Here is a 72,089-nt window from a genome sequence, read left to right on the forward strand (position 1 = left end):
AATAAGTCTTAAGAAAAAGAATTCTTTCAGTTCCAAATCCATATACATGGTATGACACAAAAGAACGCTGTCCTTAAAATAAAAATGACCAATCCTCATCCACTAAATTGTTATTCAAAATGCATCCTTTATAAGTGCACCCAAACACATTTCTGTAAAGCTAAAAGCACCCAGAGATATATAGCACTCATCTCACTGTAAATTTGAATGCAATCCTGACCTGTATCTTTATGAATTAATAAAAATGTTACTTGGGCAATATGGGTTTTGCATTTAATCAAGAGACTTACATCTTTAAGGGAGTATCCTAGCAACCTCTCAGCAGCTAAGGAAAAACGCAATAACAATATACACCGATTTAATTATGCTGCTGGTCTTCAACAAACTTTGCAATTAATCAAAAAGATACTTAAAAACAGAGACAGAAATTAGAACTACTGGTGAAGGGGGTTCAGGGAAGAATTTCATAACTAAATGAGAACTTTTACTCTGGAACACGTTTGTCAGTAAGCAGAGTAACAATGAACTTAGTAAAGTTGTGACTGCTGTGGGGGAGGGCGTCAGAACCAGTATATTAATTACTCTAAGAGATCACTTCTCAGGGCACAATTACACTGGCACAATCACAGCTTTACAGATAAATTCAAAACTTGCAATCCCACTACATTTTCAATGGCCCATCCAAATGTATATTTTCTAGTGGCAATGAATTTTATGGGATCTAAGTTTTGCAGAAATATGATTTTCTTGAGTACACATTTGGAAATACAGCTAATTTCATCACCACCACCATTTCCATCCACCACTTTTCCTACCCCACATCACTATATTATGTGGCCCAATGCTTCGCACCATCTTTACCTGTTTATATCTACTCACAACAGATTACACAGAGCAGGTCCGTCCTAGGTAAGGTAGAGGTTTTTTTTGGTAATATACTAATAACTCAGGGAATCCAGAGAAAGATGGAAACTTTGTCTAGCAAACAACATCCAGACTCAAGAAAACATGACCTACTTTGTCAATAAACACTTTTTCTGAAGGTACATGGGAATTCTTGTTTTGTTTTCACAGATGCTGAGATAGACTCATGAGAAATTTGAATACTTAGTTTTGATTTTTGTCCTTTTTAACATGTTCCCAGAATATAGGCTAATTTCTTTTAGATAATTTTCCGTTTTAACTGAATTTATTGGGGTGACAGTAGTTAACAAAATTTTACAGGTTTCAGGTGCACAATTCCACAACACATCATCTGTACACCGTAGTGTGTTCACCGCCCCAAGTCAAGTCTCCTTCCATCACTGTTTACCCCTTTTACCTCCTCCACTTCCCCACCCCACCCCAGGAGTCATCACTCTGTTGTCTCTGTCCATGTGTTCTTTCTCTCTTTTTTATTTTTTGCTCAGATAATTCTAATATTTCTTAAACCTCAAGCACAGAAACTACTTGCCTCGACCATTAAATACACAGACATAGACACACACACTCTCTCTTACACACGTTTCACAAACTTTGAAAAAGCTTAACTTTTTCTTCTTTAAAATTATCTATTACATTTATTAGACTGACATTGGTTAATCAAATTATATAAATTTCAACTATATAGTTCTGTAACACATCATCTGTATATTGCATTGTGTGTTCACTACCCAAAGTCAAATCTCCTCCCATCACCATATATATTTGATTAACCTTGACCCTTCACCACCTCCCCCACTCTCTTCCCCTCTGGTAACCACCATACTGTGGCCTGTGTCTAAGAATTTTTGTTTGTTTGTTTGTTTTGTTTGTTATTTGCTATTTTTAGTTTTTAAAAAATATTTTTTAGAGGGAAAGGGTGGGAGGAAGAGAGGGAGAGGAAACATTGATCAGATGCCTTTTGCTTGCACCCCAACTGGGGACCAAACCAGCAATCCAGGCATATGCCCTGATGGGGAATCCAACCAGCCGCCTTCGGCTTTGCAGGACAATACCCAGCCAATTGAGTCACACCAGTCAGGGCTACTGCTTTCAGTTTCATATCTCACATATGAATGAAATCATATGGTTCTTGGCTCTTTCCATCTGACTTATTTTGCTTAGCATGATATTCTCAAGATCCATCTGTGTTGTCACAAATGGTAGTATTTCATCGTTTCTTCTGAATGAGTAATACTTCATTGTATACATGTACCACATCTTCTTTCTCCAATCATCCATCGAAGGATATTTCAGTTGTTTTTATGTCTTGGACACTGTGAACCATGTAAAAACATTAAAAAGAGAGAGAAGAAGACAATAGCTACTACAATTTGAAAATGAATGTACAGCATAAATAGGTATAACTTAACAAAAACAAAACAAAAACAAAAAGGGAGTGAGTAAAGGTCTGAATTTCCGAAGGGAAAGCTTAACTTTTCAATTTAAGAAGCTTGTTGTTATAATAAAATGCATGTTCATGCACACATACACACACACACATCAAATTTAAACCATGTTGATTAGTCTTTCTGCAGGCCATGGTTTGAAGGTTGGGGATCACAGGCTATGATGGCGGAATGCCATATGATCTATCCAATTCTCTTGGTGCTTGTTGTTCCAATAGGATTCCTCTTTCCTGGAATCTATAATTAGAAGATTAGAATCTTCTAATATATATATATGTATATATATGTATATATACATATATATATGTATATATATGTATATATACATATATATATATATACATACACATTTAAGATTTTATTTATTTTTAGACAGAGAGGAAGGGAGGGAGAAAGAGAGGGAAAGAAATATCAATGTGAGAGAGAAACATCAATGTGTGGTTGCTTCTTGCATGCCCCCAGCTGGGCACCTGGCCTGTACCCCAGGCATGTGCCCTGACTGAAAATCAAACTAGCGGCCCATAGGTGGCACCCAATACACTGAGCCACACCAACCAGTGCAGAATCTTCTGATGTATTAACCACAGAAAACTGACAGGTACAGACCATCATTGGTTGTAGCCATAAAAAAGACAGTGTTTTGAATTTTTTTTTTCTAGTCCAGTCAGTGCGTAGTGTAAGGGGGCAAAGGTAAGTCCATACATGACACCTTCACACTGTGACCCAGACCCCTAGGTGTTAGATTTGAATTTGCTAAACCCTACAGAGAGCCATTTCTGTAGGCCCCTCCCACCACCACCTACCAGTGTTGCCTTAGAGCCCTGGTTCTCAAACTTGAGTTGCATCAGTACCTAGAGGGCTTTTTAAAATAGGTCTCACCCCAGGAAGTTCTGATTCCAGAGGTCTACAGGGAAGCCTGCAAATTGGCAGTTGTAACATTTCTAATAATTTCTCAGGCGACACTGCTGTGACTCTGGGGGTGGGTGGGGCACACTTTGACAACCACTGCCTAAAACATAAAACAGATTTGTCTATTTAAATGAGGCTGAGTCTATTCTTCAAGAGGAAATCTGACATTATTGTCCAGGGAAATGCCATTATTCTCTACCTAGGACCAAGGAGTATACAGTTATTATAAAACTAGACTTCAGAGGTATGGGTCCATTGATTTTGGCCCCTCTGTGATAATGTTCAGGGTGATAACATTGATTTTCCAGCCTATGTTGTTTGGCTCTATTGATTGTATTTCTCTACTGAAAAATATTTTAGTAAAGAACTTACAGATCTATGCTGATTATTTGAAGGAGCGCCCCTATAAATGCCTAGGACAGTAAATATCACAGATATCACTGATATTGGGAGCAAATAATGAAGCTAAATTTAAGACTCAGGGGAAGTTCTTATAGAAGAAAGAAGACTTTAATAAACTTTTGTTTCTAGGTATATCCCAACTTTTTCAGTATCCATGGTTGCCTACCTATATAGGAAAAACCAGGTTCTTTTTATCAGGGTACAAAAAAACCCTGAAGTCTATGATGTCCTGTTTCAGCATTTCCTGTTAAGTGTGCCTAACGAGGATCGACGGTGACTGGTTCAGGAGTTGTGAAATTTGATATTCGGGTCAGTTAGAGAGAGAAGAAAGGCAGCCGCCTCCGGCCATGCTATTCAGGACACTGCCTAGCTCTGCTGGCAGGCAGGCTTCCTCCTGAATTCTAATGCCCTGCCTTCAGACCACGGAATGAGCTCCTGATTTCTATCTGTTACTCCTCCATGGAAACGGCTGGCGAAGCAAAACTATGTGTACAGACTGCTTCTCCCACAGGCTGCTTGTTCACAGAAGCAGCAAAGTGCCTTCTATGGAAGACTGCACCTCAGCATGGCCCTGTAAAGACAAAAGGCTTTTCAAAGATGGCAGATTATGGGGTAAAATAACACGCTTAGTTTTTAAAATTCTATATTGACCAGCTTCTGCTTAAAAACTTTGGGATATCAATATAGAAATAAAAGAAAATGCTAAGTTGGTAATGCTCTCTATTATAGAAATGAAAGAAAATGCTAAGTTGGTAATGGTTCACTATTTTCCTTATTCTTTTTTTCTCAAGAATACATCCTTGTTTAATCCTCATGATGACCTTATAAGATATAATGAGCCTTATTTCACATTTGAGGAAACTTAAGTTAAATTATTTGAAAGCTGTATTAAGTAGCAAACTCCAACACAACTCCCAACAAAAAAGCCAGTGTCCTTTCTACCCTACACTGGCTACCCATTTCTATTTTTTGTTTTGTTCTGGATTAAAATAGACTCTGTACATTTATATGGATATATATTTTACAAATGTAGCATTTAATATGGAAAAATATGTATCTGGTCTCTAAGCCTTTTCTGTGAAGTCTAAAGTTAAATGTCTTGCATATTCATCTTACCTACTGCTGAAATTGCTCACACGTTATTAACAAAATGAACTTCATAGTACAACCCTATGGTATAATCGTATCTTATGACAGAAATGACTTGTTTTTGGAATAAGGTATGTTGAGTATACATTAGGTAATGGAAATGGAATAGGTAATAGGTAAGGTAATGGAAATAATGTTTATTCCATTAAGAGCCATTCAATGTTTTTCCACAGAGCCACAAATTTAAAATATTTTAATTGAAAAATACAGTAAATGTGTCTTTTTTACTTTTTTTAAACTTTTATTTTAATCATTGTTCAAGTACAGTTTCTGTCCTTTACTCCCATCCCAACCCACCCACCCAGCCCTCCCCTCCTCCCTCCCATTTCCACCTGCCCCTAGTTTTATCCATGTGTCCTTTATACTTGTTTCTGTAAACCCTCCCCCTTTTTCCCCTGACATTCCTCTGAAATTCCCTCCCCTCTCCCCTGTGGTCACTGTCAGCCTGTTCTCTATTTCAGTGTCTTAGGTTATATTTTGCTTGTTTGTTTGTTTTGTTGTTTAAGTTCCTATTAAAAGTGAGATCATATGGTATTTGTCTTTCACTGCCTGGCTTATTTCACTTAGCATAATGCTCTCCAGTTCCATTCACGCTGTTGCAAAGAAGGGAGCTCCTTCTTTCTTTCTGCTGCATAGAATTCCATTGTGTAAATGTACCATAGTTTTTTGATCCATTCATTTACTGATGGGCATCTAGATTGCTTCCAGCACTTAGCTATTGTAAATTTTGCTGCTATGAACATTGGGGTGCAGAGGTTATTTTGGATTGGTGTTTCAGGGTTCTTAGGATACAATCCCAGCAATGAAATTGCTGGGTCAAAAGGCAGATCCATTTTTAGTTTTTTGAGAAAATTCCATACTGTTTTCCGTAGTGGTTGTACCAGTCTGCAATCCCACCAACAGTGCACTAGGGTTCCCTTTTCTCCACAACCTCTCCAACACTTGTTGTTTGTTGCTTTGTTTATGATGGCCATTCTGACTGGTGTGGAGTGGTATCTCATTGTGGTTATAATTTGCATCTCTCTGATAGCTAGCGATACTGAGCATTTTTTGTGTGTCTCTGGATCCTCTGTATGTCCTTCTTGGAGAAGTGTCTGTTCAAGTCCTTTGCTCATTTTTTTTAATTGGGTTGCTTGTCTTCTTAAAGTGGAGCCGTGTAAGTTCATTATATATTTTGGAGATTAAACCCTTGTCTGAGGTATCATTGGCAAATTATGTTTTCCCATACAGTTGGTTCTCTTTTTATTTTAATATTGTTTTCTTTAGCTATGCAGAAGCTTTTTATTTTGATGAGATCCCATTTGTTTACTCTTTCCTTTATGTCCCTTGCTCTAGGGGACATATCAGTAAAAATGTTGCTACATGGAATATCTGAGTATGTTCTTCTCCAGGACTTTAATGGTGTTATGGTTTATATTTAAATCTTTTATTCACCTTGAAGTTATTTTTGTGTATGGTGTAAGTTGGTGCTCGAGTTTCATTTTTTTGCACATAGCTGTCCAGTTCTCCCAACACCATTTGTTGAAGAGGCTATTTTTACTTCATTTTATGTTGCTGCCTCCTTTGTCAAATATTAATTGGCCATAGAGACTTGGGTTTATTTCTGGGCTCTCTGTTCTGTTCCATTGGTCTATGTGCCTGTGTTTATGCCAGTACCAGGCTGTTTTGATTACAGTGGCCTTGTAGTATAGTTTAGTGTCAGGTATTGTGATCCCTCCTACTTTACTCTTCTTTCTCAAAATTGCAGCAGCTATTCAGGGTCGTTTATAATTCCATATATATTTTTGAAGTGTTTGTTCTATGTCTGTGAAATATGCCATTGGTACTTTAATGGGAATTGCATTGAATGTGTAAATTGCTTTGGGTAGCATGGGCATTTTGATGATATTAATTCTTCCAATCCATGAACACGGTATATGTTTCCATTTGTTTGTGTCTTCCTTGATTTCTTTCCTGAGTGTTATATAGTTTTCTGAATACAGGTCTTTTACCTCTTTGGTTATATTTATCCCTAGGTATTTTCTTTTTCTTTTTGCTCTATTGAATGGTATTTCTTTCTTGACTTCTGCTTCTGCTGTTTCATTGTTTGTGTACAAAAATGCCTTTCATTTCTGGATATTGACTTTGTATCCTGCTGTTTTTCCAAATTCATTTATTAGGTTGAGCAGTTTTTTGGCTGAGTATATGATTTTCTATGTACACTATCATGTCATCTGCAAACAATGACAGTTTTGTTTCCTCCTTTCCAATTTGGATGCCTTTTCTTTCCTTTCCTTGTCTGATCACTGTGGCTAAAACTTCCAATACTATATTGAATAGAAGTGGTGAAAGTGGACAACCTTGTCTTGTTCCTGATTTTAGTGTAAAAGAATTTAGTTTTTGCTCATTGAGTGTGATGTTGGCTGTAGGTCTCTCATATGTGGCCTTTATTATGTTGAGGAATGCTCCCTCTATTCCCACTTTGCTGAGTGTTTGTATCATAAAGGGGTGTTGTACCTTTCAAATGCTTTTCCCTCATCTATTGATATGATCATGTGATTTTTATCTTTGCTTTTGTTTATGTGATGTATTACATTTACTGAAAAAAATATGGTAAATGTGTTTTTTATATGTCCAAAATTTCTCCATCAGCGGAAAATCCTGATGATTCCAGGAAGAAGGGCAGAGAAAAATATGACAATTAAATAAGCTGAAGTGCACATATAAAAACACCAACTGCCATTTCCAGCATTCAACAAATATTACTCCACTTTCTCTTAATTCCCTTTTGAAAACATCAAATACAATAATTTGAAGCACTTGTTGTTCTGTTTTTCACATTATCAACTCATTTACTGTATTCAACCATCATGAGGTAGGTACTACTGTAATGGGGTGCTGAGTGAGGGGTTTCCCCAAATCCCAAAGCCTCCACAGCTGTCACTTGGTGGATGAAGGAAGCAGAGCAAGGCCACTGAGAGTTATTTTGCATATCTGAAGAACTTGGCCAGTATTATAGTAAGGTTAAGTGTCTGTGCCTGCTTAGAGCCAGGGAGATGGGTGTGACTGTAACCTGTGATGTGATGTAGCCAGAGGGGCTTGCTGCACCTCCCAGACAGCAGGAAGGTAGTTAGCTCTACGTCACTGACTGGGGCCACCATGCTTGCCCTGACTAACAATGACAGCTGAGAAAGCCAGAAGAGACCAGACTAGTGGCAGGTATAACCTTTCATAGGAGGAGTCAGAAATGGGATTATGGAGAAAGATCCATGCCAGGATTTAAACCCAGGCAGGGCACCCAGTCTTTCTCTCTCAGTCCTGTGAAAGCTTGGGGCCATGAGAGGCTCTCAGGCACTCTTAACCATGAGGCTTGGGAGCAGAGAAGCCTGTCTTGGCCACAAGGTTTGAAAAGATGAAGAGGGATTCCCTCAAACCCACCATGAGGATTCGGTTTGTGATTAAGGGCAGGAGCCTAGCTAGTTGAGCAGGGACAATTGGAAGAAGCCAAAATACAGACGGGAATCTGCCCAGCTAAACTACAGATTTCTATTTTTTTTCCTGAGAGACAGTACCTCTGACTGGCCTGGTTTGGCAAGGAAGAACAAGACTGTGCATTTGTGGGTGTTTGTTTCTAAAGAGAATGAGATTTAATGACAGAATTCTGCTATCATTCTAAACTTGTAAAATTTTTAAATAAATAGTTCCTTTCCTTTTCATAAGACTCTGGCATGGGCAGGGGTCACAGTTCTCAGCGGCGGGCAACAGAACCCAGTGGTCCTGTTATACTACCATTAGCCCCATCTTATAGCAGGGGAAAGGGGGCACAGAGAGGTTTTGTGACTTATCCAAAACTTCGCATATACATTGTGGGAGAGTTAGGATACAAGGTGTTGCATTATGCAATCATAAACTCCTGTGTTTTCTGGATTTCATTACTGTTTGCTGTGCAGCTGTTAACTCTTACCTCCTCTTGTGTCGCTGGAGGTGTCTTTAGAAAATCTTACAAAGTTTGAGTTTTCTACTCTTCTGTAGATTAGGTTACAAGCTCATCAATTTTACTGCACAGTGAATGCTGGATAAAGTAAGGACAGTTCTGAGTATAGAACTAAGTAAGGTGTAATATAGTACAGACATTTTAGGATTGTTTATTTGGAATTTTAGGTTTTCTTTTTGCTTGTGTGTTGTGCAGAGTTTAGTGCCAATGCATTATATACACATACAATCTATTTTATCTCTTTTAAATTACTTGATTTATTTTATTTTTATTTACTTATTTTTAAATTACAGTTGACATTCATTATTATATTAGTTTCATGTGTACAGAACAGTGGTTAGACATTTGTATAACTTATGAAGTACTTACCCCATATCTGAAATCACACATAGTTATTACAGTATCATTGACTATGTTTCCTATGCTATACTTTACACCCCCGTGACTGTTTTTATAACTGGCAATTTGTATATCTTAATGCCTTTATCTTTTTCACCCAGCTGCCCAAACCCCTTCCATCAGGCAACCATTAGTTTTTTCTCTGTATCTTCCAGTCTCTTTCTGTTTTTCATGTTTATTGGCCATAAGTATGTCCTCTTCAGAGGAGAAACGTCTTCAGATCCTCTGCCCACTTTTTTAATCAAATTGTTTCTTTTTTGGTGTTAAGTTACATGAGTTCCTTATATATTTTGGGTATTAATCCCCATTGGATGTGTCATTGGTGAATATCTTTTCCCATTTTGTAAGTTGTCTTTTCATCTTATTGACAGTTTCTTCACTGAGTGAAAACTTTTAAATTTAATATTATCCCACTTGTTTATTTTTGTATTTGTTTTGCTTTCCTGAGGAGACACAGCCAAAATTATTAAGAACAATGTCACAGAATTTACTACCTATATTTTCTTTCAGAATTTTATGGTTTTGGGCATTATGTTTAAAAAATCCTTAGTTTATTTTTGTATATGATATAATATACAAAAATATACTTAATTATATTTTGTATATGATATGATAAGAAATTGGTCTAGTTTCATTGTTTTGCATGTATCTGTGTACTTTTCCTAACACCATTTATTGAAGACACTATATTTGCCCCATTGTATATTCTTGCCTTCTTTGTCATAGATTAATTGACCATATAGGCATGGGTTTATTTCTGGGCTCTCTATTCTGTTCCATTGATCTATATGTATGTTTTAATGCCAGTACCAGGCTGATTTGTAGTGTACTTTGATATCAGGTAGGATGATAGTTCCAACTTTGTTCTCATTTTTCAGGATCCCTTTGACCATTCAAGGTCTTTTGTGTTCCATAAGTTTTAGAACTATTTGTTCTATTTCTGTGAAAAAAGCCAGATGTTGTGATATAGATTGCTTGAATCTATAGATTGTGTTGGGCAATAATGACATTTTAATGATGTCAGTTCTTCCTATTCATGAGGCTTCTATTTATTTGTATGTTCTTCAGCTTCTTTCTTCAACATCATATACTGTTCCCAGTACAGGTAGTCTAACTTCATGTTTAAATTTATTCCTAGGTATTTTATTTTTTGATGGCAACTATAAATGGGATTATTTAAATTTCTCTTTCTGGTAGTTCTTTATTGGAATAAAAAATGCAACCAATTTCTGAACATTAAATTTGTATCCTGCTACTTTACTGAATTTATTTATTAGTTTTCATAGTTTTTTGGTGGATTTTTTAAAGTTCTCTATAGCTGGCATCATGTAATCTGTAAATAATGACAGTTTTACTTCTTCCTTTCCAATTTGGATGACTTTTATTTCTTTTCCTGTTGGATTGCTGTGGTTAAGATTTCCAACCCTATGTTGAATAAGTATGAAAGTGAACATCTTTGTCTAATTCCTGATATTAAAGAAAAAGCTTTCAGCTTTTCATTGTTGAGTATAATGTTAGCTGTGGGGTATATCATACATGGTCTTAATTATTTTGAGATATGTTCCCTCTATTACACATTGCTGAGATTTTTTTATCATAAAACACTCTTTTGGCATTTTGTCAAATATTTTTTTCTGAAACTATTGGTATGATCATATGACCTTTATCCTTCATTTTCTTTATGTGGTATATCATGTTAATTGATTTGCAGATATTGAACTAATCTGAAATCCAAGAATAAATCCCACTTGACCAGGGTATAAAATCTTATAAATGTGTTGCTGAATTTGGTTTGCTAATATTTTATTGAGAATATTTTCATCTATGTTTACCAGAAATACTGGCATATAATTTTCTTTTTTTCTAGTGTCTTTGTCTGGTTGGGTATCAGGGTAATGCTAGCCTTATAAAATGCACTTAGGAGCCTTTTCTCCTCATCATTTTTTAAATAGTTTGAGAAGCGTAAGTATTAATTCTTCTTTTAATGTTTGATAAAAGTCACCTATAAAGGCAACTATTCCAGGGCTTTTGTTTTTTCGGAACATGTCGATTACTGATTTGATTTTGCTAGAAGTTACCAACCAGTCTATCCAGATGATCTGTCTCTTTCTGATTTAGCCTGGGAAGATTATGTGTCTTTTTTTCTGGAAATTGAAGATATGTATATTTTTTATTTAATAATTTTTATTGTATTTTTATTACCATTTAGTCTCATTATACCTCCTCCCCATCTCCACACTGTTGTGCATGTCCATGAGTCCTTTTTTGTTTTTGCTCATTGCCTCCACACCTTCTTCTGCCTCCCCCACCTTTAGCTGTCATCCTCCTATCTATGAGTCTGTCTCTATTTTGCGTGTTAGTTCAGTTTGTTCATTAGATTCCACATATGAGTGAAATCATATTGTATTTCTCTTTATCTGCCTGGCTTCTTTCACTTCACATAATTATCTCTGGGTCCACCCATGCTGTCACAAAGGGTAAAATTTCTTCTTTGATACAGCTGAGTAGTATTGTATTGTGTAAATGTCCCATAGTTGTTTTATCCACTTTGTCTACTTAGCTACTGATAGATATCTAGACTACTTCCATATCTTGGGGATTGTAAATAATGCTGCAGTGAATATAGTAATGCTTATGTTCTTTTGAATTAGTGTTTTGGGTTGCTTCAGATATATTCCCAGAAGTGGGATCACTGGGTCAAAAGGCAGATCCATTTTTAATTTTTTGAGGTATCTCCATACTGCTTTCTACAGTGGCTGCACCAGTCTGCACACCCACCAACACTGCAGAAAGGTTCCCCTTTCTCCACATTCTCTTTAGCACTTGTTGTTTGTTGATTTATTGATGACAGTAATTCTGACAGGTGTGAGATGATATCTCTTTGTGGTTTTTATTTGCATTTCTCGGATGATTACTGACATTGAGCATCTTTTCATATGTCTATTGGCCATCTGTGTGTCTTCTTTGAAGAAGTGTCTCTTCAGATCCTTTGCCTATTTGTTAATTGAGTTGTTTGGTTTTTTTGGTGTTGAGTTTTGTAAGTTCTTTATAAATGTTAGATATTAATGGCTGATCAGATGTATTAGTGAATATGTTCTCCCATTCTGTGGGTTATCTTCTTATTTTGTTGATGTTTTCCTTTGCTGTGGAAAACCTTTTAGTTTCATATAGTCCCATATGCTTATTTTTTCTTTTGTTTCCCTTGCCTAGGGAGATATATCTGATAAAATATTGCTGCAAGCTATGTCCAAGATTTTGCTGCCTATGTTTTTTCTAGGGTTTTTATGGTTTTGAGTCTAACATTTAAGTATTTAATCCATTTTGAATTTATTCTTGTGTGTGGTGTAAGAAGGTGGTCTAGTTTCAGTTTTCTACACATACCTGTCCAATTTTCCCAACACCATTTATTGAACAAACTATCTTTAGTCCATTGTATGTATTTGGCTCCTCTGTGACTATAGAGGTATGGGTTTATTTCTAGGCTCTCTATTCTGTTCCATTGGTGTATGTGTCTGTTTTTATACCAGTACCAGGCTGTTTTGATTACTGAGGTCTTTAGTGTAATTTGATATTAGGTAGAATGATTCCTCCAACTTTGTTTTTTCTCAGGATCACTGTTGCTATGCAGGGCCTTTTGTGGATCCATATAAATATTTGAAATATTTGTTCTAGTTCTGTGAAATATGTTATTGGAATCTTGATAGGAATTGCTTGAATCTATAGATTGCTTTGGTTAGTATGGACATTTTAATGGTGTTAATTCTTCCTATCCATGAACACAGTATGTGCCTCCACTTATTTCTATCTTCTTCAGTTTATTTCTCCAGTGTCTTATAATTTTCCAAGTACAGGTCTTTTACGTCCTTGGTTAGGTTTATTCCTAGCTGTTGTATTCTTTTTGACGCAATCGTGAATGGGATTGTTTTCTTAAAATTCCTTTCTGTTAGTTCATTACTGACATGTAAAAACGCCACTGATTTGTGGATATTCATTTTGTCCTACTAAATGAATTCAGTGCTACTTTACTGAATTCATTTATCAGTTCTGGTAGTTTCTTGGTGGAATCTTTGGGGTTCTCTATGTACAGTATCATGTCATGTGCAAATAAATTCAATTTTACTTCTTCCTGTACAATTTGGAGGCCTTTTATTTCTTCTTTTTGGCCGATTGCTGTGGCTAGGACTTCCAGTACTATGTTGAATTAGACAGGTGAAAGTGGATATCCCTGTCTTGTTCCTGATCTTAAGGGGCACACTTGTAGTTTTGCCCATTGAGTATGATGCTGGCAGTGGGTTTGTCATATATAGCCTTTATTATGTTGATGTATGTTCCCTCTATTCCCACTTTGCTGAGAGTTTTTATAGTAAATGGACTAGATTTTATCAAAATCTGTTTCTGCATCTATTCATAAAATCATGTGGTTTTTATCCTTTATTTTGTTTATGTGGTGAATCATGTTGATTAATTTGTGAATGTTGTACCAACCTTGCATTACCAGAATAAATCCTACTTAATCGTGGTGTATGATCTTTTTGATGTATTGCTGTATTTAATTTGCTAATATTTTGTCATTTTAGCATCTGTGTTCATCAGTGATATTGGTCTATAATTTTCTTTCCTTATAGTGTTTTTATCTGATTTTGGAATTAAGATAATGCTGATGGTGCAAATGAGTTTGGGAGCCTTCCCTCCTCTTGAGTTTTATGTAATAGTTTGAGAAAGAGGGGTGTTAGTTCTTCTTGAAATGTTTGGTAGAATTTAAGTGTGAAGACATCTGGTCCAGGGCTTTTGTTTGTTGAGAGTTTTCTGATTACTGCTTCAATTTCATTAGGTGTAATCTGTTTATTCAGATTCTCTGATTCTTCCTGATTTATTTTTTGAAGACTGAATGTTTCTAGGAATTTATCCATTTCATCCAGGTTATTTAGTTTATTGGCATATAATTGTTCATAATATGTTCTTATATTCCTTTGTATTTCTTTGGTGCCAGTTGTTATTTCTCTTCTTTCATTTCTGATTTTATTTATTCGGATCCTTTCTCTTTTTTTTTTCTTGAAGAATCTGGATAAAGGTTTATCAATATTGTTTATCTTTTCAAAGAATCAGCTCTTGGATTCATTGATCTTTCATATAATGTGTTAGGCACTATTTCATTGATTTCTACTCTGATCTTTATTATTTCCCAACTTCTGCTCACTTTGGGCTTTATTGTTTTTTTTTTTCAAGTTCTTTTAAGTGTGAGATTAGATTGTTTATTTGAGCTTTTCCTTGGTTTCTTGAGATAGGCCTGTAATGCTATGAATTTCCTTCTTAGGATTGCTTTCTCAGTGTCCCACAGATTGTGGATTGTTATGTCCTCATTTTCATTTGTTTCAAGGTATCTTTTGATTTCTTCCTTGATCTCATTGTTGACCCAGTCATTGTTTAATTACATGTTATTTAGCTTCCATTTCTTTGCATGTTTTTCAGTGCTCTTCTTGTCATTGATTTCTAGTTTCATAGCCTTGTGGTGAGAAGAGACTTGATATGATTTCAATCTTCTTAAATTTATTGAGACTTGTTTTGTGTCCTAGCATGTGGTCTATCCTAGCAAACATTTTGTGTGCACTTGAAAAGTATGTATATTCTGCTGCTTCAAAGTGAAATACTCTGAAGATATCAATTAAGTCCATTTGATGCAGTGTATCATTTAAGGCCACTGTGTCCTTGTTTTTCTGCCTGAAAAATCTATCCATTGAAGTCAATGGCATGTTAAAATCCCCAATTAAGACTGTATTTCTGTTGATCTCTCCTTTTATGTCCATCAAGATTTGTTTTACATATTTAGGTTCTTCTACATTGAGAACGTAAATGTTCTCCTTATCTTTAGCCTTATCATTATATCCTCATGTTTGATTGTTCCCTTTGTCATTATGTAGTGTCCTTCTTTGTCTTTTACTATGCCTTGATTTTAAAATCTATTTTGTCAGATATAATTATTGATACCCCAGCTTTTTTTCCTTTTCCATTTGCATGAAATATCTTTTTCCATCCTTGTCCTTTTAGTCTGTGTGTATCTTTTGATCTGAGCTGGGTCTCTTGGAGGCAGCATATATATGGGTCTTATTTTCTTATCCATTCAGCTGCCCTATGTCTTTTGGTTGGAACATTTAAGACATTTACTTTTAAGGTGATTATCAATAATACATATGTAGTGCCATTTTATTGTTAAGCTGTTTTCCTCTGTATTTTTTTCCTTTCTGTTTTTCTTCTTCTTAAAGCAATCCCTTTAACATTTGTTGCAGTACTGATTTGGTGTTAACAAACCCCTTAAGCTTTTTCTTATCTGGGAAACTCCTTATTTCTCCTTTGATATTAAATAGTAGCCTTGCTGGGTAAAGTAGCCTTGGTCATAGGCCCTTGCTTTTCATACCTTGAATATTTATGCCATTCCCCTCTGGCCTGACATGTTTCTGATGAGTAATCAGATGATAATCTAATTGATTCTTCCTTGTAGGTCACTACTGGCTTTTCTCTTTCTGCTGTTGGGGTTTTCTCCTTATCTTTAGCCTTATCATTTTAATTATGATGTGCCTTGGTGTAGGCTTCCTTGGGTCCAACTTGTTTGGGACTCTCTGAGCTTCCTGGACTAGGGCAATTTTTTCTTTCACCAGGTTAGGGAAGTTTTCAGTCATTATTTCTTCAAATAGGTTCTTGATTCTTAATCACTTTCTTCTCTCCTTCTGGTATTCCCATGATGCAGATGTGGTTACATTTCATGTTGTCCAAAATGTTTCTTAAGCCCTCCTCATTCTTAAAAATTATTTCTTCGTTTTGTTGTTCTGCTTGATTGTTTCTTTCTACCTTGTCTTCCAAAATAATGATTCGATCCTCTACTTCATCTAACCTACTCTTTCTTTATTCTTTCTAGTGTTTTTTTTCAGATACTGCATTCTTTATTTCTGACTAATCTTTTTTTTATGACTTCTATGTGTATTTTCATGCTGTTGAGTATCCTTATAATCATTACTCTAAACTCTCTATCTGATAAATTGCTTACCTCCATTTTATCTAGTTCTTCCGGATAATTCTCTAGGTCTTTCATTTGGGGTCTGTTTCTTTGTTTTCCTATTTTGGCTGCTTCTTTGCATTTTTTGCCTTGGATGTTAAACTAATCAGTTATCAAACTAATCTTCTGTTAATCTAATCAATCTGTAATCAATAGTCAGGCTTACTCACCACAGAGAAGGAAGGGCAGTTTCAGGCAGGGCTATTGCTTGCCCTTAAGTTGATGTCATTGATAGAGGAATGCCTGAAAGAGATGGCTCATGCAGTAGGGGCAATAATTCAGCAAATGGATCCTGGAGGCTGTTCCCTCAGTTCTCTCCCCAGAACCACCAACCCCAAACTGTCCTTTAGAGTCTCTAGTCCACTCTGCCCTCCCTTTTCCAACACTCAGGGTAAGTGGCTTGCAAAAAAAAAAATTGTGATTTGGCCCTTTAAGAGGCTGTCTGAGTCCCCAGCCATCTCTCCCTGGCAGACAGAAACCCTGATGCTTTTCACAGCTGGATGTTATCTGGGTTCCTTTCCAGCTCTGGTGCTATAGGTTCCGGAGCCCAGCCTGGGGTTTAGACCCCACCCTTCTCAATGCCCCCCAGCCACTGAAGTATCCTTCTGGCACTGCACTTGCCACCTGTGGGAGCCCAGACAGCTCTCTTTGGCTTCCTCCTCACTCTCTACCAGTCACATTGTGGTGAAGTGTTTTCTTGTTTGCCCGTAGTTATAAGGCTTCTCTCCAGCTACTGTTCAGTTGGTTATTCAAGATGATTTCTGTACAACTTAGTTGTAATTCCAGACTGGTCCTGGGAAGAGGTTAGTGTAGCTTCCACTTACTCCCCCACCATCTGGGATCTTGAGTAAAATTCTATCTTTTCGCTATTCAATTGGGTGTTTTCTTCTAAATTTTCTTTCACTCATTCAAGCTCTGCTTCTCTACTCTGCTGTTGATTCCCTCTAATATGTTCTTATATTTTTCAATTCTGACTGGTTCTTTTCTACAGTCTCTAGCTCTCTGTTGAAGTTCTGAGTTGTTTTTTTCCCCCTAAGTTCATTAAAAACATTCTTATAACCAGTGCTTTGAACTCTGTGTCTGGTAGACTGCTGTCTCCATTTCCTTTGCTCTTTTCCTTGAGTTTTGTCCTGTTCTTTTATTTGGAATGTTTGTCTCCTTATTTTGGCTGCCTCCATGTATTTGTTTCTAAGTATTAGGTAGAAAGGCTACATCACCCAGTCTAAGGCTCAGCGGTACAGTCTCCTTGCTCACTTGAGGTAGGTGCTCCAGGAGTATCCATCAGGTGGACTGTGTTGTGTTTTCCTGCTCTGGTTGAGCCTTGACTACTGTTGGCACATTAGTGGGTGGGACTAACCCTCAGGCTGACTGGCTGTGACTATAATAGACAAGCTGTTGTGTGAGGACTTACTCCACAGAGCAGGATTTACTTTAGTGGGGCTATGGTGCTAGTGGAGTCTGCCCTTTGAATGTTTCATTTGTGGAGTTGTGATCTGAATCCATCCACTGGGTATGTTGGTTCTGGAACCTCTTGTGCTCTGGTGCAGGACAAGGTCTGCTGCCATTTGTGTCTGGCTGGGGAATGCCTTTGTAGTAGAAGCTACAAAGTTATCTGTGGTTGGTTGCCACTTGCACTGGGCTTGGAGGCACTTGCAAGGGGCATGTTGTGAACTGAAGCCAGGGGCCACTCATGCCATGCATAAGACCTTTGGTGGGTACCACAATGTGAGCTAAGGCCAGCTGCCTCATATGCTGAGTTGGTGGCTGCTTAGTTGAAGCTACTTACCAGAGCAACACTTGCTGCAGATAATGCTGGGTTTAGGGTCACTTGATGGGAGTTATAATGCAGGGGTTGCTCCTTGTGCTAGTGTTGGGGCTGTTTAGCAAAAGGTACAGAGCACACCATAGTCAGCTATTCTTTTTTCAGGTATATGAACCTTTGATTTTAGCAAAGTCTACAGTGTGATCTAAGGTAAGGCTACTTGTGTGGAAAAATCGGTGAAAGAGATTTGTCAGGGCATGTGAGTTGGGCTGGGTCTCAAGGAATCACTAGAGTGGGGTGGTTAGCCAGATTAATGGAGAGTTTATAGTTTGCACACACCTGTATCTGCTAATTGGGTGCAGGAAGGCCTCAGGAAAAAAACAATGGCACCTGCCAGAGCCTCTGTCCCTCAAATGAGGTGCCTTGATCCCTGCCTGCCCTTTCAACCTTGAAGCCAGTCAATTCAGTTCCTCCCTCTATGTCCCTGGCACTATTCAAGGTGGCACCGCCACACTGGAGCCCAGGGTGAATAAGGCTGTAAATCTGTATGCAAGTCCTCAAGAGAAATGCCTGGGATTCCAGCAGCCCTTCATCTCACTTGAATGCGATCCCCACAGGTTTTCACAGTCAGTTGTTATGGGAATTCTTACTGGCACTGGTACCCTGAGCATCGGAGGTGGAGGAATGGGAATGCTTGCTCCACAGGGCATACCCCTGCAGCCGAGGTATCCCTCTTGTTTCTTAATCACAACATGGGTGCGGAACCTGTGTTCTGTATAACAGGCATTCTGTGTCTCTGTCCCTCCTACTAGTCTCCTTGTGGCTTCTTTATAACCTTAGTTATAGGACTTCAGTTCAGCTAGCCTTCAGGTGTTTTTCAGTAATGGTTGTATAATTTAGTGCTAATTTTGATGTGGTCATGGGAAGAGGCAAGCACAGCATTTACCTACTCTGCCATCTTGACCAGAAGACAGCCTATGCCCTATTTTTTTAAATTATGTCCTGAAAGAAACTTGTAATTAGCTATTATTAAACCAGACACCCATCCAAATATTAACCTAAGTTTTTCACTTACTCTTCAAAACCACCTTAAGTAGTGTTTTAAAAGATCAATAGCAGCTGAGGAACCCAAAGGCACTCAGGGAAGGTGGGTGGGTGGGCAGGGATGGCTCACTTGTGTCCTGCATCCACTCTGTGAGGGTAGGAGCCAGACGTGTCTTACTCTCTTGGCACCTAATACAGTGCAGTACACCCAGGAAGCCCTCATAACTAATGAATACATGCTCTTTACTCAAAGGAGAGCACTTTCAAATGACATAATAGGGGACTTTCCTGTGAAAGAGGCATTTATTGTATGAAAGGAAAAAGCTTTAAAGGCAGATCCTTTTAATATATGGTACCTTTTTAATGTTAAAAAGTCCATATTGTTTCCCTAATACAGATTTCCCATCCCCTTTTCATCAGACAAATAGTCAGCTAATACCTGGCAAGGGACACCAGAAGTTCAGTGTGTCTGAATATGAGGTCCATCTCCTGTGTTGTGTTTTTGATCCAAAGGAGGGACAAAAACACAGCAAGTCAGCCATAAAATAGGTTTATTTTATGAATCAATTTAATACTTCTCACCCCCACCTTTTTTAATATTTATTTTATGAATCTATTTAATTATCTTCATCTCTACCTTTTTTAAATATTATGAGCAATATATGCCATTATGGTAGCTATTAAGGGTGAAAGGATTAATTAAAACTATAATTATCTGATAAGACTAGCACACTGTCTAATGAGATTTAGGGCAAATTCATCTACTTCAGCTAAAAACACTGGACAGAATAAGAATAGGTGAATAATGAAATAAAAATTAACCATGCAGGTAATTTTCCCACCATGTTTTTCCCAGGTGACCTAAGGTATCATTCAAACAAAGAGTCATAGTATGTTCTTAACTTTTATTAAGAGTTCTGGGTACAAACAACAAATTTAACTTATTTAGAAAAAAATGTACTCTCTAAGGTTTGTTCATAAAAAAACCCTGTTCTGTACATTTTAATCTCCAATTTTAATGCTTCATACCACAATGCTTCTAAGTATATAACTTAATTTTAGGTTTAAATTTAGTAATTGTTAGAAATTCTGTATCCAGTTAAAGAGCCTAGAAAATATCGGGTAACGAAAGACAAAAGAGTAATCAAAATGACCTAAATATACAACTTTACTAAAAGGCTTTTTGAAAAGCCTGTAAGACAAAACAACCTAAGTATTTGAATACTTTTGGCAGAAAAATAAGCAGCTATGAACAAAATTAACATTACATAATATTTTATTGGTAACTGCATTACAATATTGTGTTTTACATATATTAGGATTATTTGCAACATACTAAATACTTATTTATGTTAGACATAAAAATCTACTTATTAAAACATTTTAAAAATATAGTTAAGCACTTTTGGGAGATTCAAATCCCAATAAATGATAGGGATACAATTGAAAAGATGGCTGGTACATCTTTTAATTAGAGACCTAACCAGGTAAAGTCTTGTCAAATAGTTATGAAATTATATTCAATAATAAGCATTCATAAGAATTCAAGATAAACAGGAACACTTGTACCCTCATCAGTATGTATGCTTGGCATTGGAAATCATACCCTGAGTGACTACATAGTAAATTCTTAAAAAAAAAAAAACATAACATCTCACTTTAGAGTAAGTGCCAATATACGTTTTTAAATTCTTCCCCTGATGCACTATTTCCACCACTCTTCATTTAAACATTAGCAGAAAACTTTACGTGGTTGGTAATGTGTTACCACTTCTTAAAGACCAATCATACTTAGCATAATACAAGATCATAAAGTCTTTGCAGATGAAGTGAGCAAAGGACTAATGCAAATGCATTTCAACAGAAAAACATCCACCCTAGACTGCAAGGCAGAATTCCCATTTCTAAAACACTTTAAGCAAGTTTGCTTTCAAAATAGTTCTATAAATAGAGTAGTATTACACTATCATTTTCTCTTTGGTTTGACAATAAGCTCAAATCTTAATAGTATATATTAAAATTTCCAAGTTATGTTACTTTGGAAACATAATTGAGTTGAAAATATTTCTATATTGGAATAAAATTCCTTCTATTTCATGTATTTGGTATGAAAACTCAGATACAAATAGTGCAGGAGAACAAAGAGAGGAATTACTGACTAGGTACTGGGGGCCATGTCAGAACTGTTTGTGCAAACATCTTCCAAATTCAACCTAATATGCTCTCTCTGATTCAGTTGTGACTGAATGAGACTTGTGAGTGAGAAATGAGTAGCCCTTATCTGGGCTTTCTTCCAAAGAAATGAGAAGCCCCAAGGTCATGGCTGCCTTCACTTAAAAGTAGCTCAGCCTGGCCATGTAAGAAAGGGACCTCCACCCCTGTCAACTAAGGACGTGGCTCTGAAATAGCACCCATTCTCCACTGCCCGGGAGTTAAGCTTCCCAACAGAGTCTCTCGCCCTTAATTTACACTCAGTTGATCAACAAGAAGACTAGGTTTGGCCATATGCTCACTGAGTTAAATACAAATAAATAAATAGGGATTAAAAATAGAAAATGAATGTGAACTCCAATGGAGTAAAACTTCCTATAGAGCTAATTTAAGAGGTAACACCTATTTGTAAATAAGTAAAAACTAAGTAAAATATTTGTCTATTTTAGGTTTCATTCAAAAGAGCCTCCTTCACTCTTGGTGAACTAGCTACGTGAAGTCATATGATTAACTTATTTTTATTTGCACTGTATTTATCTATTAAAATAATTTCTTAAATTTTATAATATATACTGTATTAAAATATTTAAATATTTACAATTTGAAAAATGTATTCTATAGTCAGTCATCTCAGTGCTATGTCTTCAATTTCATCTTCTACAGAACCAACTGCTTTTACTGCTGGTTTATTGTTTGCATTTCTTAATCTGTGCCTGCTTGGATTAAAACTTCTTCCTTCGGTGAGGAAAAAGTCATCTTCATCATGCTCTCTGCTGCTTCTGTCTCCAGGGAAAAAATTTAAAGGGTCAAAGTCTCCTCTGCTAGCAGCCGGAGAATTCCGGCCACTGCTTTTAGAGGAAATGGTGCTGCTGCCACTGGCACCAAAGAGCTGTTCCATCAGATTAGCTTTTCTCTCTTTTCTTGTAGTTAAATCTACACTGTCTTTACTAAGTTTCTCTACACTGTTTCTTTGGAAATCCAAAAGGCCATTTTTTTGGCTAAATGGATCTGACTTCCCTGATGTTTTTGCAAATGAAGGCACGTAGCTGCCAAATGCAAGCTCATTTGGAGAGACTGGGCTTCTGATGTTTCCTGGATTCCAACCATCTCCTTTTGAAGTTAAAAGGCTGATGTCTTGAAAGTGATGGCCACTGAATACTCTCTCTGAGTATTCAGAGAACATGTGTGTTTTGGGGCTTTTCTCTGGGGAGTACATTTCAGATTCCAAATCAGGTAGCAATGGCAGAGGATGACCTTTTAGATTCTGAGAATCTTGGAGTTCTCTGTTGATGTCATTCAGTTTGGCAAGTAGAAGGTCTTTCTTCAGTCTTTCTTTTTCCTCTTCTAATTTATCTGGATTTTGAATTTGGTACATTTTCATTTGGTGTCTTCCAGTTTCCAATGCCGGCTTGGCTTCTTTCTCTAGCACAGATGTCTTTTCTTTTTGCTTTTTAGCAAGTGCTTCTCTTTCCCATTCTGTATAAAATGAAATTTTATAGCAATCAATATTTTTAAACAGGAAACCTCAACCCTCATCTTTTACAAAGCAAGTTTTTATTTAGTTTGGGTGTTAACACTACAGTGAAAATGGACACCATAAATTTCATATCTATACTTGATATTCTGGGATTCAAAAAGAATATACTTAATGTGTACTGTATTTAAGATTCGTATTCCCATTGAAAGAAAAATTTTGTTCTCCAATTAAAGAGTGCGGAAGAAGGTCCTCTGCCTAGTTTTTATACCTGATGTAGTGCTGCACACTGAATGGAGGCTAGTGGCATGGATGGAGAAAATACTTCTATTTTAAACTTAAAAATAAGTTTAACTACTGGATGTCATACCCTTAGAAAGACACATCACTTATTCAGTATTCTGACAGATGCATTATCCTGAATCTAATTAAAAGAAAACTTCAGATAAACCTCAATGAGGAACATTCTATTAAAAAAGAAAAAGGGCCTGTATTCATCAGGAATATAAATCTCACAAAATATTCTTTTAAAGGTAAAGAAGCTATTCCAGATAAGAAAATACTGTAATGGACAATACTGTGTTAGCTGACAGATGTAGTATAGACAGCCAATAAGAGAAATAGGTTGTACCAAACTTAAATTTCCTGAGGTTGAAAACCATACCAGAATGACATGATATAAGAGAATGTCCTTATTTTGGAGAAATACACATGAAAATATTTTATGGTTATGGGCATGAGGTATACAACTTAATCTTGAACAGTTCTTTGGCTATTATTGCTGCTTTGCTATAATTTTGAAATTATTTCCAAATAAAAAATTTTAAGTATTAAAATATGTAAGAGCACTCTACACATTTGGTAATTTTAGTAAATGACATACATTCTCAATGATGTCAGAGGTCATTTCATATAGACACCAGGGGTGGGGAAAATCAGTTGAAAAGGACAAAGAAAAGTGACAGTCTATTACTTTATTCCTTTTCCTGGTACCTAGACAGAATTGAACATAACACCTAATTTTCTATTCTATAGTTTAACATGTGAAAGCATCTCTCTTTGCACCTTAGCCAAAAGTGATATCAATATAGCTTCCACTCAACTATTATATTATTTTAAATATATACACAAATGTATGTACACTAATTCAAGTAACAATTAATTATGATTTTATGTTCCATTACCTCTAAGGGGGAAAAAAAAGGATTTCTCTGTAAGCACCTACTACATAAGTAACAGAGTACATTCAAAGGCTTGGTCTCACCTTTACCTTTAAGACATTTTATCCAGATAGAAATAAATTTATTACTGAACTTCATTTCCAGTATCTGAAACCATGTGAGTTGATTCACTAAACTTCTACACTAATGGTTGAACATATTAAAGATTTACTTTACAAGTTAAAACCAAAGAAAAATTATAGGAATATATTCAGAACCTCATAATTCATTGATTTTAATGCTTGGGCTAATCTACACACTAAAGAGTTTCAAGGTCAAGCCAATAAAGACAGTTGTACTTCAGTTATATCTTCATTAAGCTTTAGTTAATACACAATGAATTTTTTCCCCTTTGTCTGAATTTTCTGAAGGTAATTTTATCCTTATTCTCTAACCCAAATAGCAACTGAAAGACACTTTTCATTGTTTTCTTTCTTTAGTAATCACAGCATTCATTCAAATGCTGTGATTCCTGATAGAATACCTGCTACTACTGTATCAACCTTTTCTTGTTCTGTATGTCCAATTTATTCTTCAGCTGGATGATATTAGGGGATGTTAACCCTTTCTTTCCCAAGGGACGCTGACTAATCACATGCTTAAACAAACCCTTACCATCCTGTAGTTTCTTAGCCTCTTGTTTTACAACATGGATTCCTTGATCTTTAACAAATTTTTCTTCTCTTTGTACAACTGGGCTTAGAAATCCTGCTTCTTCATGCTCATTTCTCTCTTCAGATTTCAGGTCCTATTACATATTAAAAAAAAATCAAGTTCACATGAAGAAAAAGGAGAAGAAGCTAATTTACATATTTTAGATTTATCTCCCATTAAGCATGATACCAACTAAGTTAGAAATAAAATTTTTAATTAATAAATCACTAAAACCAGAAGTTACCACCCTTAGAAATTTGTGTGCTTTTGAAGCATCTTTCATATTTTAGTTAAAAATTTAAGGAAGCATTTTAAGCTATATTAAAACCAATATAACAGAAATAAAGTCAATACCCTACCTAAAATTATAAAAAGTTTCAGAAGTATTATTGCTTTGTACATTTCACAAAAAATCTGATTAATTCAGTTAACCAGAAAGGCTATTAACTGACTATAAGGGCCAACTGAGATGGCATTAAACTGTAACACAGGCAGAGACAATTACATGGAATCTTTCAGTTTATACTAGGATATGAGTCTCACCTATACTTTTAGGCTGAAAGCCTTCAATTAATAAATTTTGTAACATTTAAATCAAGTAAAAATATAAACTTAAATTCTTTTATGTGGTCTCTTTCACATGTACATTTTTCTTAATAAAAGTAAAATATGTTATTAGTAGATTTGGGTAGTAGAGCATTGCCCCTTTAGTATCCATGTTCCCCGTCTTCCTTTTAGTTACAAAATACCTTGGGCTGCTCAACTGGAGACTGCACTGACTAGCCTCCCTTGCAGCTAGACAGGACCAATAGGGTATGAGTGGAAGTATGTATACAACTTCTGATCACATTTGTAAAAGAAAAAACTGCTTGCTTCACTTCCTCATTCCTCCTTCTCACAGGGGTGGTGAGCCAAGCATAAAGAAGAAGACTATACCCTATAAGGTGGAAAAGCAATAAGACAAAAGACAGCTACCATGAACGAATCTTTCTGCCTATTCTGGACTACCCTTTGACCTTTAGACTATTACAAGAGAAAGAAACTTGTATTTTGCTTGAGCCATTACATTCGAAGTCTCTTTCCCATAGCAACTTAGTCTGTACTTTAACCAACACAGCTCCCATTTGCTGAGGCTCTTTAAAGTGGAAGATCGGTCTTAACTTAATAAACTTTGTGATTAGTTATTACCACACCCTGAAGGGTAATGCTCCTGCATTTTATAAATTGGGAAATTGAAGCTCCAGTCACACAACTAATATGTCAGAACCAGAATTTAACAAAAAAGCAATGCTAATTCTAAGGCTATACTCTTTTTACTACATCAAGCTGCTGTTCCTCCTGCTGAAACTTTTATCATATTCCACAATTTAACCTTCAAAAAGACCACTTAACATGATTACTAGTCTCCATGATAGTGCAAATACAGGAAGAAATACAGCAGATACAGCTAACTTGTCTAAATTAAAATTAAGAAACAAAAAATTAGAGTAGACACGGGAACCAAATCAGTTCATCCTTTCTGTTTTATACAAAAAGAGATCTCAGGATCATGGGGATACTTACAAGGCACAGAAACATAGGATTATATAAATGTGATGGCTCTCTGGTACACATCTCTTTTGGATTTTAAACTAAACACTAAAGAGAAAAGTCTCTTAGAGAAAAGGACCCTCCAGTAGTCAGAATACATGTCCTATTACGTGAAGGTCCAACACAGACCCACTGCATGCCACTCTAGTTCAAATCGCATGAAGTCAGACTCCACTGCAAGTTCTTTGCTCAGCATTTAGCTAACTTGTAAAATTCTCCCCCAAGTTAAATGTAGTAAAATTCTAACAAATCATTTGAAAACTACTATAATTTGCTTTTAAACATAAAAGCAAGGAGGGTTTTTGAGACTATCTTGGTATATACAAGGTAAGAAACTTAGAACATTTTTCTTCTGAAGCATTTGAAAGATACAGTGTGAACTAAGAGTCAATGTAAAGAATTTAATAAAAATACATAGATGGTACTTGTCTCTTTGAAAGTCTAGTTGCATATTTATAGAGAGAGCATTAGTGTCACTGCTGAAATTTTAAAATGTTTGATATATGTGTTTTAAGAAAAACTTCAGAGCTAAGGTTTGGTACCTAATTATACTGCTAAACTCACCAAAGTAAGACGTTTGGGTTCCCATTTGTTTTCATAACACATAACTCTTTGTGGTGTAATAGGAAATTCTTCCAGCTTGAAGTCTTCACTGGTTTGTACTCCTTTTGTACACTGGTATGTTAAATCACATTGGCATGCAGCTACCATGAAAATTATAAAATAATTTTTCTAATTGTAGTAAACATTGCTAAGATATATGGAATTCAGTTGGTATATATATTCACCATCTAAATGAAATAATGCATGTTTTGCTCAGCTCAATGACTACTCACTATAGTTTTTGTTTCTAGGATTTACTGGCAGTTATGTAATTTGATGACAATTCTGACCAGTAAATCCTATTAAGTGTTTATATAGTTAGTGTTTTTAAATTTTTATAATTTACAGAAGAGAGAAATTATACTTCTGTTTAAAAATATATAAATATATGCATCATAATACTAAAAGTATTTATTAGTGAAATGAAATAGTTGTATTTTGCTTTACAATACTTTGGGGTGGGGGAGTAAGAAAAAGAGGTAAGGTTAGTAAAATGTGTAATTATTAAAGCTAGGTGATATATAAATAAAGGGTTCATTGTACTATATTGTACTATAATCTCTAGTTTGGGTTATGCTTATAAAGAAAACTTTAGAAATTATATAAAATATAACTTTTATGAGCTGGGGGAAAGCTCGAGAAAGTTGAAAGAATTTCCAAAATCTAACGTTAAATATTAAACTACTCAATAGTTTAAAGGAAACTTAAATTTATTTCAATGAAGTTCTTTCACCTTTGCCTTCCTTGTATTTCAGAATTTATTTTGTTGTTAGTAATAGCTACCACATGTTTTTCAACAACAATAATAGCTACTATACCATTTTTTCTTGATACGTATTCTTTTTCTTTCTTTGGAGAAGACTTTGGTAGACGGTTAGAATATATGTTTTTTATATCCAGTTCTTTCTCCTTTTCCTGAAAATAAACCCAGTACATTTAAGTACATAGAGTGTCAGTTTAGAACAGAAATTCTCACCTTGTCAACTGATATTTTACTTACCAAACTGAAATATACCTAGTTCAGCTTCCTTTTGTAACTACCTAAATTAAGATGTTCCTAGAAAGGAACATCTCTAGGATATTTAAGTTTAGGCAATGATTCTCCCTATAAAGTCCAATATATACTGGCAGTCAAAAAAAAAAAAAAAAGAGAGAGAGAGAGAGAAAATAAAGCAACATTCATTTTGTTCATCTTCCCACTTCTACCTGATAGAACTAGTATTGTCCTAAACTGTCTTCCACTTTAAACAAGAGACAAATAATTTAGTTAGTGTTTCTCAAATGTGAGTTATAAATTATTAATGAGTTAAAAATTAAACCTTTTTTTAAAAAAACACAAGTGTTCCAATTGAATTCTATGCAGCAGAAAGAAAGAAGGAGCTCCTACTCTTCATGACAGCCTGGATGGAACTGGAGAGCATTATGCTAAGTGAAATAAGCCAGGTGGTGAAAGACAAACCTAATCAACAAAACGAACAAGCAAGCAAAATATAACCCAAAACACTGAAATTGAGAACAGGCTGACAGTGACCAGAAGGGAGAAGGGAGGGGATTATAGGGAAAGAGGATGAAGGGTTTGAAGGAACAATTATAAAGGACACATGGACAATAACAAGGCGGGGGGGTGGAAACAGGGGAGGGAAGTGGGTAGGGCTAGGGTAGTGGGGAGGTGTGGGGGGGAAAGGCAGAAAACTGTACTTGAAAAAAAGTAAAAAAATGTTAAAAAAAAGATGGGTGTGCAATACATTTTATTATTTTGAAAAAAAAAAGAGCCTAAATAAAGATGTTCAGAAATTCTGAAAACAAAACAGAACAACAACAAAAAAAGCACAGGTGTTCTTGACCATTTGGGGGCTATAGATATCTCTGAGAATTTGATTAACAAAGTAAAACTTCAATGTGAGATAATGTATAAACACTAAATTTTTCACAAAATTTCAACACAAATAATCTCAGGAGAAAATTAAGAACAATTTTTTTAACAAAATTAACTTGATTTGAATGTTTCCTCTGATTCTGCACACTGTGAAAATTAAGGGCATTATTTAAAATAACTTTAAAATTAATTAATCATGGTTATCTGAGGAAGAACACTGGATTATTCAACCATGCAACAGAAAAACTCTAGTGCCCATAATTTTTTTACATAATTTTTTAACTTCAGTTATATAATATCTCTTAATGTAGTCAGTGTTTCATTTTTGACAAGTGTTATAGTGATTATATCAACAAACCTTTTCTTTATAAGTGCCAAAGATGGTGTTGGAATTTTGTAAATGATACTGTACCACTTACAAATATGAAAGTTAACAGTATTGTAAAAATATTGAGTTTTCATCTAATATATTACAGGGAGAAATATTTGATTTAAAATAAAGTGCTTACCTTCAATTTGTGATGTAATTGTTTCAACTTGTTTTGAAGAACTTGATTTTCATTATGAGTGTCATATGCCCTTTTCCTTTCAGCAAGCAACTGTCGTTGGAAACTGTTGCTACTCAGTTCAAGGTTTTTCGTTAGTTCCTATGATATGTGTGCAAACACATTAAAATAGTACTTAAAATAATTAAACAGCAAAAAATTTCACTTAGCATCAAAGTGACTTTTTAGTAGTACTGTATAAGGCATACAAACCAGGTTGGGATTAGTATTTCTAAACAAAATAATCTGTGAAATAGACTGACCAAACAATTTAATACTTAAATACATTTTTTCTTTGTTTTTCTCAATGATTTATAAATAATCTTAAGCATTAGTCTGAGACATACATGGATAGTCATTTAAGTTGGGAGCAAAAGACAGCTAAGGGCTGTGATGAAAATCACAGCTTTTGAGAATCATTGTTTGGGCAAACAGATATGAAGACAGCTGTGTAAAATTACACAGCACTATTCAAGGTGCTGAGATTACCTTAAAACACATCTCTAAATAAAAATAATAGGCATCTCCCTGGCCTTCAAAATGTTCTATGAAGTTTATGAGAATTTATGTTAAAATATTTTTTTAGATAATGTCAACATTACGGTGGTATGAGTCATTCCTTTTTTTCCTCTCCCCTTTGACTTACAACTAATCAGACACCCATAATTGAACAAAAATGCCCCTCTGCCCAGCACACCAGGATACTTGAGAGATCTGTCCATCTGTACACCCAAAAGAGGGTGGACTGGCTCTCAGAGCAGGCTGCAGAGCCAGGAGAGTGGCAGTGGCGGCAGAGTTAGGCCAACACAACCTTTCTGGCAGAGGACGTGGAAGGTAGATGTGGTGAGTGGAAGGTCTGCCCTGTGGTGCATGCTCCAGCTAGAAGAACCCATTGCTCTCTCTGAGAAGAGACCACAGTCACCAGGTAGAGGAAAAGGAAAAAGAACAAGGCAGGTACAGAGAGATGAAGAAATATGTATCCTTCTGTGTACCCCAGGACATTGGCAAAAAATCCACCCACAGACCTCTGGGGCTCCCTCCACTGAGGGATCCCCCTACATGAGTAACGCCCAAAGCTGCACCCCCCCCACCCCCACAACTCTACAGCCACCACGGTTTTTTTCTCCTCCAGATTTTTTTTTAATGCACGAGCTCCCAACCTTAGTGGTAAGTCAGCTTTGGTAAGAGAAACCAAAATGTATGTTATAGAACCACCTTCTAGAAAACAAAAGAAGGCTCCTAATTATGAACCTGTTGAACTGTTAGAATCAAAATGAACAAAAGTGTCCACTACTTCAGATGCAGTAGTAGAGGGACTTTTCATCAGATACGATGAAAAAATATGGTAACATAATATCACAAAAAGAAATGACAATTTCCTAACAATCACATCCCAAAATAGGGAATATTGTGATCTCACTGATAAAGAATTCAAAATAGTTGTTATGAAGAAATCTAATGAACTGCAAGAAAACTCAGGCAATATAATGACTTCAGAACAAAAATTAATGGATAAGAAGAGTACTTTACAAAGAGTGCAATTCTAAAAAGATATAAAGAATGCTTTTACAAAGCCCTGGGAAGAGAGATCAGATGAAAGAGAGAATAAGCAAGCTTGAGGATAGGAATTTCGAAGTGATTCAGGTGGAACAGGAGAGTGAACAAAGATTTTTTAAAAGTGAAGAAACCCTACAAGAATGGTCAGACTGCATTCACAGAGCCAACATTAGATTAATGGGCAAACCAAAGGGAGAAGAGAGGAGAAAAAGAGCAGAAACTTAAAGACAAAATAGCTGAGAAATTCCCAAACCTGAGAAAGAAGCTGTACATCCAAGTCTATGAAACTAATAAAACACTATATTATCTCAACACAAAAAAAAGCCTTATCCAAGTCACATTATGTTAAAACTGTCAAAAGTCATTGACAAAGAAAGTGTTTTAAAGGCAACCAAATGGGAAAAAACACTTTAGTAATCTACAAAGGAACACACATTAGGCTATCAGCAGATTGCTCAGCAGAAACTCTACAGGTAGGAGAGTATAAAACAACATATTCAAAGTATGAAAGATTAAAAGTGCCAACCAAGAATATTCTATCCAGCAAAGTTACTCTTCAGATATAAAGGAGAAATTAGGCTTTCCCAAACAAAAGCTGAGGGGGTTCACCACCACTAGACCTGACTTACAAGAAATATTGCAACTCTTCAAGTTGAGGTGAAAAAAAAGTACACAAACTCTGCTTAGGGTGATAGTGAAAATTAGAAAACTAGTACTCTTTTTTAGAATAGAATGGTAAGAAAAAGAACATTAAAAATAACTCTAACTACACTTTGGTAACAAATCACAGCATAAAAAGATACTTTGTGACATCAAAAATATAAAAGAGGAGAGGATAAAAGGATGGAACACTTACAAGTGAATAAAAATAAATTGCTATCAGCAGAAAAAGAACTATTATATCTATGGGATGTTTTATGTAAACATCATGGTACCACAGAGCAAAATCTAGACCAGAGATATGAAGCATAAAAAAGGGGGAGACTGAGTAAATCACCATGGAAAACCACCAACTTACAAATGCAGACAGAAACAGATGGAAAAAGAAACAAGGAAAAGACAAACCAGAAGACAAAAGATAAATTGGTAGTAAATCCTTACATATCAACAGTCAACTTGAATGTAAATGTATTCAGTTTACCAATTAAAAGGCAGAGTGGATGGATGGATGAAAATACAAGACCCAACTACCAGGAGACTTATTATAGTTCTAAAGACACATATAGACTCAAAGTGAAATGATGGAATATGATACTCCAGGCAAATAAAAATCAAAATATGGTGGGCAGAGCCACACTTATATCAGACAAAACAGACAAAACAGACTTCAAGCCAAAAAGTATAATAAGAGGCAAAGAAGATCAGTGTGTAATAATAAAGAGGTCTAATATCAAGAAGATATAACAATCAATCATAAATATACATACTCTAAACACCCAAGCACTGAAATACATTATGAAAATACTAGTGAATTTTAAGAGAAACAAATAATATAATAATAGTAGAGAAGTTTAATACCAAACTATCAGCAGTGGATAAATTTTCCAGACAAAAAGTTACTTAAGTAAACGTTGGAATTAAACCACATTTTAGAACACCTGGACTTAAAAGACATAGCAGAAGGTTCCATTCAACAGTAGCACAATACACATTCTCAAGTGCACATGAAACATTCCCCACAATATATCATATAATTGGACACAAAACAAATCTTGGCAAATTTAGGATTGAAATCATACTATTCATCTTTTCTGACCAAAATGGAATGAAACTGAAATCAAAGTGAGAGGATCTATAAATAAGTGGAAACTAAACAACACACTTCTAAACTATTGAGTCAAACCCAAAAAGGGGGAAAATTATCTCTAAAAGAATAAAAATGGAAATACAACACACAAAATCTTGTGGCATGCAATTAAAGCAGTTCTGAAAAGGAAACTTGATAGCAATAAACTCACAGAGTAAGACACTAGAAAGACTTCAAATAGACAATGTAACTTTACACCTCAATAGACTACACAAAGAACAAATTAATCCCAAAGTTAGAAGAAGGAAGGAAAAAATAAAGATCTGCAAAATGCAGCAGAAACAAACAAAGGGAAGCAGCCAAAATGGGGAAATGAAAAAATTAAAGAACAGGACAAAGTTCTAGAAAAAAGGACTAAATGAAATGAAGAAAAGCAATCTACTAGACACAAACTTCAAAACACTGGTTATATGGATGCTCAATTAACATAGGGAAAAATAGATGAACTCAATGAGAACTTCACCAAAGCAGTAGAAACCATAGAAAAAGAAATAATCAGAAATGAAGAATACACCCCAACCAGTGTGGCTCAGTTGGTTGTGCATGGTCCACAAAGCAAAATGTCACTGGTTTGATTCCCGGTCAGGGAATGCCTGGGGTGTGGGTTCAATCCCCAGTTGGGATGTGTATGAGAGTGAACTGATGGATGTTTCTCTCTCACATCAATGTCTTTTTCCCTCTCTTTCTCCCTCCTTTTCCCTCTCTAAAAATGAATAAATGAAATCTTAAAAAAGAAATGAAAAACACAACAACTGGAATGAGGATACACTAGAGGGAATTGACAGCAGATTAGATGAAGTGGAGGACTGGACTAGCAATCTGTAACAAGATAGGAAAAAAAAAACCCAACTGGAACAGCAAAAAGAAAACAAATTGAAAAAATAAGGACAGTTTAAGGCACCTCTAGGTTAACATCAAACATACCAACATGTGTATTATAGGGGGACCAGAAGAAGAAGAGAGAGAGCAGGAATTCAAAATCTATTGGAATAATAATGACTTAAAACTTCCCTAAACTGGGATAAAAAAATAGACACAAAAGTCCAAGAAGCTCAGAGATTCTCAACGAAGATGAACCCAAAGAAGCCTACATTAAACATGTAAGTAAAATGCCAAAGTGAGAATATTAAAAGTAGCAAGAGAAAACCAGTTAGTTATACACAAGGAAGATCCCATAATACTACCAGACAAATTTTCCAACCCAAACTTTCCAGGTCAGAAGGTACTGGCACAACCAAGATTACTCTACCCAGCAAGACTATGATTTAGAATTGCAAGGGAGATAAAGAGTTTCCCAGACAAGAAAAAGGTCAAGGAGTTCATCACCACTAAACTAGTATTAAAAGAAAAGTTAAAGAAACTGGGTGGGTTGGGATGGGAGTAAAAGATAGAAAATTGCACTGCAACAACAATTAAAATAAAATTTAAAAAAACTTATTTAAGTAGAAAAAAGATGAAACATATAAATAAAATATAGGAAAACAATTCTCACTGGCAAAGGTAAACACTTAATGAGCAGTAGATTAACCCATTATAAAGGAAGTATAAAGGTTAAGAGGCAAATAGGAAAATCATGTGTAATTATAACAATAAATTAAGGAACACAGAAAAGTAAAAAATAATAAATATATAAACATGAAGGGGGTGAGTAAAATAAAGTAGTGATTTCAGAATGTGCTGGAACTTAAGCAACGATCACCTTAAAATAGACTGATATCAAGATAACTTGGTATCTGTGAAGCACATGGTAACCACAAACCAAAATCTGTAAGAGATAAACAAGAAATAAGGAGAAGGTGTGGCAGGAAAAGAAAAACCCCGAAAGTTTCTATGCTCTGTAACTGTAACACTTGCAAAATTTCACACAGGACTGTAGAAGCTGACCAGTCGTCACCAAGGCAACAGCTGATTATCTCAAGGTCATACACTAACTCCCATGATAAGCTCCTGTGCTCTGTAGCTTCCTCCTGCGTTTTGCTCCTTTGTCTCCCATATAAGGTAGCTAGATCTAACTTCTGCATCTAGCTTCTGTAACCTTGCTTCCCCACGTAGGCAGGAATCCCGGGACTATTTAAACCCAGGGAGAGTAAAGATCAGGCTCAGAATTTGGGATTTAACCCTCTGGGCCCCCGGGAAATAAAGTTTGTGCTTTGTTATCTCTCCTTGTGTGAAAGTGATTTTCCACAACAAAGGCATCCCAACACAACACTACAGAGAGTCATCAACATACAAGAGAAGGGAGCAAGAGAGTAAGAAAGGAACAGAGAAGAATTTCTTAAGAAAATAATAGTTAACAAAATGGCAGTAAGTACATACCTACCACATATTACTTTAAATGGATTAAATGTCTAATCCAAAAACATAGGGTGGCTGAACGGATCAAAAAACAAGACCTGTACTTATACTTCCTACAAGAGACCAACTTCAGGTTGAAAGACACACAGAGACTGAAAATAAAGGGATGGAAATAGATATTTTATGCAAATAGATTACTTTTTTAAAAAGCTGGGGTAGCAATACTTAGATCAGACAAAATAAACTTTAAAACAAGGGCTGTTAAAACAGATAAAAGAAAGACATTTCATAATGATAAAGGGATCCACCCAACAAGTGGATATAACTCTTGTAAACATCTACACACCCAAAACAGGAGCACCTAAATATATAAAGCAAATACTGACAGACATAATGGGAGAGATCAACAGTAATACAGCCATAGTAGGGGACTTTAACACCCCATTGACATCAATGTGTAGATAGATCATTTGGACAGAAAAATCAACAATAAAAAAGTCATCTTAAATGACACACATACTTAATTGATATTTCAAATGACACATATAGATTTAACTATATTTTTGGAACATTTCAGCCCAAAAGAACAGAATATATGTTCTTTTCAAGTATACATTAAACATTTTCCATGATAGACCACATAATAGGCCACAAACAAGTGTCAATATTTAAGAAGATTTAAATCATATCAAACATCTTGTCCAGTCAAAATGATATAAAGCTAGAGTTCAAGTATAAGGAGAAAATTGAAAAACACACAAACACAAGGAGGCTGAATAAAATGTTACTAAACAATGAAAAGGTTAATAATGAGATCAAGGAAGAAATCAAAATATACCTGAAGCAAATGAAAATGAAAACATAATGACCCAAAATGTAGAGGACACAACCAAAATAGTTCTTAGAGGGAAATTTACAGCAATACATGTCTACCTCAAGTAACAAGAAAAATCTCAAATAGACACCTTACATCTAAAGGAATCAGAAAAAGAACAAACACAGCTCAAACATAGTTCAGTAGAAGAAAGGAAATAATAAAGATCAGATTGGAAATAACAGAATAGAATAAAAAAATCAATAAAACCAAGCACTGGCTCTTCCAAAGATAAACAAAATTGACACATCTTTAGCTAGATTCATCAGAAAAAAAATGAGAGAAGGTCCAAATAAATAAAATGAGAAATGAAATAGAAGTGACACTGACATCACAGAAAAACAAAAGACTGTAAGGAAATAATAGGAAACAATTATCTACCAACAAAGTTTACAACCTGGAAGAAAGGGATAAATTCCTAGAAACATACAATGTTCCAAGGATGAATAAGGAAGAAATAGATAACATGAATAGACCAATAACTACTACCAAAATCAAATCAGTAATCAAAAACTCCCAACAAACAAAAGCCCTGACCAGATGGCTTCACAAGAGAATTCTACTAGAGATTCAAATAAAAACTAGTACCTATCCTTCTCAAACTCTTCCAAAAAACTGGAGAGGAGGGAAGGCTCCTAAACTCATTTTACCAGGTCAGCATCACCCTGTTCCAAAATCAGATAAAGACCCTACAAAAAAAGAAAATTATAGGCCTATATCCCTAATATTGATGCAAATATCCTCAAAAGTTTATTAGCAAACCAAATTCAGCAATACATTAAAAAGATCATACACCTAGATCAAGTGAGACTTACTTCTGGGTTGCAAGTTTGGTCGAATATCCTCATATCAATTAATATGATACATCACATGAACAAAATGAAGTGTAAAATTATATGAAAATATCAGTAGACGCAGAAAAGATTTTTGACAAAATCTCACTTCCATTTACGATAAAAGCTCCCAGCCATACAGTACTACTTTGGTACTCATTGTTAATTCATTCAGGAACTTGTGACAAATGCCAAAACTGACGAGTACTAAATGATGAAGCATTTTCTCTTGTGGGGCGGTGTCATGACTAATACAAGTTCTAGTAAATGCAACAAGTCCCAAGCAAGCTCTGAGTGCTGAAACATTTTTTTTCTCATCAAAATGTGACAAGTACAGGGTTTGACAAACTCTGAAGCTGACAAGAACTGAGGTAAGACTGTATTAAAAACACCTAATACATTGCAAAAAGCTAATTTATAGCCCTTGCTGGTGTAGCTCAGTGGATTGAGCGTGGGCTGCGAACCAAAGTGTCGCAGGTTCGATTCCCAGCCAGGGTACATGCATGGGTTGCAGGCCATAACCCCCGGCAACCACACATCGATGTTTCTCTCTCTCTCTATCTCCCTCCCTTCCCTCTCTAAAAATAAATAAAATATTTTTAAAAATTAAAAAAGCTAATTTATATATAGTTCTGACTTTCCTTTAGAGCTCTCTCAGCAAACTTTATTTCCATACTTTTTCCTTACCTTTGCTTTCCAAAGTACATGTCAATTATTAGCAATTCTAAGCCTTAACTTGAATGTTCAGTGTCATATATATATATATATATATATATGAGGTAATATATAATATAAGTTCCTTGTGTATCACTTATGAGGTGGTACCCTTTTCCTCTTTCATTTCAAGAAAAATAATATTTTTAAAAATCTGTATTCTCAGACCAGTAACTCAACATTCTTCCACCCACCTCTCATATGGGTTTTCATTTTGGGGAGTTAAGAGCACACATGCTCCAAAAGGTATCTTTCAAAAATCTTCAAAGAAATAAAAACAAAACATTGCTCACATGGCATTTCTTATATAATAACCCCAAAATGTCAGTTTTAAATGCTACAGTTATTATATAGTATTTTCAATTTAGAATCAATTTGATTTTCAATCAGTAATCAAATAGTATATTTTCCCAAAATAACTATGATCCATATAATTAAACACTCATCCATTAACTTGTGGCCCTTAATGTATACATTCTTTTGCCTCTTTCTCTTAAATATACAGTGTTAAATTTTTCCTAACCTCTTACTTAGAAAAATACTAAAAAATAGTCTTCATTTCCAAGCAAATGGTGTACTACAATAAGCAATCTTAATAGAGCACATTAAATGCCCAGTGAAAAATAATACAAAACAGTCCAATCAGAAGCTATAGAAATTTTACCTTGATTCTTCTTTCAGTGTCATCTAACTTTAACTCTGCTGCAACTAGTTTCTTTGCTAAGTCATCTCGTTCAGGTAGGTGTCTAGCTTCAGAGATCTTTCTCAGTTTCTGCAAGGATAATTTCGTCCTGTATAGTTCGTCTTCTGTTTCTCTCACCCTTTTCTCGGTTGCCCGCTCCTTCTCTTGAGCTTTTCTTAAGCGTTCTTTGAGTGCTGTAATCTCATTGTTATGACGAGCAATAAGTTGTGAGATTTCATTTTCTGTGTCTTCAAACTTATTCAGGGCTTTCTCCTGTCTGTACTGAAGCCTTTTCAAAGCCTTATTTTCTTTTAGCTGCTCAGCTAATTTGACCTGGAGTTCAGTTATTTCATTCTGCAATGCATTGATTTTTAGCAGTCTTGCAGAATGAACCCGTTTTGTAACAATATCAGTATCTTTCCTTGGTGGCTCCCTACTGAGGATCTGAGAGTGAAATCCCACTCCCTTTCTGTTTGCTGGACCCTTAGGACCTGGTTTCCTAGGAGCTAAAAAAGAAACAATAATAACATGAAGTGAAAACTCTACCAAATGTAGCATTACTTTTCATCCTAGCAAGTGGATCCATAACATTCTTTAGTTATTTTTCCTTAAAATATGATTTTATGGTATTTAGTTAAATATCAGATTTTGTTTAGATTTTATAATGTTTTTATTAAGACAGGTTTGGAATCTTTTAAGAAACTTCAAGAATATTCTGATCCATCAAAATGATATAACAAGTTTATAGGGATTTATTTTACATTGCTTTAGAAGATGGTAGTATCAGGATTTACCATATTTAATTTTACAATAAGATGACAACTCAGGATTCAAACATGTGCATTGTCAGCATTCGCATTGTGCCTAATAAACAACGGACAAAACACTGTGATATTCAAGTCATTTGTGCCAAGATATTTGGCTAAGATCATTATCTGAAATGTGGAAATGTAAGTTTTCTCTAAATTAATGACAACTTTTTATTTGGTGAAATAGGATGACAACGTGTTGTATAATCAGAAGACTTGGGTTTGGGACTCAGATTTACCGCTAAATAAGTCCTTGGGCAATTCCCCTAAACCTTTCCAGATCTATTTTCTCTATTTATCCACAGAATGAGGATAATACCACCTACATAATTATGCTATTTTGAAGATTAAATCAAGTATGCTTGTAAAACAAAATTCTCCACAAATATTCTCTGTCAGTCATAAGAACTTAACCCATTTATTAGTGACTGAAAATGGTAGCACTCCAGCAGAACCAGTGTGATTCTAAATGCTTTCCTAGGGGTTTTAGTGTGATGTTCATATCAAAAACATATGACATAATTTGAGAATAAGATAAAAACTAAACACTAGATCCTAAAATTATAAGCACATGAAGTTTACCCTGGCTGGTGTGGTTCAGTGGATTGAGTGTTGGTCTGAGAACCAAAGGGTTACTAGTTCAAATCCTAGTCAGAACACATGCCTGGGTTGCAGGCCAGGTTCCTAGTAGGGGGTGCTCGAGAGGCAACCACACACATGTTTTTCTTCCTCTCTTTCTCCCTCCCTTCCCCTCTCTCTAAAAATAAATAAATTTAAAAAAACAAACAAACTAAATACTACATCCTAAAAATATAAGCATATAAAAAATGCCCTGGCTAATATGGCTCAGTGGATTGAATGTCAGCCTGTGAACCAAAAGGTCACTGGTTCAATTCCTAGTTAAAGTCATGCCTGGGATGTGGGCCAGGTCCCCAGTTGGGGGAATGCAAGAAGCAACGGATAGATATTTCTCTCTTACACATCAATGTTTCTCTCTCTCTCTCGCCCTTCCTTATTCTCTCTCTAAAAATAAATAAATAAATAAAATCTGTAAAAAATAATATGCTGAAATAAAAAGGAGAAAGAATTGCTATCAAACACATATATCTGCGAATTCAAGTATTCAAGATACTATTTGTATCACATTTGCTCTTTCCTTAGTTTAACCTACACTGGTGATTGCAACATAAACCAAGGGAAATGAAATTAGTGTTTAAGGAAAGGTATCAGTTTGGTCCTGTTGCTTGATCTAGGGTAGACAAATTACCACAGATTTTGATTCAGAAGACAATGCAAAGCAGAAAACTGTACAAGTCAGATTGAAGACAATAATTGAAATTTTTATAGGTGATGCTAGAACTGTTTTTCACAGCCTTTTCTCAATTATCTTCTCAAATAAGATAAGGCTTAAGAAGTTCTAACTCCTTAATTATGTGGCCTCTGAAACTGCTCTGGAGAAGGAATGAAAAATCAAAGTATTCCTACTAATAAATCCCTAGGTATCTAAATTATTTCTTGGGAATAAATTAGCATTTTCCAATGTTCAATCCTAAAGTCTGTTTTAATTATATAGAGCAAACGTTTAATATCAGATTATGCTTTTACCCACAAAATCAAAACAAGAGACTCACACTGAGACAGACTTGGAGGAAGAAGCCAAAATCCTGCAGCACTGTACTGAAAAACATTTTTTTAAAATATTTTATTTATTTATTTTTAGAGAGGGAAGGGAGGGAGACAGAGAGAGAGAAACATCAATGTGCGGTTGCTGGGGGTTATGGCCTGCAACCCAGGAATGTACCCTGGCTGGGAATCGAACCTGGGGCACTTTGGTTCCCAGCCCGTGCTCAATCCACTGAGCTACGCCAGCCAGGGCTGAAAAACATTTTTTAAAAAAAGGAAAAGAAAAGGGAGGGAGAGAGGGAAGGATGGATAGACAGACTAGCACCAAACTGTTAAAAGTATGAACATCTCTGAGAAGCAAGAACAGGGGTCCATGAAAGGGTTGTTTTCAAAAAGAAACATATGTTCTTGTAGGTTTTTCAAAATGTAAATATGTCTCAAAGTAAGAATTTATATAGGCAATTTAATTATATTCCTGCTTAAATCTTTTCAATGGCTAAGTATTCCCTCACAGCAACAATCAATATATTAGCATAGGATTCAAGGTGTTTCATGATCTGGCCTGGTTTCCTTTTCAGATTCCATTTTTAGCACTCCTTGCCTTGCAGTACAAACTCTCACCATTCTTAGCTACTGCTGTTACAGTTGTGCTGCATTTTTTAATGCATATTATAACCAGCTCATTTAACTTACCTCATTTTTATGGGGTACCTGTAGCCCTTACACATTTCATTACTAAGTACACATTACTAAACACAGTGGAGTTTTCTTGACCAGGGATTTAAGATGAAAAGATTTCTAGAATATTACCTAGTCAAATTTGTACTAGTACCAGTTCAGACTAGTAACACTTTAACAAGAAAAATTATTTCTAATTATTAATCTTATATCCATTATAATACAGTTTAACAGAAAACAGACTGGTGATCTCAAGTCTTAAATTCTATTTCTAGGTTTAATTTGAACTTTTGCAGTAAATGCTGCATTACCTAGAGGAAGTAATTTTACCCAATTAAAAAAAATGCCTCTTAACCACTTTTTATCAATGCTTTCCTACAATGACAACTTTTTAAAAATGAAGACAAATTAAGGTACAAACATTTTGATTGTTTTTGCCTTTACAGTACCCCCAAAACTCCTAAACAAGCATTTAGGTAGAAAACAAAATAAGGAGCCTTAATTATGGTTCTTTCTTTTGTAGATAGAATGACTGAATGTAACAGGCTAATGCACAGTGCCACCAACAACATTTATATAAATTTATAAAAATATATTCCATTCAAAATGTAAATCAGCCCATTTCCGTGCATACATTAAAGTACACACTAACAGAAGAGTTTCCTTCATGCAAGCTTTCCTAAGTACTCAGAATAAGTCTTCTAGGTCTAGTGTACTTTCTTAAAGAATGTTTACCTTGGTAATGCACTTGGCTATCTGAAATTAGCCTTTTAGGATGTTTTCCCTTGATACTCGTAGTTGAGCAGGGATCGATCGGTGTTGACCGGCCAGAAGACGGTGGTGTAGTTCCGATGTCAGATGAAGAATACCAGTGACGGTGTTTGTCTGCCTTACTTTCTTGGTCAGTGTCAGGGCTTCTTTCTCTTTCTCCCATGGTTTTGAAAATAAGTCTCTGTTCACATAAGTTCACAGATTCTTCCTTCCAGAAAAATCCGCAAGAAGCCTGAATATTTTTGAGTTTTTAGATCCTGGTGAAAATATTTATGTCTGTGCAGTTTGTTTTTTCTATGTGTCTGTAGTCCACAATTCACGTTAGCAATGAGAAGAAACACTTTTTTCCTCTACAATTAAGGATGCGAGAGGGAAATTCATCACATTTCATGAAATAGATTTCTACAGTTAATTACAATGAAAGATACTAAAAGAAAAATAACATACTACCTACAATTTTAAAAAGAGACTATAATTTGTCTATATTTTTACACATAGTTGTTTACAATATTTGGAAAAAGTCTATCATAGTCAAGAAAGAGAACATGTAAAGTACCTGACATATAATTGCTTCCAAATAAATGTTAACTGTATTTGACCACCTTAAATATTAGGATTTATAATAAATACAAAAGCTGATTTTTAACAGGTGAATAATGATCAGATAATCAGTGTTTTTCTTTTCCGGGAGGGGGGTGGAGTATTGAAGAACCAGTCTACTAATAATAACAAGGAAAAATGTCTAAAATTGATTACATAAAAATGTAAAACTGAAGTATGTAAATGTTCATCAAATTAAAACACTTGATGAAAAACACTTGCAACATGACAGGAAAATAGTTACCACCCTTAACACATAAATAAGTAACTCACACCCCCCCATAAGAAAAATTGGGGGTCAAAAGTTAAATGGGAAAATATTTGCACATTAAGACCCACAGCAGGCAATACAAATGATAGGCACATGAAAATATTCAACCTCAAATACCATTTTTAAACCTGTCAAGTTACTAAAGATTTTTCAAAACCACACTCCAAGCAATTATATGCCAGAATGACTATCAAGAAGAGAGCCACAGAATTTCTGGAAAAATTACTGGAAAGATAAAATTTTAATTATGCTTTTAACCTTTGATCCAATAATCCTATTACTGGATACCAAGATAATAACCCTAAAAATAGGGGAAAAGTTATATATAAGTGTTTAATGCAGTACCTTAAAAAAAAAAAAAGCAACTCTAATGTCTAACCATAGTGTAATAATTAAGAATATTATAAAAATCTATTGATATAATATAGTATAATATCACACAGCTGTTATGTTTGCAAAAAGTCTGTGTTAACAAGAAAAATCTTTATACCATTTTGGTAAAGAAAACATTCAAATGAGTATATACAATATGACCTTGACTATACACAGTCATTAAAAAAATGCTGAGTATTTGATCTGAACTCAGGAACTTACAATAATTTGCAAAGCAAAGTATACATACACCAAAATATTATCTGCCTGGGCAACATGAATTTTAGATGATTTTATCCCTCTTAATAATTTTTATTTTTAATAAAATTAGATTTTTATAATTAGAATATTTTTAATAGTTAGAAGAAAATCCCATTGATGAAATTAGTACTGAAAGTATAGTGGTTCTAGTAATCTATGAAAAAAGACATACACAAGGCAGCATTACTACTACTCATCACAGCACTAGTATAGCAGCTGAGGACTAAAACAATCAAAATGACCATCAGTAAGGAACTGCCTACATAAACCTAAATATCTAAAATAAAGTACAGTATTATGAAGCTATTAAAGGAATGAGGACTATCTGTGTATATTTTCCGTCTGGAGCGATCTGCAGGATATATTACAAAAAAAAAGATGGAGAAAAGCATGGACAATATAGTACAATTTATCAAAGAAAAAGGGTTATAAATATATGCAGTTATTTTTTTATACTTTTAACAAGTAAAAGAATAAGTTAAACACCTAATTTTAAAAAGGGAGAGGTCTCTAGGGCAGGGCTGTCCAACAGAACTTTCAGCGAGAATGGAAATGTTCTATAATCTGTGCTGTCCAATAAAGCAGCTGGACACATTTAGCTACTGAGCACTTAACATGTGGCAAGTGAGACTGAGGAGCTAATTTTTAATTTAGCTGAATTTTAATTAATTTAAAATTTAAAAGCGGCATGTACTGCTGGTTAGCGGAGTGGACAGAGAACTGTAGGGAAGAGAGGAAGTGGAGTCTAGGGGTAGGGGACAGGAGCTGGACTTCATTGTCTATAACCTTTGTAGGCCTGAATATGGAAGTCATAATTTTTAGAAATTATATTTCTAAAAAGCAATTCCTATATAATAAAATGAAACAAAGCAACTTAACTAGATATAGTTTGTGACAAAACCACACAAATTAACCAGCTCAAATGACTTTAAAACACGATGATTTGACTTGATATCCTTAGTGAGATACATGCTACCAACTAAAAAAGTGCAATTTTTTCAACACAGGAAGAAACGAATATAAGCTAGCATGGGTTTTTAAAACTCTGTAATCCAAAATTTGAATTAGGAATGTTAGTATGAATTTATTATAGATTTTATATTAAGAAACACTATTTCGCATATCCAGGTAAATAAAGTTATTGAAGATGAAAAATATATCTTTTATTTTACAGAAAAAACTAAACAGACTTTTGGGCCAACCCAATACATGAGAACACCTTCTTAATAATGATAACAAATTCAAGAATAGCGCCAGGAACACTAGAGAATTCTTTCTTACCTTTGCCAAGCTTCTGTTTATTTAGGATCAATTTTAAAATAAGGCAGATATTTCTAACCTACATATATGTATCATCCTGTACTTTGTTACAACTCTTCATGACAACAAACAAGTGTCCCTTAGAAAACAGAGCAACCCAAAGATTTAAGCTTTCTTAGAAAACAGAAACTTAGACACTTGTGAAAAATCACTTTAGTCTTTATATATAAAAAGCACTGTTGTCTGGCTGACAATGCTGTCAGAAAAACAGTTCAAACGACCAAACCGTCAAACAAAAGTTAACAAGCTCAAGAAAAAAAGACATGAAATAGTAGAACAAAAGAAGAAAGAAATAGATGAAAATGGAGTAAGGCACTATTAGGATGATTACTATTAACTTGCCTCATGAAGTATAAACAAGAACAAACTATGATAGCCTAATAAGATTACATAACACTTTAGCACTAGAAGGAACCCTGGGGGTATCACACCTTTCTTTACATAGATTAAGGAAACTAAGGCCCACAAAAGCTAAGTGACTTACCCAAGATCACAATTTATCTAAGATCTCAGAGCTAAGTCAGTAAAACTTCAAATGGACTATAAGTTTTCCAAATCTTAATTATGTGACCTATTCAATATTTCACTATCAACAATAAGATGAGAATTACCTCATCTTTGAAGCCACGATCATCTGCATGTATCCCACACTGTTGCCCTCTTTTCTTTGCTAAAACTGAAGAAGCACTTCTATCTTTTTTTTAGAGCTCAATCTTTCACCTGTCTTCTGCCCCACACTTTTCCCCATCTCAAAAATTGTGCTCCTGCAATTGTGTCCTCCTGCAATCGTGTCCTCCTCACAGGATCATTCCCACCAGCAAAGAGAAGCTATCATGTGACTGCACATCCTACTGCACTGACAACCCAATTTTTCTCTACTCCAATTTTCAAATAAAAATGTTTAAGAATAATCTATAATCTAGACTATCTCTACTTCTTTTATAACCATTTTCTTCTGAATCCACATTAGTCAGGCTTTCATCCCCACTGAAATACCTTTTATCAAAATAGACAATGACATTCATCTTGACTAAATCCAATAGCCAAATTTTGTCCTATTCATCCCTGACCTCAGAGCAGCATTTGACACAACTAATCATTCCTTCCTAAAACACTCTTTCCTTACTTATCTTCCATACCCATATGTTTTCCTGGTTTTCTTACTACCTACTGGCTGTCTCCTCTCAGTCTCCTTTGTTACATCTGCCTCATATTCCTGATCTCTAAATGCTGGAATACACAAGGCATCACATACGGCTACGCTATACCTAGACTGTCTCCTTAGGTGGTGTCTAGACTTCTTTTACCCTGACTTCCAGAATCTTAGATCCACCTTCCTATCTGACAACTCTATCTAAAAATCATTTCACACTTACATGTCCAAAACCAAAATCATGATGTCTCCCTTCCACCCCAACTTTTTCCCATTTTTCTGATCTCATTAAATGATACTTCTATTTGCTAAATTACTCATGTTGAATTCTAAGGATCATTCTGTATTCCTTCTTAAGCTCACACCCTACATCCAAACCATTTGTAAAACCAGATGGTTTTATGTACAAATATATTACAATTTTGATTCTTTCTTACCATCCCCAGTGCTACCAACCTAGTCCAAGCCACCATCTTTTTCTCATTTGAACTTCTGCAAGTCTCCTAATTGATATTTTGCTTTCATCCATGCTTCTCCAGTCAGATAAAGCTACTTGACAGAAAGATCAATTGGCACCGCTCTCCTGATTAATACCCTTCAATGGCTTCCTACAGCCATCATATTCCTTAACCGAACCTGAAAACTTCTACAAGATATTGCCCCTTTTTGTCTATTTCTTTATCTTTATCTCATGCAACTCCTCCCATCATTTGCTTCTTCAGGCAGAGTGGCTTTATTTTGTGCCTCAAACATGCCAGTCTTGTTGCCAACTCATAGATTTTGTACTTGCTGCACTCTTTACCTAAAAGGCTTTTGCTCAGAACATCACAAAGAGGGGTCCTTCTCTTTATCATGTTCATAGCACAACCATCACCTTCTCAGAGATGGCTCCCATGACAATTCCATTAAAGTGGGCCCAGTCACTCTATCTTGTTACTGTTTTATATTCTTCATAGACCTTGTTACTATTGGAAATAATCTTACATTTATTACCTCTCCCACTAACTATAAGACCTGTGAGAATAGAAATCTTTTGTCTAGTTCACCATGGTAATCACATCACCACTTATTAATTTTTTGAGGAACAAATGATTATTCTGTAATGCTATTCCAAATGGACCATTAATAGTTTCATTGTATGAAATTTGCCTTCCTGTTTTAAAGGAAATGTTATATCTTTCCTCTTTCAAAAAATTGCATAAGGCTTACTTAAAAATCTAAAATTCCTAAGAGAAAAGTTAATAAATCAAAAAGTTTTGCTCAGAACTATTATCATTGTAAAGATGTAATATTTTGAGCCCTGGCTGGCGTAGCTCAGTGGATTGAGCGCAGGCTGCGAACCAAAGTGTCACAGGTTCAATTCCCAGTCAGGGTACATGCCTGGATTGCAGGCCATGACCCCCAGCAATCGCATATTGATGTTTCTCTCTCTTTCTCTTTCTCCCTCCCTTCCCTCTCTAAAAATAAATAAATAAAATATTTTTTAAAAATGTAACATTTTTATGGGGTTAATTTTAAATAACTGAGGCGCCCTAATAGAATTCAGACAAAATAAATTTCATCTGTATTTACAACAATAATTTGACTAATACAAACTAGTCACAATATATTAATTAATCTATTTTTTCTTAAAAGAAAAAAGTTATCTAGATTAATAGAACTTTGAAGATTTATATTTCATGTATAGTTCTCCAACTAATTTAAATTAAGTCTTTGTGACCAAGAATGAAGCAATTAACAGTTGTTCATCTGTTTCCCTTACTTGTACAGGGAACATTTTGAGATAGGCTCTAAGTATAAAATACATATTTTATCTAGGGATAACTAGATAAAAACAAAAAAGAAAAACTGTAATCTTGCCCAATTTTAATTTTTGAGAACTGTTTGTCTAAAAATGGCCAAGAGTGCTATTATGACAATGTTAGAAAACTTACCAAATCTAACACTTAATATTTTCATCCAAAATCTTTCTTCCTAAAAAAGTCCCAAATAGTATAGGTCACACAAAACCAGTCAGAAAAAAAGATTAAGCTCTTTCAGTACCAGAATGTCTTCTTTATATACAGTTCCACATGATTCAGAATGTAAATCTAAACTACAGAGTCCAATGTATATGGAATATCATAATGACCCTCTGATTTATGTGACTTTATGAAAGGTTGTAGTTTTAAGGAAAAAAAAAACTGTATAAAACCAAATAACTGTTCCTGTTATTTCCCTGTGTTCAGCTTCTTCATAGAAAATATTGCTGCCTCACTGCCTCTGCTGCCGGCAAGAGAACTTACACAATGGGCAACTAGATGAGTATAATAAAAATAAACTAAGGGAGAAAAATATAAATAAGGAGATCTCTCTCCTCAAAAAGAAAAATAATCAAAGATGAGATAAAGGTAAAAATAATATTGCTGCATGAAAACTTCAACTGTTTCTCTCCTACAAAGGAGAAAAATGAGTAGAAATACAATTTTCCATTCCTCTTATTTGTTCCAGAATATTTCTAAAGCATTTCCTTGTCTTACATTTGTATACACGACACGCACTCTTGCTTTAGAAAAATACTATGCTTAATTTTAAATATGCTTTCCTAGACTCTTGGTCAGATCACAGTAATTACTAGACTTAAAATTTAAGGCCTAATCAGACTCTCTTAAACAGTATTTTGAAACAATGGGTCAAATTAAGGCATCTTAATTATAGCACACATTGCTAAAGTTTAGTCAGTCAAATAAAAACATTACAAAATATTCATTCATTCATAAGGTCTTTACTGAATACCTACTAAGTATCAGGCACTGAACTATAGATAGAGCTGGAGACACAAAAATATGTAAGGCACAAGTGATCCTCTACCATTAAGAAACTCCCAGCCAAGAAGAGAATGGTAACACAGGAGTGTAAGTACTAACAATAAAGTACAGGAGGCTAAGTAAACTCCAAACTAAGCTTAGAGGACAGAAAATAATTTGGAAAGGTTTCCAGAGGCATTAAATCCTAAAATGAGTCTTTAGGTAGTAGTAGAGATTAAGCACAACTATGATTTGAGTTGTATGTTTGTGTTTTGGGGGGTGGGATGATAGATAAGGTTAGTAAAAGAAGGTAGTTAGTTGGTGAGGGAAGGCCCTATTTCAGTAAGAGGAAGCAGAACGTGTAAAAAGTAAAAGGCACGAAGCTCCTGGTTTCTAAGTAATCACGGCCATTCCTGCCTGCATCGCAGTATCAATGCGGCTTCATCTCCTGGCTGCTCTTAGGGATCGCTGCCTCCTGGATTACTCACTGCACTTGTGGAAGCTTTTCCTTCTGCCATGCCAGAGAAATTTCGGTCTCTAAGTTACTCAGGCACATGTAAGTTAGTGAGGTAAGAAGGGGAGTGAGGACTGTGGAAACCTGGGAAGGTCAACCTGGGAGAGCCCAGGCTACCACCACCTGGAGCGGAGTGGCTCCTGTGATTGTATCTGCAGGGTCCCGTGGGTGCAGTAGCCCTTCTGGTAGTACCTGCAAATGGTGGATGGCTTGCTGTTTGCCACGTGCTGTTGAGAACAAGCACTGGTTTGCTCCCTGACATACACTATGGCGTGTAATCCAACTGCTGATAGTTTACAACTGTGCTGTCCAATATAGTGGCTACTGAGCACTTGAAATGTAATTAGTTGGAATTGAAATATATTGTAAGTATAAAATATACATGGGATTTTGAAAACTCAGTACATAAAAAAAGAATACAAAGTATCTCTTTAATAATCTTTTATATTTGTTACATGTTGAAGTAGCATTTTGGATAAGTTGGGTTAAATAAAATATATTGAAATTAACTATTTTCTTGAATGGCAACTGAAAAAAATGTTAAATTATGGATATGGTTCACATTATATTTCTATTGGACAATGCTGGTTTAGAATGGCTGCACTGGCTGAAAGGTAGTGGCAAAATAATAATAAGAGGAAGAAACCATTACAGGGAAGATCTTTATGTCATAATAAGAAGACAGTTGGAAACAAAGGATCTTCTCTAGGAATATATGATCAGATCTGACATTTATAAAGCTCCTTCTCTCACCGAGGAATTGGAAGGCAAAAAGGCTGAAAGAAGATGACAGCTGGTCTTGAAATTAAGTGGCAAATAACAGCAGTTTGAACTAAGGTAGGCTAACTAGAGATATAGTGCAGAATTGATTCAGAAATGTTTATCAAGTAAAATAAAATGGACTTGGCGATGGATTATATGTGGGGAGTATAAGAAGAGAGCAGAACCTACATGAATTCCAAAGTTTAGGGCTTCCAAAATTGGGTGACTATGGTACCATTCAATAGGATGGGTTTGGTGGTGATCAGTTCACTATCAGGCATACAAAGTTTAGAATGCCTGTGGGAAATCTATGTGGAAATAGCAGAAGTTAGCTACATTAATCTGGAGCTAATCCAAGAGTTCCTGGAGAAAGAGAAAAAAATGGATAGCACATTAATAAAATATAGATGGTGGAAGTCAACACTACCAGAAGCCTAAGGATGAACCCAGCCAAGAAAAGAACACAGAGTGAAGAGAAAGCAGAAGACTGAATTATGAGGAAACACAATAATTATATGGGGGTAGAGGAGGAGGATCCCACTAAGGAGATGAAAAATGACAGGCAGGAGAAGAACCAGGATAAAGGGTAGCATCTTTCTCATAATGGATTTTTAACGTGTCTTATAGAATTAGTTACATGACTGTTTAAAGAGATGTGACTCTGACACTCACACACACAAAATTCTCTTCCGAAGTCACCAGTTACTGGGTTAGCCATTTTGTTTTTGGCATAAAATAAAAGACACATTTTTCATTTTCACCAATAACTTTATTGATTTGGATATTTTGAGTGTGTCGACTATCTTCCACGTGATATAACGTTGATTGTTCTCAATTAATGTTTTGATTTAATCTCTGTCAACCTCAAGGGCTACCTGACCATGGAGAAATCTCCAGCACAAAACTTTGCAAACCACTTTTGACACATTTGATCAGTCACAGCACCTTCTCCATATGCAGCACAAATCTTTGTCTGCATTTTAGTTGTGTTTTTTACCTTTCTTGAAATAATAAAGCATAATGTGCTGAAAATGTAGCTTATTTTCATCCACCTTCAATATTAACATGGCTACACAAAAATTCACCAATTCTGATGTTTTCTTTTTAAATGAACACTGATATGACAGCTGTCACAATATGATCTAACAAAACTGTTTCAAATTAAGTTAAAGACAACTAATACTAGAGCCATCTTACAGAAAAAAAAAGGAATTTTTTAGCCAACACATTACTTTTTCATATTTGAAATAATACTCTGCCAACTTACAGAATCAAAACAAACTATTATTTATTACATATTTGGATAAACATTCAAGTCAACATGTTATCACTTCTTGGCCTTTTGGTTAAGATCAAGTGAAGTCAACGTGCAGCAAAATCTTAAAATGAAATACTTAGAAAACTAATATAAAATTGAATGTGAAACTACAACTTGAAAAAGTATAATTAAAATAACAACCACGCTAAAGAAAAAAAGTACAGAACCTTTGGGCCCTGGCTGGTGTGGCTCAGTGGATTGAGCACTGGCCTGTGAACCAAAGAGTCAGGGTTGAACCACCAGTCAGCACACAAGCCTGGTTTGTGGGCCAGGTACCCAGATAAGGGCATGGGAGAGGCAACTATCCATGAACATCCATGTTCTCTCCCTTTCTTTCTCCCTCCCTTCCCCTCTCTCTAAAATAAATAAATCTTTAAAAAAAAATCTTTGAACCACACATTTTTTTCAGTTCTACTGTTTTCCAAATACATGTCTCTCTCCCGCACACACAAATCACTTAAATGATAAATTTTGATTCCAAAGAAATATCTAATCCATTTTTAACCTGAATCCGAAGGTAAAGGATACCTATTTATGCATGCATGTGCCCAAATGTATTTTCCCAGGGATAATAACCAACACTTTCTTCAGTCTTTTGTGGGGGGGCGTCCAAGACTAAAAAGATTAAGAAAATGGCCAGTCAACGTAGCCCCATCAAATAACTCACATAAACCAAATTGTAGTAACAAATCCACTTTAACAAAACCACCCAGTTTTTTCTTTACCCAAGTACAGGTACGAACATCGCTATAAAATGAACCCTCGCAACAATATCTACTATTTCTACTCCCAAGTGGAAAAAATATATATGACGCTACCAATTCGTTACTAGCCAGTAAATTGTTACTAATTGATGTTAGTAATTTGCTCAAGGCTGCAAAGTGAATGAGAAGGGTTTAAACGCGGGTAACCTGGACTCGCACTCTTCGCGATTCTTCAACGTTGACCAGTGGTCCTGCCAACTTAAAACACCATCTAAGTAGCCTTGCCAACTCATCTATGCCAAGAAGGCACACTTCCTGCCAATTGTCTTTCCTTCCCTCACCCCACCCCTGAAAAATGTGTAAAATTTTATTTTCCACTCTTAAGAACCTTTCTACTCTAACCATAGTCTTAATCTCTTATTTACTATCCCATAGCTACCAACAGCCTCACAGCCTCCTCCTTCTTGGTCTTGTCGTCTCCCAGGCCTCTAGGGTTTTAAAATAACGCCTAACCCGGTCTCTACATCCTCCAGCATGCCCTCCCTTCCGTAGATCCTAACCAAAAACAAAAAACAGTCCTTCCCCAGCTCCTCCTTCTAATTTCCCAATCACGCAACTGTCCCTCAACCTCCCCTCCTCCCGGGCCTATCCCAGCTGCGGACACTTCAATTATTTCCTAGGACTTTCTTTTCCCCACGACCCCAAATCCCCCCACATCCTTAATCCTTCCACCTTCCCGCTTCAACAACTCCACTCGCACGCTCCCATTCCCGAACGCCGTATCTTCAGCTCCTCCACACTCCAGTCCTACCTCGTTGTACTCCACTTCCCACTGTCTCCACGCCCACCCAGAAGCCCACCCTCCACCTGCCCGGCTCCTCCGTGGAGCCTACGAGGTGTCACACCTCCTTGCCTCTACTCTGTGGACCAAACTCTCCGCTGTCCCTCGGCGTCTGGCGGCCAGAGTGGGCACCTGGCTCCTGAGGACGCTGCGGAGGCTGCGGGGTAGGGGCAGAGGTTGTCGGGGTGCGGGAGCAGACGTTTTCGGGGTACGGAAGCAGAGATTGCTGGGGTGCGGTAAGTTTGAATACAGAGCTGGAGTAGGGGCGGGGACAGCAGCTCTCGTTTGGTAGCAGTGTGGCGACTTCGGCTCCAAGGTAACGGAGGCGGAGGCCCAGATTCCAAGGCGGGAGGCCAACAATGCCCCCCTCCGCCCCGATCTCCTATTGGTCTTTTTCCCCACATGGCCTCTTCTATTGGCTTGGGTGGAGCTGGAAGGCGGGACGATGAGTAGAGAAGAAGGTGGCCAGTGGTTGACCGCTCTAGCTGTAGCGGTTACCGAGAACAGCGACGTCTTTAGCGCCCAGGCTCAGCAGAGCGCGCCTGTGGCCCTTTAAACTGTGTGGAGGGAGGTGCTATGGCGAAACCACCCGGGCTTCGCGTGGTAGGAGAGGGATGACGGCGCGAAGAGGACAGGGGATTCGTGTAGCAATTGGAGACTGCGCAATTGAAAACATTAACAATTGTCTCGAATCCCTTTTGGAAAACAACTGGTTTTAAATTAGGAAGAAATAAATCCATAGCTAGCTAGTTACTTCTCGGTCTTAGCCCTAAAATCGCTGATTTGCAGGAAGCTGTGTGGTTAATGCAGTAATGCTCCAGCCTCGAAATCATGGCCTTTGTAAATCACTAACGCGCCGTGAATTAGGCTTGAAAGTGATTTTTAGGTTTTGGAATGGGTATGAGGTGGAATGACATTTGAATCATTTGTACACAAATTTTTAAAAGAAACGCCTGTGGTGCTTGTCAGTAACCTATTTGAGAGCTGTTGGATGGCATATTTTTCTCTTTGAAAAATGACTGCTTTAGACAGCATTAATTCATTTACAGGAGGTAGGGAAGGTGAAAAAAAAAATCATCTCCGGTAAAGGTTATGTTGTGCCTTTCTGAACCTTCTGATTATCCGGTATTTCCCTTTCTGGCCGTTGTTAATTTTTCGAGATATAGGTAATTGTGTTACCTACATCTGCAGATACTCTAATTCATCAAGGTAAATGTATTCTAATCAGTCTTCTGACCATGATTATGGTAATTGTTTCTTGCTTGACCTCGTTTTCCGAACTTTGCACTATTTCAGAGCTTTTATTTCATCCTGTCAGTATATTTTATGTCAAGTTTCAGACTAACCCACCTAAACAATATGATAATTAAATGTAATTTTTGGTAGAAGATAGCAATTATCTGTCAGAGAAAAATAAATCAGTCACCCCTAAAACTGCACTGAAATAACTTTTCATCAGTTTGTTTAAATCAGCTAATGCTCTTCGTCAAAATAACTCACTGGGTACTGACTTCAGAATTAGAAGTAGTTGAATAAACACATCAGTGGATTACTTTTAAAGAAGTTGCTATAGAGAGTCAAGAAACATGGTGTATTTAGGTGAAAAAACAAACATCTCTTCCCAGAGTCAAATGGGGGTTGTTACCACATGAGGACAGCTAAGAATGAAACTAATTTAGTCACTCACAACGTGCTAGGCCATATAATCTCATTCCATCACCAATCATGATAGTAGACAGTTATTGTTACTCATCATTATATCTGAGTAAACAGATTCAGAGAGGTTAAAGAATCTACTACAAAATTCTTTACTACTACTAAAGTAGTATGTGGTAAGGTCAAGATTCAAGCCTACCTCTGCTCAATTCCAGGTTTCAAATTTAATGCCTTTAATGTGCTTCACATACAGGCTAATGGAGTTGCTGCAAAGTAAGAAAGTCTCCAAAACACTGTCTAATTGTATGTAACACATTTTCAAGATCTTTTCAATGTGCAGTTTTATTCACTCCATCATATTTGGAATAAGAGTGATTATCAACTTACTTGATGTTAAATGAAGACAAAAAGAATTATAAACCTACAGAAGTAAATCCAATTTATTCAACTATTTATAAAAAGTTATACAAAATATAAGTTTCAAGATTTTATGATTTTACAGGGTTTTAATATAATCATTTTTGCAGAATTAGAATTTTCTAAGATTATTGCATTTACCATTTCATTTCACTATATATATATATATATATATACACACACACACACACTACATAGGATTCAGCTTTTCAAAAAAATAAAAACCAATAAACCTACATTTTATATCACTATTATGTAAAATTATATCCAACAGGAATCAGGCTTCTAATTGTTTTTAAAGACTATATTTATGAAAGAAATTATATTAATAATCATTAAGCATTTCAGAGTTTTATTTTTAATATTCCTGGGCTTACATTGATATTGTAATAGCACCAGATTTGTTACATTGCTACCTAAATGTTTATTTTGTACAGAACTTTGATTGCCTTGTTTTATGCTATGTGGCAATGAGACAGATAATATTAAAATTTTCCTAGAAATGCTTACCAATAGAATGATTCCTATTTTCCATATGGAGAAACTAAAGCAATTAGTTTGAACAATTTTTTCATAAAATTAATAGGCAAAGTAGTAAGCAGACTTTCCAACTGTAGATAATCCAGAAGTTACAAATGTAAAAGAAACATCTACAAATAAGCATATATATCTTCAAAAGCACACCAGTATAATTATCCTCCGTTAACTTTCAGATGTTCATTTAATACCACTCTTAAAAATAAAAATCAAACAAAAAAGAACAGTACTGTCACAATTTTTTAAAAAGATTTTATTCATTTATTTTTAGAGAGGGGAAGGGAAGGAGAAAGAGATCAAGAGAAACATCAATGTGTGGTTACCTCTCATACACCCCCTACTGGGGACCTGGTGCACAACCCAGGCCTGCATCCTGACTGGGAATCAAACCAGTGACCCCTTTGGTTTTCAGGCCCACACTCAATACACTGAGCTATACCAGCCACGGCTGTATTTTCACAGTTTTATATATTTTACCTAGATGTATGAAAAGTAATACAAAATTTGAAAATTTTAAAATCTAACTTCTCGGGATCCATATTGCTAGAAAATTTTTATAATAAATTCCAGGTAAATAGTAGGTTGTTAGCATACAATAACTTTTAAATAATATCTAATATGTGAGGTATTTAAAATAAATTGAACAGCTCAAGAAAACTTGAGTTGGGTATAAAGTACAATAAAATTGGAGACAGAAAGTGCTCTGGTCTTATAAAAAGAAATTCAGTCAAATTGTTATTATTTGCCTTTGCAGTACAGAAAGCTATATCTTTTTTAATATTTTTAAAAGATTTTATTTATTTATTTTTAGAGAGGGAAGGGCAAGAGAAAGAGAGAGAGAGAGAAACATCAATGTGCAGTTGCTGGGGGTCATGGCCTGCAACCCACGCATGTACCCTGACTGGGAATTGAACCTGAGACACTTTGGTTCGCAGCCCACACTCAATCCACTGAGCTATGCCAACCAGGGCTTAGAAAGCTATATCTTTTTTTTTTTAAGTTTGACTTTTCTTCTTCTTTTTAAAATTATTTATTTATTTATTTATTTTTAGAGAGGAAACGGGGGGGGAGAGAGAGAGAGAGAGAGAGAGAGAGAGAGAGAGAGAGAGAGAGAGATATCAATGTGTGGTTGCTGGGGGCCATGGCCTGCAACCTAGGCATGTGCCCTGACTGGGAATTGAACCTGCGATGCCTGGTTCACAGTCCGCGCCCAATCCACTGAGCTACGCCAGCCAGGGCAGAAAGCTATATCTTTTGATTATTGTTCTGTTTATAGGATAAATCATTTTTGGTCATTTGATAAAATTTACAAGTTATTTTGTTAGTGGGGAAAGAAAACTATTGAGATGTGTACTAGTATTTTTCTTCTTTCATAATTAGTAAATCATCAATAATATCTCAATTTCATGGAGTTTATTTGAATTTTCAGGGCTTTTGCATTCATTTTGCATAAAAAAGAACTAATCCAGAAGTTGGTTTGAGTAAGTTTTTAATCATTATTTTCAGATTTTGTTAACACTATCTCAGTAGGCAAGCATTGAAAGAAATCATAATTCTATTTGTTTTGACATTGTTAGATTTGAAAGGGCAAATGTCAATACAATATTCTTAGTAGACAGTTGCCTGTTCTCAACTGAAAATAGTGCACAGGAAATTCTGTTAAGATTGGTGACTATATTTTTAATTGACAATAAATATGCTAGGTAAAGAAAAAAATGTTTTTACTACTTTGGAGTTCTAGCATAATAAAATAGCCATCTATTTCTCCAGTAAAAACAGGAAAATAGCATAGCAGAATTGGAATGGAATAGCAGAATTGGAATGGAATTTCCACATTAGAAACCTCCATTTATTCATTAAATACATATTGAGTACTTATTAGGTGCCCTCAGGGAATATAGAGATAGAAAATGAATTTTTTGTCTTCTAGCTGCTCACTGTCTCATGAACAAGATAGATGATTTTTCTCTGATTGCAGGGACTGTGTAAAGAGGGTGATTATAAAGGTATGTGGAAAGTGCTAAAGGGGACTTGGAGAAGGGACTCTACTCAGTCAGCCCTGTGGCCCAGAAATGTTTCTAAGAGGAAGTAACTCTTGAATTACAGTTCATATTACATAAAAGGTAACCAGAAGTAGGAAGAGATATACGATTGAAACAAATCAGTATATACGCAGGCATTAGTGAGGCAGGGCAAATGGTTTAGTAAAACTTAAGAGAAGGAATGATGGGGTAAGGTGGGGTGTGCACTAGGAGAGGGAGTGGCCAGAGATATGGCTGAGGGATAGATGTTTAAATGTGTTTTTAAGAAGCTTATATGTAATCCTCAAAGCCATAGGTAGGTGCTAATAAATTGAACAGAGGACTAATAAACTTGGATCTGCATTTCAGAAAGATTATCCCCATGGCATCATGCAGGGTGAGAGTAGAAGCGGAAGGGTCAGCTAAGACCTTTTCAGGAAGGGGACCAGTAATGTAAGCAAGAAATGAAGGTCTGAACCAACCGACATTAGTTGGGCACCTTCTATTCCTGGCCTGAGGTTACAGATTTACAATGCTCATTTTAATCCTTGCTATAACTCATTTTCATCCTTACTACAACTCTCTGATACAGTATTATTTTTATTATTTCCTTTGTCACACATGAAGCCTGCAGCTGAAAGAGGCTAGGTGCCTTGCCCAAGGTTACAGTTAGGAAATGGAAGAACAGGGATTTCAACCCTTGTCCGACTTCAGGACATGAGCTTTCAACCACTTGTTTTTCAAACTATGATTGTAACTCATTAATCATCCAATCAATTTGTGGCTTATGACTACATTTTTAAATGAATATGGAGTAGAACAGAAAACATCATAGTACATTGTACACAGAATGGATAAGTATCATTTTGTGAAATATTTTTGTTCGTTATCTTTATATACAGGTAATACATTTATTTTTTTTTTACTCTGGTTCAAAGTAAAAAACACTGTACTATGTTATACTGCAATCATAGTGAGGAGAGAAAAATCATGGATATGCACTACCTGTGCTACAAGACTGGGCGGCAGATTGTATGTGGATTGTATGTTGGAGAGTAACAGGGAGAAGAAGGAGCCTAGGTTGACTCAAATTCCTGCCTAACACACCTGCTACTGTTCACCAAGATAGTAAGTACAGAAGTGCCAAATGTGAAGTAAAGGACAGTAAAGGACAAATAAGTAGTTTGGTGAATATATTTGAGATACCTTTGGGACATCCAGGTGAAAATGCAGATGGCATTCCTAAGGAAGTAAAATATACATTTCAAACATGACCTAGTAATTTCTTTTTAAAAATATTTATTTACATTTAGAGAGTGGAGAAGGGAGGAAGATCAATGTGCAAGAGGAGCATTGATTGGTTGCCTCTCACATGCCCCCCAACTGGGGCCCTGGCCTGCAACCCAGGCATGTGTCCTGACTGGGAGTCAAACCAGCGACCCTTTGTCCTGCATGAGGATGCCCAATGCAATGAGCCACACCAGTCAGGGTGTGACCTAGTATTTTCACACAAAGGTGTTTACAAAGGCAAAATTAAAGCATATATTTTAAAAATACTTTATCGAGAGTATTTATAGCAGTTTTATTTATATTTGGCACAGCAGGAAATACCCCAAATATCCACAACCATGAAAATAAATTTTTAGAACTATAGCAGTTTCCCCTTACCTGCAGTTTTGCTGACCATAGTCTGAAAAGACTAAATGAAAAATTCCAGAAATAAACAATTCATAAGCTTTAAATTATGTTCTGTTCTGAGTAGCATGATGAAATTTCAAGATACCCCACCCCAGATGCAAATCATCCCTTTGTCCAGTATATCAACTCTGTATACTCTACCTACCCATTAAGTAACTCAGTAGCCATCTAGGTTAATAGATCAACTGTTGCCATATCACAGTGCTTATGTTGAAGTAATCCTCATGTAGCTTAACGCTATGTCACCATGCCTGCATGATTCACCTCCCTTCATCTCATCAGGGAGGCATTGTATCATCTCACATAATCACAAAAAGAAGGATGAGTACAGTACAGCAAGATATTTTGAGAGAGAGACAGATCTCATTCATATTTTTATTATAGCATAATGTTATAATTGTTCTATTTTACTATTAGTTACCATTAAAAGTTAATAGTTAATCTCATTGTGTCAAATTTATAAATTAAACTATATCATTGTATATATAGGGAAAACATATATAAAAAATATATATAACACCCTATATATACCATATTTTTCAGACTATAAGAAACACTTTTTTTACCACTTTTTTGCTTCAAAATTTTCCCCCCTATTTTTCTCCTCTAAAACCTAGGTGTGTCTGGGGTCCTCACCATAAGATGCACCTAGGTTTTAGAGGGGGAAAATGGGAAAAAATTTTGAAGCAAGAAATATGATAAAAAGTGCATCTTATACTCTGAAAAATATGGTAATAGGGAGTTATGCTATCCATTACTGGGCTTGAGTCTTGAATGCATCCTCCAGGAATAAGAGGGGACTACTGTATATCTTTAAATTGTAATGCTGGTCAACAATAAAATTAATTACTGATCAACATGGATAAATTTCAAGGACATTATGTTGAGCAAAAAAGCCAGACATGAAAGAATATATTCTGTATATTTACATTAATAATCAGTTTTAAAACAGGCAAACTTAATCTGTACTGGTGAGAATCATAACTGTCTATTATGGAGACAGTAGGAGGGATTGACTGAGAGGGAATCAGAGATTTTAGAGTGATGTGAATATACTATATCTTGACTGAGCTGGCAGTTAAAAGAGTGTTTCCTTTATCAAAACTAATCAAAACTTATACTTGATAGACATTTTTCTCTGTATGTGAACTTTACCTTAATTTTTTAAAATGGCTTAGTTTATTTAAAATAAAAACACACATTGTCTTATAAAAAAATCTAGCAATAGACATGGCTCCAAATATGGTTGGATCCAAGTACTCAATGTATTAAAATTTTGGTTTTTCCTTTTCTCTTACATGTTTTTTCCTATGCATTGGTTTCATATCCAGCAAACTTTGCCTGCCAGGTGTGACCACCACAGCCCCACTTATATTCTATTCACCTAACAACTCCATTAGGAAGGGAACACCTCCTTCCTGATTAGTCCAGCAGAGTTCCTGGTATTAACTCTGATTGCTCATACCTGAACATGAACTAATTGCTGTGGCCAAGTGGTTGCCTGGGGTGGGGAGGGGAAAAGGATACGAACAAGTCACCTGAATTTTCATGTTCTTCCAGAAGAGCTGAGAGGTAGTTCTCCAAAAGAAAACTGGAATGACATTACTAGAAGAAATACTAGACAAAAGCAATAGAAGATAATGGTAATTTTATTCAAATAGGTTCACAGACTGGTCTGGTATACTTATTTTTAAAATTCATTTAAGAAAAACACATGTAATTCTAAGTTTCCCAGTCTGTAAATACAGATAAGGTTGGCCAAATTTTGTTGTTATCTGAAAATTTTGTTGTTATCTGACTCCCTCTGCTTTATATTACCTCTACCATCAAAAGACTTCCCAACCATGCTCTGGCTGGTGTGGCTCAGTGGATTAAGTGCTGGCCTGCAAACCAAGGGGTCACCAATTTGATTCCCAGTCAGGGCACATGCCTGGGTTGTGGGCCAGGTACCCAGTAGGGGGCGCATGAAAGGCAACCACACACTGATATTTCTCTCCTTTCTCTCTCCATTCCCCTCTCTAAAAATAAATAAAATCTTTAAAATAAATAAGTAAATAAACAAGGTCAATTGAAAAAAAAAGACTTCTCCACAAATAATTTCTGGGATTTCCAAGAGAGTGTATCACACTTATCCCTGCTGGGAAAGACTGCTCTGTTTCTTCATGTAACACTCTATCCCATTTCCCTCAGCAGTTCCCATTGGTGGCTGTCACCAATTCACTTAGTACCAGTGTTTACATCCATGCCACAGTTGAACTGGAATAGTGCCAATTATATGCCTATTGCTTCTCAGATCCTAGCCTGCTTTTCTATGTTCCATTATCTGATATTGGGGCTAGTACTTGGCAAATTCTCTTTATGGTTGGCTCACCTTTTGCTTCTGCCAAAAGGGGGCATCATTAGGGGAAGGTTGGAAGGTGGGAGTTGGGAAGAAAAAAGTTCCTTCCGTATGCCTGTTCCACCAGTATTATTCCAGCAGCAGCAGTTGGCTCTATTCTAACCTGTCTTTTGCTGCTCCTAGGACTAGATTCCTAACACTGTCCCCTAAGGGTGTAGACACCAGCCCTGTGGAAACTTTCCTCTGAGTTCCTAGGTTCCTGTGACCCCACCTCTATTCTTTTGTTCCCTTAACCATGCAGGTTAACTGCTTGCTGCAGTTACAAATATCTGGGTTATCTCAGTGTTCCCTTTGTGATCTGTCAGCCTTTCAACACTTGTGTACCAATTCTCTGTGTTTAATACCCTCTGCTTAAACATAGTGTTGTTTTTGCTTCTCCAACAGTATCCTGACTGAACTAATATCTGAGAGCCAAATTTTGGAGGTGAAGGTGAAATACCCCCTTCCCTGTACAGGGTGGGGCAAAGTAGGTTTACAGTTATTCATATGGAATGAAATACAATAATTAATAAATAATACTACAAGAACAAACTCAGTGTTTCATGTACTTACAACTATAAGCCCACTTTTGTGCTGTCCTGTATGTTACTCTCAGGTGAATGCCAATGAATGGTTACTTGCCATTATAGACTAAATGTTTGTGTCCCCCAAAATTCATATTTTGAAATCTAATCCCTAATGTGACGGTATTAGGAGGTTGGGCCTTTGGGAGATAATCAGGTCATGGGGTTAGTGTCCTTATAAGAAGATGCCAGAGCCCTGGCCAGGTGGCTTAGTTGGTTGGAGCGTCGTCCTGTACACACAACAAAAAAGGCTGGGGGCTCCATCCCTGGTCAGGGCACATACCTAGGCTGTGGATTCCATCTCTTGTTGGAATCAGGAAGCAGATGGTCGATGTTGCTCTCCAGCCCCCACCCGCCAACCTCCCACCTCTGTCAAATCAATTAACATATCCTGGGGTGAGGATAAGAACAAAAAGAGGCCAGGAGCTAGCTCTCTGTTCTCTGCTGTGGGAGGCTACAATAAGAGAGTCATCTACAAGCCTAAAGTGGGTCCTCTTACAAGACACCAGATCTGCCAGCATCTTGATGTTGGACTTGCCAGCCTCCAGGGCTCTGAGAAATAAATTATAGTTTAAGCCACCCAGTCTACAGCATTTTCGTTATAGCAGCCTGAACTGATGAAGACTTGTTATGACAAAGGCACCGTTTTAAAGAATTCAGTGAAAAAGTGCCCCCAGTTCTCTTGCCTTATGATACGAACACAGGAAGGAGCTGACCTGGGATGGACTTGAATAATGATCGCCGTGCTATAACCAGGCACTCTCTTCTCTGACAGCTTTCGACTGAGATAGCTGTGCTTGACTCCTTTCCCCTTGGAAACATTCTCTCCCAGGAGAATCCTAAGGTCTGTGACTCAAGCTGAGATTCTCACTGTATGTAAGTAGCATCTACAATCTATACGGCTCAGTACTGAGGCTAATGAGTTGATGGACTCAGGGCATGCAGAGAATATAAATGAGAAGATGAAATAAATGTGCTCATTATTAGGTGTGTAGCCTATATTATTACTTTATACACTTCCTGCCCACACACACATACACACCAACCATATAAATGTCAGCAAAACAAAAAAAGTAACAGCTTTAGCACCTTCCAGGGAGCAAGTAACACAATAGATGACCAAACAAGTATTAAAATTCCCTGGAGTATGATCTTATATTTGTGTAGCACTTTCCAGAGCACTTTCACAAAGAATACCTCATTTAATTTTAAAACAACCCTGAGAAAGAGGAAGGGCAGATATTTGCCACTTTTAATAGGAGAGGAAACTGACCCTGAGTTTAAATCAGATTTTTCTAATGGGAACATAATAGCAACCACATATTCAATTTTAAATTGTCCAGGAGTTACATTTAAAAAGGTTTAAAAAGTAAAATTAATTTTTACTGTATATATTTTAAATTTATTTTTAGAGAGGGGAATGGAGGGAGAGAGAGAGGGAAAGAAACATCAGTATGTGATTGCCTCTTGAGCACCACCCCCTACTGGGGACCTGGCCTGCTACCCAGGCATGTGCCCTGACTGGGAATGGAATTGGTGACCCTTTGGTTTGCTGGCCAGCACTCAATCCACTAAGCCACACCAGCCAAGGCTAATTTTTACAATGTATTTTTTTAACATAATATATCAGAAGTATTATCATTTCAACATGTAATCAATATTTAAAAATCAATGAGATATTTCATATTTTTTGTACTAAGACTTTGAACTTGGTGTATATTTTATAGTTCTACCACATCTCAGTTCAGACCAGCCACATTTCAAATACTCCATAGTCACAAGTGGGTTGTGGCTACCCTATTGGATAACAGGATTAGATTATTTACCCAGAGGCATATAATAGGAAGCAGTGGTCCCAGGTAGCCAAGTTTCAGAAAAGGGAAGTAGTGGCCTGGAAACCTAGAGACCTGGATTCCAGGTATGGCTCTGCCTCTTACTGGTTTAGGACAAGGCATTCTATTTGGTTAAAGCTTGGTTTCTGGTTTGTTAAATAAAGCAAATGGTACTAATCAGGTGTCTTTGCTTACTTCCCCACCCCACCCCACCCCACCCCAGTGAAGCCTTCACCCACAAATGAAATCTTATAGGTGTTAATTCTTTCCATCCATGAATAGAGTATGTGCTTCCACTTACTTGTACCTTCTTCAATTTCTTTTACATCTTTGGTTAGATTTATTCCTAGGTATTTTATTATTTCTGAAGCAATTGTGAATGAGGTTGTTTTCTTAATTTCCCTTTCTGATAGTTTGTCACTGGCATATAAAAATATAATTGAGTTTGGGATATTAATTTTGTATCCTGCTACTTTGCTAAATTTTTTTGCACTGTTGGTGGGAATGCAGATTGGTGTAGCCACTGTGGAAAGCAATATGGAGATACCTCAAAAAATTAAAAATGGAACTGCCTTTTGACCCAGCAATCCCATTTCTGGGAATATATCTGAAGAAACCTAATACACTAATTTGAAAGAACATAAGCACCCCTATGTTCAATGCAGCATTATTTACAATTGCCAATATATGGGAGCCACCCAAGTGTCCATCAGTATATGAGTGGATAAAACAACTATGGGACATTTATACAATGGAATACTACTCAGCTGTAAAAAAAAAGAAAAAAAAAAGAAATTTTACCCTTTGCAACAGCATGGATGGACCTGGAAAACATATGCTAAGTGAAATAAGCCAGTTGTTGGAAGACAAATACCGTATGATTTCACTCATATGTGGAATCTTATGAACAAATTAAACTAACTGAGCAAAATAGAAACTGACTTATAGAGAGCTATGGGGGGGTGTTAAGAGGTAGGAGGATGGAGCTAAAAAGGAAAAAGAACTCATGGACATGGACAACAATGTGGTGATTGCTGGGGGAGGGTATAAGGGTGATAAATGGTAATGGAAAAAATACAACAAAAGAAGTCTTATAGGGAAGTTCAATGTTTAAAACACAGGAAGAGCTGCTCCTCTGTTGAAGGGGGCATGGTAGTGGGAAGGGAGGGGGCCCAAGTGGATCAAGTCTGTTGAGTGTACACAGGTATTTATGCACACACACACACTCACAGGCATATCCTGAGGGGGCTCTGATGAATCCTTTGGGCAGATCTGAAAACCCTTGAAGGAAAATGTCTCTAAGATCCTTCTCACTTTAAAAATGTCTCTGATTCTAACACAGAAATGGAGATCACATGGAGGGTTATCAACAGGGGAGTGGAAAGGGGGAAGAATGGGGGAAAAGGTACAGAGAATAAGTAGCATAGATGGTAGGTAGATAATAGACAAGGGGAGGGCAAGAATAGTATGGGAAATGTAGAAGCCAGAGACCTTATATGTATGACCCATGGGCATGAACTAAAGGGGAGGAATGTGTGTCGGAGAGGGTGTGCAGGGCGCAGGGTAGTGAAGGGGGCAAAATGGGACAACTCTAATAGCATAATCAATAAAATATATTTTTAAAAAAGATTAAAATGTCTCTGATTCTTTGGCTACAACTCCACTCAAGTATGGTTGAGTCTTTCAGTCAGTATTTAGTTTAAACTTTAAACAAGAAAGAAAAGGTACTATTTTAAGCCCAGTACTGTCCACAGGGATCAGTATATTGATGTTCAACTCACATTTTCAGTTTCATAGATCATCAATTTTTATAAATGAAAGGGGAACTTTAAGATCAATTATTCAAGTGGTTTTCTGATTTTTCCCCTTCATCACAGAAGCTTCTCTCCAAATATTACCTTACACAGAAATTTAAAATACTCCTTGAAAGAGTCAGGAGGATACTGTAAAGTTGAAATGGATGTGAGAAGGTAGAGCTGAGAATCTCCCTAACACCCCCTTCCTAAGCAGCTCCCCCCAAAGAATCATCTCTCATACCACTGAGACAAACCAATGCATACATTTAACAATCGAAGTTTAAGTCCAGCTCCAACCTTTTAATCTGATGATGAAACTGAGGCCCAGTGAGGTCCTCAAGGTCCCACCACTAGCTGGTGTCAGAGCTGGCACAGAACCCAGTCACTGATATGAAAGGCTCACTGGTACTGCCTCACAGGGGCCAACTGTTATACTTTGAAAACTTCTGCAAGGCAGTTGACATCACATTAGTAGCTGGAAATCAGCATGGTGAAACTATTCACAACACAGAAATCAGCAAATGCTACATACAAATCAGGGCTTTCCTTCAAGAGCTGGTTGTTAATCCTTTACTAGGCCACCTCCCAAACCCAGGGTTCCTTGTCCGGGTCTTTATACACTACACGGCACCCTGCGAATAAATGCACTCCCTGTGATAGGAAACAAGGTTTTAAGTTAATACAAAATTTTAAATAGACTAAGGTAAAAAACTGTGTGTGTTCAAGAAGAAGAACTAAATGTGTAAAATAGCAGTTTTTCTCAATATTTACCACTTTCTATTGTCCTATGGGCACTGGTTTCTTTGATATTTTTAAGCTGTTACTTGGAGGTTTTAGCTATTTTGGTGATTGATTTTTAATGTTAGGTCAAAGCTTTAGGACATTAGTTAAAATTAAAACCCAGCCCTGGCTGGTGTGGTTCAGTGGATTGAGCACCAGCCTGCAAAAGTAAAGGTCACTGGTTCAATTCCCACTCAGGGCACATGCCTGGGTTTCAGGCCAGGTCCTCAGGGGGGCATGAAAAGCAACCAATTAATGTTTCTCTTGCACATTGATGTTTCTCTCCCTCTTTCTTCCCCCTTCCCCTCTCTCTAAAAATAAATAAAAAATAAAACCTTAAAAAAACTAAACATAAAATAAGGAGAACATAAAAGAAACTATTGAAAGAGTAGCAAATGATCTGATGATATACCTTCTCTCTCAGTCTCCCTCTGGTTCTATTTCTGTCTAAGAAGGTATTAAAAGGTCAATGTAAACAACTGCTAGTCCCCAAGCTTCTCTCGGTTGGCCTCTTGCCTCCTCCTATTTGATCATCCCAACTGAACTTCTGATTCATCATCTTAACAATGACTCTTTCGCTCTGCCTCTCCCCCACCTCCTTTCACTGCTTTTCTTCCTGTCCTCTCTGGTTCTGCTGTGCTGTCTCCCAGGCCTGCTTGGGCATGCTTGTGATGTCAGATGCTTGCACTTCAGCTGTCCTTTTGTATCCATGGTGATGGATGAAAAATAAGCTGCTTTGCAGTGATTTGAACTTTAATCCATTCAAATGATGCATGCTTTATTACTCAGGTGACTTTTTCCCAATACTTTCAGTTCAGTGAAATCTTGAATCATTAAAAAGGAAGTAAAATGCTTTTCCTTTCTTTCCCTTTAAGAAAAAAAATCCTTTAATGCCTTGGTAAATTCAAATAATCTTTGATTTCAGCATCTGAAAGTTTTTTCTTGATAGTTAAATTAATAAGAAACTAATTTTCAGAAACATGATTCCAAAGGAAAAGGAATTATACAAGACATTTAAATTTCCTTCTCAGTACTGCTATATACGTGACTTAGGCTAAGCAAAGCATGGAGGACCCACATAACACACGTGACACAAAGGGAAACAGGACAAAGACATGCAAGCAGTGTTGCAACCTAACACTAGTGGTACTGCATTAGTGGCCTACGGACATAATATAAAATGACAGGCTTCCACTCTTTCTAAATTCAGGAAAGAGAAAACTCTCAGCCTGGTGGTAATCTTGAGCATGTTGCCACTGTTTGTTAATCTAATCATGAAAAAACAAGAGCAGACTTTTTAATATAAAAACCCTGAATGCAATAGTATCTCGGTAGAATGTAGTAACTGTTTAAATTCTATCAACTTTCACAATTTCTCTCCATTTATAAATGGCCCTGACTTTCCAGTGATGTCAAGTTTCCTTATATTGATACTGTAAGTGATACAAAGAAAGAGCCAAAACCATGAAGGCAGCAGTCATGGGAAATTCATTGCTCTTCATTGTGCTACGGTCATTAGGTAAGACCCTGCTTCTCTTTCTGGGGTTGGGGGTGCTGTGAAGGACATAGATTTACACACTTTTCTTAACTATTATCTCTATTTTCCTGTTTCAAAGGTCTGAACACTCAATAATTAGTGATTAGTAAACCATGGGGAAAACATTATATGAAATATCTAGAATAGGCAAACTTGCAGAGACAGAAAGTAGAATAAAGATAGTTAAGGGACTAAAGAGCGGAGAATGGGAGTTATTGTTTAATAGATACAGAATTTTCATTTGGAATGATGAAATATTCTAGAAATGGACAGTGGTGATGGTTATACAACATTCTGCATGTATTTAATGACACTGAATTTTATACTTAAAAATGGTTAAAATGGCAAATTTTATGTATACTTATGTATATTTTACCATAATTTTTTAAATATTGCTATTTATGGTTGTTGTTAACCTTGATGAAAGAAGTTTTAGTGCACTGACATAGGCAGAAGCCAGCGATGCGTCAGAATCTGACATTTGAGTTGAGTGAATCTGACATGTAAAGGAGGTCCTTTCTGAAAATTCAGAGGCAAAGCAGGACCTGTGGCAAGTCTGAACTTTGGCTGAGTATCAGGAACCATGCAATCATGGCTGGATCCTGAGACAGGAAGGAGGGATCTGGCTGGGAGGCTTAGGTAAGAAACACAACTGCAGGAAGCATGAGCCTGCTTGTCTTGTTTGGCCTCACTGAACCCTCTTGTTATCAAAGGCACAATGGCCAATTGCTTCCTCTTAGTGACGGAACAAGAGTGAGCCTGAGGGCATGGCATCTAGACCAGGCAGCAAGATGGGGAGAACAGGGCAGTCATTTCATGTGCCTTGGTCCAGTCTATAACAGCACAATTCTAATTGGGCACAAAAACCAGGTAGGCTCTAACACCTTGACATTGTGCAAGGCATTTAGAAAAACCATAAAAGTTGGATGACTTAAAAAGACTTTTTTCAGATAATACAAATTAAACAATACAAATAATGGGGTAGAAAAATAATTGAACTTGAAAATGTCTTTAACCCTTCCCTTTTCTACTTTTGCTAAGTGGAATGTGATGTGGGATTATTCCTGTTGCCTTAGAACTGTGGCCACTGCCCACAGGCGAGATCATTCTCTCAAGAGCTGTAATTAGTACTAAAAACCTTGTACCAGGGCTTATCAAAAAGTATACAACCAAAAGTATACTTACCACTATCAACCACACCCTAGGGAACTCCTCTCTTTGCTGTCAGTCACTTCACCAAAGGAAAGGCTTAGTGTGTGGGAGTGAGCGGAAGAGATCCAGGAGAATAATTCATAGAGATTCTTAAAGTGCCTTGAAGAAGGGGAGACTGACATTTCATTCCCTGATGGATGCCTGCTAAGTTGCAGCCCATTTTGGAACTTTGTGCTGCCATTGAAATAAACCATTAGAGGCAGTTCTTGGGAGAATTTTCACTGTACATGGGCATACAGAGAATAATGTCCACTTCGAGTCTAAACATTTCTGAAGGCAGGAATAGAAAAACCACCACCTACATGGTTTAAAGATATAGTATACCTAGAATAAGATGAGGGCTCCTGTCTTTCAATCTGGTTTGCCAGGACCTTCAAAGGATATGTCAAGGACATCTGAGGTTTAATGATTCCACGGGAAGGCATGGGAAGTTAGATGAGAAGAAGAAGAGCATGGGGCTGTCCAGGAGGTAGCTGGTGGTAGATGTACAACCCAAAGAAGAAGCTGAAAGGGTGAACTCTTGGTTGACCTGAGGGAAATCTGCTTTCTTCCTCATAGCAACAGAGGGGCCTCTGAGTGAATCTGAGCACTGTCCCAAGAGAACCACACTCCACATGCTTGGAGACCATCTCTTCCTCTGGGGCATTGGCATCAGACATGAACATGGTAAACCAGAGTGAGGCCAGTGATGCCTCCTCACCTCTGACCCCGCTACCAAGCCAGCTGCATTGCCTCCCTTCAACTGTGTGGAGGAGGAAAAGCAATGGAATCAGAAATGAGACTAAAGTTCTAAAAGTAGACTATACTTCAAAACCTGAAAGCAACCAGAATGTTATGGAATCTGTTAAAGATGTTAATCTGGACTTTAATAGAACACAGTTGAAAATAAAAATAAACAAAAAATAATACTATTTTTATTAATGTTACATTAAGCTGAAACAGTTCAATTATCACAGAGCCAAACTACATACATAATTTTATAGTGTGATTTTTCACTTAATAACAATTTTTATCTTAAAAATATAAATATCATTATAATAGTCTCCTATTTCCACTTTACAGATATGTCATTATTTATTTAACCATTACTCTATTGTAGGACACTGGTGTTCTCAAATTTTAAGAATTGAATTATAATGCTTATTTGTCCCTTTAATACAATTATTAGTATTAGTAGTATTTTAGTAGTCACTGATCTATGGGCAAGGAGATTCTGACTTCCAGTGATTCATCAGGAGACCATCTGGGGTGTTGATAGGCCAGTCAAGAGTTCTAATAATGTGTTTACTAAGCTGGCAGCTTTACCCATTTTATCCCTCTAGTGCTTGCCAGTTGTGTGGAGCTGAAAACTATAGTCCTACAGGATATAATGTATCCCTGCCTTCTAGAATATAAGCATCACAAGGACGGAAGTGTGTTTCTGTTTCATTTTCTGCTGTATGTCTAGCACCTAAAACAGACCCAGCACAGGGTAAGCACCAAAAAAAAATTACTTAAAAAATAAGTGAATGGGATTTTAAGTAGGAGTGAGGCATAATTACTCCTCAATTTCACTTTGTTTTTTGCATAGCAGATTTATGAGAACCGCATAAGGAGGTGGTTAGGGCAAGAATGGATCTAACAGAAGAAACAAAGGGGACAGGGCCTATAGCAGGTCAGAGACGAGAAGAAGGAGCTTCAGGTCCCTGGAAACTGAATAAGTATTAATGTGATCTTATAGCTTTGTTTTTATTAAGATCTAAATTAATTAATCCAATTAGTAAAATATCATGCTCATAATAAGGCTATATGGGGGATTATTCCTAGTGTTGCCAAATGGTGAACTGAATATACATGTTTAACCCCTGCCTCCCAAAGTCCCAGTGAAATAACAGAAAAGCCATAAAATAAATGAAAAAAATGTTTAAAGATTAGAAACATAACATTAAGGGATAGGGGTATGGAATGGAGATAGCAGTTGAGGAAATCTTTGAGGCAATTCTGGAAGATAGAAACTAAATAGGATAAGATTGAAGGAGCAAATAGAGAAATAAAAAACTATAGCCTAAAATTTCACTGGTAAGAATACTCCTTTCTAAGGGATGCCCAGAGATATTTCAGGTTCTGAGACAATATTAGCAAAAGTCAGTTCTGGATAGGAATATCATCAGTACAATTAACTAAAGAAGTGCTGAGGCAATTAGGTCCCACTCACTTCCCTTCCCCTCTCTTTCCCCTGGGTTTACATTTCCAAACTTAGTCTATAAACACAGCACACACAGCTACTTAAAGCCATGAGACAATATCGATACTATAAACTTCAACAATTAAAAAATATAACAAAAGTCAGAAAGGAGGAAGTTCAAAGAATATGTGTCCTAATTTCTTCATCTTTCAAAACAAGTTATGAATACTGTCTAAAATTAATATGTTAAGAAATAGTAGTAAAACATAGTATTGAAGGCTGGAGAGTAACCACCACAAACAAACAAAAATCCCTTAAAAACATTCAGTGGCTACTGATGAAAATTTGTATCTCTGGGGAGTGAGACTTAGCATAGGAGGTCAGGGAAGGGCCAAGGTGTCTTAGACATATTTGCTTAATTTAAAGGTTTTCTGAATTTTGATATTACTTTAATAAAAACAAATAATTTTAAGTGCTTAGGAAGAAGAAAATGTAAAGAAATGCACTGCAATGTTAATAGTGGTTGTTTCTGAATAAGAACTACAGACAATTTTTGTTTCAGTTCTCTATAATTCTACATTTTCCAAGTTTCCCTTATTCATTAAAATTTCTGCAGTAGAAAAAAATCATTATGAGGAAAATGTCATGATGATGGTTTTTCTGTAAAGTATTTCACATATAATATTTAGTGGAAAAGAGGAGAAT

The 72,089-nt window shown here is 36.2% G+C and overlaps 1 protein-coding gene and 1 long non-coding RNA gene across 2 annotated transcripts; one reads left to right on the plus strand and one right to left on the minus strand.

Annotated features, from left to right (window-relative positions):
• Positions 1-19,946: 19,946 nt before the first annotated feature.
• LCA5 (lebercilin LCA5) lies at positions 19,947-53,127 on the minus strand. Its single transcript, XM_028511041.2, has 8 exons — positions 52,838-53,127; positions 41,836-42,221; positions 37,973-38,496; positions 29,193-29,330; positions 27,626-27,722; positions 26,769-26,908; positions 24,576-24,708; positions 19,947-22,742 (listed from the first exon to the last, which is right to left on the minus strand). The coding sequence occupies exons 2-8, from the start codon at positions 42,032-42,034 to the stop codon at positions 21,892-21,894; spliced, it is 2,082 nt and encodes a 693-aa protein (XP_028366842.1). The 5' UTR covers positions 42,035-42,221; positions 52,838-53,127; the 3' UTR covers positions 19,947-21,891.
• Positions 34,024-34,857, plus strand: LOC118500254. The gene is made up of 2 exons (XR_004902808.1): positions 34,024-34,388; positions 34,785-34,857. It is a non-coding gene; the product is annotated as an uncharacterized LOC118500254 (long non-coding RNA).
• Positions 53,128-72,089: the final 18,962 nt, after the last annotated feature.

Source organism: Phyllostomus discolor, chromosome 4 (assembly GCF_004126475.2).
Source record: "Phyllostomus discolor isolate MPI-MPIP mPhyDis1 chromosome 4, mPhyDis1.pri.v3, whole genome shotgun sequence".
NCBI lineage: Eukaryota > Metazoa > Chordata > Mammalia > Chiroptera > Phyllostomidae > Phyllostomus > Phyllostomus discolor.

Coding starts and splice junctions, on each gene's coding strand:
- LCA5 (XM_028511041.2), bottom strand. CDS start 42,034: ATGGGAGAAAGAGAAAGAAGCCCTGACACTGACCAAGAAAGTAAGGCA. Junction 29,331..37,972: donor ACACTGAAAGAAGAATCAAG/GTAAAATTTCTA, acceptor CACATATCATAG/GAACTAACGAAAAACCTTGA. Junction 26,909..27,625: donor ATACGTATCAAGAAAAAATG/GTATAGTAGCTA, acceptor TTTTCATGGTAG/CTGCATGCCAATGTGATTTA.